We start from the raw sequence: 72,089 nt of genomic DNA, 5'->3' as shown, positions 1-72,089 counted from the left end.
GAAAACCTTGTGAAGACTTACAGAAAACGTTTGACCTCTGTCATTGCCAACAAAGGGTATATAACAAAGTATTGAGATGACATTTTGTTATTGACCAAATACTTATTTTCCACCATAATTTGCAAATAAATTCTTTAAAAATCCTACAATGTGATTTTCTGGATTTTTGTTTCTCATTTTGTCTCTCATAGTTGAGGTATACCTGTGATGAAAATTACAGGGCTCTCTCATCTTTTTAAATAGGAGAACTTGCACAATTGGTGGCTGACTAAATACTTTTTTTCCCCACTGTACATATGTGGTGGATTTGACGGGAATGAGTACCTGCAAACAGCAGAGTGCTACAACCCAGAGACCAACCAGTGGACCCTGATCTCTCCCATGACCAGCCGGTGTAGAGGACTAGGAGTCATTGCATACGGCAACCATGTTTATGCAGTAAGTGCATGAAAGAAATGTGTGACCAGCTTTCATCAGCGGTTTAAAGCAGCTAGTTTTTTATGACAATTGAATTGACAAGTGATGCATCTTCTTCTCATCTTTGACTTCAAAGGTTGGTGGCTTCGATGGAACAGGCTGTCTGCAGACCGCTGAGGTCTACAACCCTCACACCAACACCTGGCGCAACGTGTCCTCCATGATGACCCCCCGCTGCAACTTTGGCATTGAAGTAGTTGAGGACCGGCTCTTTGTTGTCGGGGGCAGAACCTCTAAGGTTGAGTACTATGACAGTGAGACGAATGAGTGGTCTCAGGCCTGTGACATGAACGTCGGCCGCAGCGAGCTGAGCTGCTGTGTGCTTTCTGGTCTTTCTGGCCGACTACACCATCCCTCGTGATTCGTGATTTCTGTAAATCTTGTATAAATATGAATGAATGAATAAATGTATAAAGTGATGTAACAACACTGTCACAGTACCTGGCTGTAAATGTATATCATCTGTTTATTCCACTCTTATGCAGTCTGCATGTATGTTTTAGGCTCGCAGTTATGATGTACACATCTGGATTGCTAGACCTGTCCCAGCCACCATACAGTATGGTGCTGTTTGGGACCATGAGCTCTCTCTCACTTAGTGTCCATTACCTTTGAATTATAAAATGAAGCACTTTCTCCTTGGTAAAAGGAGTGTACCATTAAAACACTACTATTTATGTGCGGATCAGTTATCTGATTGAACATCATGAAACAATTTTCAGAGTTTGACAGGCTAAGTTTATTTTTTACCTAATGGTCGCTCACATCAAGCAGCTATTGAAGACATTTTTTAAAATAACAGTGCACGACTTTACAGTTTTGATTTACTCTTGCTGATTTCACCGTGTTATGTTGAACCACAGGAGGCGGCTGCTTTCAGAGACTTGGCTCTAAACTCCCTCCTTTACCTACTCAGCAGCAAACAGCAGGAGCTGACAGACAGCATTGGCAACTGCCTGGTGAACATATGGAACATTTGGCAGCTAGAGAGGCAGATGTAGAAACCAAAAAAAAAACATAGAACCAAAGGAGAGTGAATATTGGGCTTACGTTCACCAGGTGGACAGAGACACAGCTCCAAATGAATGATGTTCCAAAACAGCTGGCTGTGTAAATAAACAACTGTTTGCTATCAAGTTAGAAAAAGATGATAATGACATTGTTGTGCTGACAAAAAGGGCTTAACTTAAGAGAATCTGACTCCTTCAAAGCTGCTTCACATACCATCATATTTTTCATTGGAGGCCTTTATGTACAGCATCAACATATTTTTCATATCAGTGGTTATTAATATTAAGAAACCTTTATTAGTCCCACAATGGGGAAATTGCATAATAGTGATAAGAGACAGTCTGCTGTCCTTGACAAATAAATGCCATTAAATTCCATGAAGTTCTGCTGTGTTTGGGACAATATTAGTGCTTCATCACAGCTTTTAACCTGGGACTGTTGTGGATGTCACTTCTGTTCTCTGTTTGTGGTTTTTCTTGCCTGCCTTTTGTTATTCTTATTTCCTGATTGTATTATTTTCCTTCCTGCCCTGACCTCTTTTGTATGTGTCTCTTCCTTACCTTCCTTCTGTTTCCCGCCTCTGTGATTACCTGCTCCTCCCTAATTTTTTCCACCTGTGTCTTGTTTTCCCTCCTCTTCTTAAGTCCTGTGCTCCCTTTGTCCTCTTTGGATCATTGTTCTTTGTACCTGTGTGTTGTGGCTGCCTGCCCTCATGTCCTCCCTGTCAGTTCGTCCTCCTGTTCCTCTCTTTGGATTTATTTTGGTTTGGTTAGTGTTTTTCCTTGGTTTCATTTTGTACATTTGGGTTTTTTACTTTGGAGTTCATTCTGAGGTTTTGTTCCCAGCCTCTTATGTCAATAGCTGTGTCTCAATTCAGGGTCTGCATCCTTCGGAGTGTGCATTTTAAGGCCGCTTACGTCACAACGCTGCGCGAAGACTGTCCCAATTCGCCAACATTCGAAGGGTCCTTCAAATGCGTCCTCCTTTTGCCTGAATTCGGAGGATGCATCGCTACCATCCTTCGTGGCCTTACATATCCCAAGATGCTTTGCGGGCCCATTTTTTTCAACAGTAAAATGACGGACCAAGCGAGCGGCACCGGCAGGAGTGCCGAATTCACATTTAAATGTAAGTAAAGGGCAGTAGTTCGAGGGATTTTTAAAATGCTATAAAAAAAGAGTTTTATATGACGTCCTGTTGATACGAGGCGCTGTAAACTAAACGTTTTGATTGAATGTTGTTTCTGGACTGTTTACTGTGGTATAGTATAAAACGTGAGGAGCAATAACCTGACGAGAGAGAGAGAGTTTCTAACTATTTACCAGTGGGCATTATGAAAATGTACAGTTTATTATTTATAAAAGATCAGCAGAAAACACTATTCACAAAGAACATATATATAAATGTTTGGCTGAGCAGGAGTCCTTGGTGCTGCTGGACTGGATGATGCCACGGTGAAGACCTTGGAGTCCTCTGGCTGTGAGTGGGACATCATCTGGGGGAGGGGGGTGCCTGTCTCCTCTGTCCACCACATCGTCCATCAGGGTTTGCAGAGCTGACGATCGGCGGCTGCCATGTTACTAAAGATGTTTTTAAAAAGGGCAAAAATAAAAATAATAACTTCCACAGAGCGGCTTCCAAAGCAGCTTAAAATATGAAAAGCTATAAAATATGTATCCTCACCCTCCAAAGGTGATGATGGTCAGTACACCTCCTCCAGGACAGACAGCTGGTCCTGCAGGGAGCCCCACTCTCCTCCACCCAGCAGTAATTCTCTGGTGCAGTGACAGACCTGATGCTTAATGACACATTAAAGCAGTGCTTTCAGGGTTATTTGCAGGGTTCTTACACATGTAGCTATTTAATTTAAAGTATTAAAATTACAAACAGACCCTGTATCAAGTCTTACAACTGAATAAAATATAAATTACATTTAATCACTTTGTATAACAACTTCGTGCAGTGAAACTGAAAGTTTAATGTATTTTATTGTGTCAGCCTGAAACCATTCAACCATGTAGTGTGTTTTTTTTACAACTCACGTGACCGGGGTTCGATTCCCCGATGGGGAGAAAGACTTTTACCACCAGATAGGATGATACTGACCCTGTACATTGCTGCTGCAATAGAAAACATTTCCCAGTTTGGGATAAATAAAGTATTTGTTCTGTTCTGTTCTGTTCTTGTGAGCTTTAGATTATATTATTTCTTGGGCTCTGTGTTCTAAGTGATTTCCTTTATTTACAGTGGTGCATGTCATGTGACTCTTATGCAACATGTATGATAATGTTCTGTCTCCTCTCATTTCCAGACTGTCTGGAGGACACACAGAGTGGACATGGGTCACAGAGTGCTGCTGCTGTTTGTGTCTCTGCAGCATGGGCAGCTGCTCCTGCTCCACTCGTCACCGGCTGATTGTTCACACCTGTGATCAGTCATCAGCCAATCCTGCTGCAGCTTCCATCTAGTATATGTGTCCAATGGAAGCTGAGCAACATGTCAGCTACACACATAGAAACACTACACATAGTTTGTCATATAAATAACATGGATTGAATCATGTTGTACAGTCAATGGAAACAAAAAGCACTGAGAGTGGTGCTGGTAGTGCAGCAGTGGATGGAGGCTGAAGTGCTGCCACCTAGTGTCAATATTTGGTATTAACTCTGACTACATATTCCACCTTTAACTCTCTGCCATATATACTGTGCCATGAAAAAAAGATTTGAACCTGAAGAAACAAGATGTGAGACTTTAAAAAATTAAGATTTGAATCTGAAAACAAAAAATCTGAAACTGAAAAAATAAAATGGTAAATATGAAAATAATTATTGAAATGAAAAATGAAAATGAACAATTTATTCAAAAGAATTTCAAACTTGATTCAAAAAAAATTTTGAACTGAAAAAAATCAAGATCAAAACATAAATTTTCAGTTTCAAATTTTTGTGTTTGAATGAATTTTATTTTTTCAGGTGAACAAAACTTATGACCCCGATTTGGCTCCATAGAGGTTAATCAGTGCCAACAATGTCAGCTTCTCTCTACAGACTGTGAGAGAAACAGTCTGACTGAAGACAGGAGGAGGCAGAAATGTCACTGTGTGGATGTCAGCTGCCAGAAAACACCACAGAAGAAGAAGAAGAGGCAGAGGAAGAAGAAGAACAGAGAGGGGGAAGTGTTTGTGGTGACGGTGGATTGGAGTAAAGCTCAGCTGCTACAACAGAACAGTTTGTGAACACATGTGTAGCCACCAAAACTACACCTGGTACAACAAAGGATCACAGTGAGTGGAGGACCAAGGCTGGAACCAGAGGACCAGAGCTGAGCTCTGGAGGCCAGAGAAGTCCTCCTGCAGCCTCTGCTGAGTTTGTTCCTTTTGACCCCCTGTTCTTTGTTCTTGCTGATCTTTTTGCAGTGTTTTGCTGAACATATCATGTGAGAATGTTTTTGACATAGCAGCCTGTAATTTGGGTTTATTATGTTGGACTTTCTCTGGACACTTTATTTTGGCTGTTTGTTTAGTTTCCAGGATCATCATTTCACCGTGATTCAGATCAAATTCAGATCACAGAAAGGCCTTCCTGTTCTCACTTCAGTGAATGAATTATGGTTTTGTATTTTCATTGGTCAACAGTGGTGGAATTGTAACCTTTTAAATGGGATTCTGTTTGGTTACCATAGAAACCACTGAGGAGGCACTGATGGCTGTGGGGCTGTTGGGGTTGCTGCTGCTGAGTGGAGTCGTTCTGGTGGTCATTATGATGGAGATGCTGCAGGGTTCATTGTGTTGGTGGTTGTGATGGGATGGTGGTCCCTGATGGGGTGCTGCCGAGTGGGGTCATTGTGGTACAGGTTAGGGGTGTGAAGTGGTCCCTCTCAAACCTGCAGTAGAAAGTCTTGAGGTCGCCAGCAGTGGGCCACCGTTATGTTATTGTGACTGGCAAACTCTTTAATCTCAACGTTATTTTAGCTAATATATATATATGCTCCACATTTTGATGACCCACAGTTTTTCTCCCGCATCATTAAATTGATCCCGTGTTTAAATTCACACCTGCTCATTATGGGGGGAGATTTGAATCTGTGTCTGGACCCAGGGATGGATCGGTCATCGGTTAGGCCTGGTTATCAAAATCTGCCTCTTGTCTAGAGACATTTCTTTCAAACTATGGTATCTCAGACGTTTTACTTCCTCCAAGTAGAGTGGACCTGGCTCACAGAGTGCTGCTGCTGTCTCTGTCTCTCTGTAAGCACCATGTTAAACAGCAGGCTCTGAATAGTGACGTCATGATGTCACAGTCACATCAGTCTAATCTCCCAATCTGAGAGAGAGCTGTCATCAACAGCAGGAAGTGCAGGAAGCTCATGGTGTGCAGGCCTCTGATGTGTGGAGGCTGTCGGCTTGTAGCAGCCAACAAGAAGGGAGTTTGTAAAAGTTCTCTGTAACTTTAGATGTGAGGATTCAGAAAGAACTTAGATCAGATATGTGCAGCACTTGTGCAACAGATACTCCAACAGTGACAGCTCTTCTGAAGAAAGCCTGAGGAGCTGAGACCTGGATGAGACACTGATACAGCTTTGCTCTGCTGACAGGAAGGATGAAGGTTGACCACACACACACACACACACACACACACCCACACACACACACACACACACACACACACACATAGACGCAACACACACACCAACACACACAATCATACACACACTCTTACAGATATGCACACACATATATTGTCACACCGGCTCAGAAAGTGTGACATTGGGGAGGACAAACACAACCTTAACCGTTTGACCATTTTATTGAAGAAAGAACAGTAGTTGTATACCAACAATTGACAAACAAGGAAATGTGCAAACAAAATACACCGCCATGCCTGCAGCAGGCTGGAGAGAGAGCAGCCCTCCTAGTAGGCCAGACGGGGAGAGAGAGAGTGAAGCAAACAGACTGGGAACTCTTAAACCGTCTCCAGCTCGTCAGCACAGGAGAGCTGCATAAGCTCAGGATCAGCTCCACCCAGCAACCTCCTGCACACACAGGGGAGAGACAGCAGCAACAACACAACACTCCCTGAGAGGCCAACACAGGGCCACAATATAGACACTGACACACACTAACACACAGACACACACACACACACAATACACTGCTTCAGACACACACTCTAGCTGTGTCCCAATTCAGGGTCTGCATCCTTCGGAGTGCGCATTTTAAGGCCGCTTACGTCACAAAGCTGCGCGAAGGCTGTCTCAAATGCGTCCTCCAAATGCGTCCTCCTTTTGCCTGAATTTGGAGGACGCATCGCTACCATCCTTCGTGGCCTTAAATATCCCACAATGCTTTGCGGGCCTACTTTTTGTCCAATAGTACAATGACGGACCAAGCGAGCGGCACCGGCAGGAGTGCCGAATTCACATTTAAATGTAAGTACAGAGCAGTAGTTCGAGAGTTTTAAAATGCTAGTAGTGACAGCGGCATTAAAAAAATGAGTTTTATATTTACAAACATGACGTCCTGTTGATACGAGGCGCTGAATGTTGTTTCTTGTTGTTTACTGTAGTATAGTATAAAGTATAGTTCACGTGAGGAGCAATATTATCGTTATTATATCAAACGGTCATTCTGCCTGTTGTCATTTTGTTGAAGGAGGAGCAGAGAGAAACAGAAGAAACCTGACAACTGATAACGGAGGAGATGAGGCTGGAGAGAGAGGGAGGGAGAGGGAGAGAGAGAGAGAGAGAGAGAGAGAGAGAGAGAGGGAGAGCAGAGAAAGAACAGACAGACCTCAGCTCATACAGAGGATGGTGGACAGCAGTGATTTTATGTTCTGTGTTATTTAAATGTTACTTATTAAATTGTGTATTAAATCGTTCTTGTCTCTGTGTTCTTAAACTCTTCTAACCTTGTTACATTATGTGTTTCATTACCTATTTATAATTGAAGTAAACTTTTGAACAACTTCTCAGTGGCCACAGTAAATCATTTATTGTTCTGTTATGTACAATATTTACAAAGACACAGAACATTTCTAACTATTTACCAGTGGGCATTATGAAAATGTACAGTTTATTATTTATAAAGATCAGCTGAAAATACTATTCACAAAGAACATATATATAAATGTTTGGCTGAGCAGGAGTCCTTGGTGCTGCTGGACTGGATGATGCCACGGTGAAGACCTTGGAGTCCTCTGGCTGTGAGTGGGACATCATCTGGGGGAGGGGGGTGTCTGTCTCCTCTGTCCACCACATCGTCCATCAGGGTTTGCAGAGCTGACGATCGGCGGCTGCCATGTTACTAAAGATGTTTTTAAAAAGGGCAAAAATAAAAATAATAACTTCAACAGAGCGGCTTCCAAAGCAGCTTAAAATATGAAAAGCTATAAAATATGTATCCTCACCCTCCAAAGGTGATGATGGTCAGTACACCTCCTCCAGGACAGACAGCTGGTCCTGCAGGGAGCCCCACTCTCCTCCACCCAGCAGTAATTCTCTGGTGCAGTGACAGACCTGATGCTTAATGACACATTAAAGCAGTGGTTTCAGGGTTATTTGCAGGGTTCTTACACATGTAGCTATTTAATTTAAAGTATTAAAATTACAAACAGACCCTGTATCAAGTCTTACAATTGAATCAAATATAAATTACATTTAATCATATTTGTCTATCTACTGGTTATATATCTAGCGTTTGCTCAGTAACTGGTATATTAATTATGATCAATAATATGGTTAAACAGCAGCTTACCGTCACCTCCCCACTGCGCTCTCCCAGCCTGAAGAAAATGAGCCGTCACCGGTTTTGCTGCCGCTGGAGCCGCCTCTCCTCTTCCTCCAACAACAAATAAATATATTAAAAAATTCCAAATGTCTAAATCCACACTGTTGTCCCGTTTGTTGTCTAGTCCGTGTTGTGTCGCTGTCGCTGCTTTTGTTTTTCCCGGGGCAAAATTTATGACGTCGCGCCACAATCAGGAAGTGCTTTGAAGGCCAGACCGTCCCATTTACCAACGGTGGAGGATCCTCCGGAGGATCCTCAGGAGGACGCGGCCTCCTGAGACCGCGTAGGCTGCGTCCTCCGAAGGATGCAGACCCTGAATTGGGACACAGCTAGAGTCTTTCTCTGTGTCTTTGCTTCTTTTTAACGTCCCGGGCAGGAGCAGGTGAGTGATCGCAGTTCCGCTGACGTCACAGGTTGAGGAGAAAAAGGGCAATCGGGCAGTTCAACACAAATTTTAGAATTCAAATGTAAATGTTTCTGATCCATCACCAGAACACTGGGAAACACATTTACTACCCTTTGTGTCATCAGGGACAAAAATGTCCGCTTCTAAAAACTGAACAGATTCATATTTTTCTGCATCAATATGTGGAACAACTTCAGGACTGCTCAGAACTACCAAACATGACATCATTGGAGGAGTTTAACGCTTTAAATGCCAGGTAGATTGCATGATGCAAATATTTCATGTAAACATGCACAAAACAAGTTATGTTACAAGTTGGGAGGCTCAGGCATTATTTTATATCTGTCATGTCAAAGTTTATCCAAAATATTGAGTTGGAGTTATTAGTGTTTGTATTGCAGCAGTTTAAATGGTGTTTTCCACTTAGGTCCATTAACTCCTATTATAATACTACATTTTAATATCAGAGCCATAACAACATGGAATCATGCATTTCTTAATGTAAGGGTTTCATTTGTGAGGACATGTCAAAGTTCATGATCATAAATTCAGCTTCACATTCTTCATTTCACTGCTTCTAAGACAAAAACATGTTCTGACCTGAAATCACAGTCAGTGATTCAAATGAAAGTGAAACATCATCAACATTTAAAGCACAAAGTTGAAGCTGCTGTCACTTCCACACACTCTGCTTCTACACACAGCACAGACTCACTGAGGAACCAGAATACAACCAGAACCCAAACCCAGCATGTAGAGGCTGAGTGAATGTGGTGCTGAAGGTGTGGAGGTGGATCAGTGTGTCAGAGGAGACTCTGTAGAAGGACAGAGTGCCAGCAGGACAGTCCACATACACTGCTGCTCTGTGAGAGACAGAGGAGGAGGAGATGGATGTTTCTCTGTTATTGTGACGGACAGAGTAACCACGATCAGAGCAGAACAGACTCCAGGACTGATTGTTTCTTCCAAACCAGCAGTCAACACTGAGTCCTTTCCTTCTGATTCTTCTGTAACTCACTGATATATGAACCCCTCCTCTCCACTCGACCTCCCAGTAACAGCGACCAGTCAGAACATTTCTACACAGCAGCTGAGGATACCCGTCAAATCTGTCTGGATGATCAGGATATGGCTGCTCCTCCTCCACATGTGTCACCTTCCTGTTGTTGTCAGACAGTTTGAGCTCTGTGTGCACTGAGTTTGTGTCGACTTCAAGTTGACAGAAATCTGATGGAGAGAAAAAGACACAGCTGCAGTTTATCATCTGACACATCTGATGGCTTCATTCTGTCTTTACTGACTGATGTGTTGTTCATTCATACAAAGTTTATCATCAGACTTTTTGTCACTAATGTTTGAATGAACAAACACACAACTATCAGCTTTGTGTTCAAACACAAACTGGATATTTGCAGCAATGTGAGTAAAGACAGACGACACATTTAGAACATGAGAAGAACAGCAGCATCAACTGTATCATTGGATAAAGAGCATCATCCAAAAGCTCCTTCATCAGAGTCTGGAGGAGGATCTGGACTGAAAGACCAGACTCAGACCTCCTGATCTATCCTGATATTGTTCCACTGTTACTATTGTAAATACTTATTCCGCTTCTGTATTATTCTCCTTCTTCTGGACACATTTTCAGCAGAACTAGTCCCACAGCTTTAATGTGAGCGACCTGAAACTTTTACAGGACGTCCGGCTGTACCGGGACACCTGTGCTGTGACTTTTCTTTCCGTTCCGACGTACGGTTTTCACGTAAATCGCAAAAAACCAGTGGGCGAACGACATAGACGGTGAATGGGGAGAGAGAGAGAAAAAGGCAAAAATCACAAAACCAGGAAGCCGAAAACTGAGGGAGCTGTTTCCATGGTAACCTCCACAGGTGCTCTGACTGACTTCTCTGATGACATCAGCAAAGATGGCCGCTCCCATTAACAATGCATTGGGTTCATTTAAACCAATGTAACTTCACTGTATTGATCCATACAGAGGCAGACACACACACACACACACACACACACACACAACCATACAGGAACATACACAACTACACTCACACACACACACACAAACACACACACACAACCATACAGGAACATACACAACTACACACACACACACACACACACACACACACACACACACACACAGATTTTCAAAATAAAAGCCTCCACATCATTACAGACCTTACTAGGCCTGGTAAACTACATACAAGCCACCCAGAAATATGCAGACACACACTATACACACCTGCCAACACACAGACACACAAACATGGATTTTCAAAATAAAAGACCCTGCACAATAACAGGATATGGCTGACGTGTAGATTTTCAAAATAAAACACTTAAACATGTTTTAACATGCATTAGGGAGTGTTAGGAATCCTGAAAAACTGCAATCGACCCTCCCCACAGGCATCAAATTACTGTAAAAGGAAGGCATGGCGTTTGGGCATGCTTTCACACAGAACCTTCATTCAAAATGTAAAATGTAGATAAACATTAGACCTCTGACATATTGAGTCCCCATGTCTGTGCCACTTTTTGTTTTGACAGGCAAGCCACTTAAGCTGACCTAACCCCACTCATAGGAAATAATGGGAAACTGGTGAGATCCCTGACAAAACCCAGCTAACTTTGGAAGCCTATCAGTCTGGCATGCCTCTACACAGAATATTCATTTCAACTGCAAACTGCTCATAAGGAGTTGGACTTTATCATACTGAGTCCTCATGTTCATGTCTTTTACCAAACTTCATAAAATAGCAGCCAAAGTCACATCCACATCTTTAGGATTTCTCCATTCAGAATGAATGGAGAAGCTTGGGGCCTATTAAACCTTATATAAAACCAATCAGAAACACTGTAAAAGCATGAAATGTCATCAGTGGCATCTTTCACATATGCCAGTGATCAGGAATGAGGTTTGGTGGTATATAATGGGGCGGACCGGCAGCAGAGTGTGGGTGAGCGCGCATTGGCCCACTCAAAATTTCTTGTGAAATTTTCTAGGTTATATATACAATAGTTATTTCTATTTTCTTCCTGTTTGGTTCTTCTGTCCTTATGTTCCTTTCTTTGGTTGGGATTGTTGGTGCATTATCATTGAGGGTTCTTCCTGTAGAACAGACCAAAAGTCCAGTTCATATGTTCACTGGGCCGAAGCCTCTGGCATAAAATCAATAATGTCATAATATGCCACCAGTACTGTTGTCCACAGGATGAAATCACACGTTTAAAAATGATTATTATTTATATATATTTAACATTTCACCACAAGATGGCAGCAAACATGGTCAAACTCTCACCACCCTGTTTGCCAGTGATCTGTGTTTTTTTTTTTTTTTATTGCCCATTTCTAAAATGGCAAGTGTGAGTAAGAAAAGGAAGGTTGACAGCGAAGGCCGAAGTTTCAGGACAAGTGGAAATGGAAGAAGAATGTGAGGGCAAGACATCTTGCACATTGAAACCTGTGTTGGAGCCAGACCTGCCCCCTTTACTGCAGCTGAGAGCCCAGTCTCTTCCTTCTCATCAGAGGTCCCTCGTTAATCGCGGGGTTACGTTCCAAAAATAACCCGCAAAAGGTGAAATCCGTGAAGTGATGGGCTTTATTTTTTACAGTTATTCTAGATGCTTTAAGGCTGTGAACCCCTCACTACACACTTTATACTCCGTTCTCTCTGTTTAAACACTGTCAGAGTTCAAACCTTCATAAAAATAAGTCCAGTGTTACAGAATGAAACCAAAGCACAAAGCAAAATAAAAGGAAATATAATAACTGAAGATTAAAAAATGGTTTGTGAAATGGAAGTTGTGGCGGCTGCACAAAAATGAATGATAAGTTAATGTGGTCTGTCATTTAAAAGATGACTGGACATACTTTCTATCTACTGACAGGGCGCCGCCATGACGGTTGGAAAGCTGCCCCGTGATTGGTTGAATGGAAATGCTGCATTGTGCTGAAAATCAGGGCGTTTGTAGCAGATTGGGAAAAAAGGGAAGAAACGGTGCAGGGAAACATGGCGGATAACGTGTTTTGTTACTAAATGATTAAAAACTTTAAACAGACCCCGTGTGAAACTTATTTTGGTGGTAACTCGTTTTCTTAAACAGTGGCGTTTCTCGCCCTAACCCTAACCCTAATAATGCTGCTCACAGCTCAGTGTCTCAGTGTCTTCACTCTTCAGTCCATCAGTCCAGTCTGACCCTTTGGATGAGATTCTTTGTGTCTGAGTCCTGCCTGCTTTTGGACTGTGGAGCTGTTTCTTCCTGTGTTTGGACCTTTTCAACCCTTTGTGGTCTCTTATTGGATTTTGTCTTTTGTCTGCTTTGGTTGTCTCTGTTATGTCCCAGGCTGAGGGGAAACCCACACACAGCATGTCTGCACCTCCCCACTCGTCCCCACTCTCAGATCGGCAGCTACACAGGCTGGTTTCAGTGTTAGGCTGCAGTTCATGAACTCAGAGCTGAGCAGTGCCCAAACAAACACAGAGACACTACAACACACTAAAGCTCCCTAACAAGAGAAAAAAGGAAAACCAATGACAAAGCTGGAACCTAAAACTCCTGCTGGGGAGTAATAAACTCCAGTAAACACCAAAGAAATCCAACCGCCGAGGCTGCGCTACAACAGCTCTGATGGACTGATAGAACACTGACTCATGCACAATAACATGAGGAAAGACTGAGTCAAACTTACACTTCCTCAGCCCAGGTTTTAACCTCTGCTCTCCACCATGCTCCACCCTGCAGGAAGAAACACAGTCAGAATGATTTTCTAACCAACATGAGTCCAAACTGCTGATCAACATGAAGCAGAGCTCCTCAGTTTGTCAGAGACACACAAACAGACTGAAACTCATCTGTGTCGACTCCAGAAGAGTCTCTCCTGATCTGCTCTGTGTTTATTCATGTCCTCCATTCTGTGAAATATTGCTCTCTGTCAGTGCTTTACTGTAAAATCCTCTTCATGCAGCAACAGTGTAGGTTTGATCTCAGCATTGTGCATTTATCCAAAGCAGCAAACAAGCCACACTGTCTCTGACTGTTTGTTCCTTTCACTCTATATGCAAACACAAGCCTGGTTCACATGTGTCATGGATGGAAGAGTTTCTGACACACTTCAAATAAATACATTCACTCATGTCTGTGTGTAGTTTTTACAGTGATAATATTGTAGTGTCTCCCTGCTCTCTGTCTCCGACTGAAGGAACTCCTCCTTCTACCATTGTGTTGTTGTCTCCTCTGAAGCTTCACATATGGATTGTTTCAGGAACATTTGTTTGTGGAAATAATTCAGTGGTTCTTACAGCTGAGGACATTAATAAGTAGGGCATCATTTTGTATTTGATCTGCACTAAGTGTGACTCAAAATCAGTCTGTATTTTGATATGAAGAATGTGTATAAAGAAAAGTGAAGTTAACATGATGGATCATGATGGATCCATCCATCAACAGCTGTGGATATATGAGCTAAACTGACAGGCTGAGGAGGACTCATGCTCTGTGGTCTCTGTGTACCTGAGAGTCTTCAGACTACAATCTGGACTGTTGAGTAAAGCAGACAGCAGCTCCACTCCTGAGTCTCCTGGATGATTTTAGCTCAGGTCCAGCTCTCTCAGATAGGAGGGGTTGGAGGTCAGAGCCGAGGCCAGAGAAGCACAGCCCTCCTGTGTGATCAGACAACCTGACAGACTGGAGGAACAAAACATGTCATGAACTCAAGAAGAAAGAAGGAAAATCCAACAGATCTTCAACATGAACATGAAGCAGAATTTAACTGATGATCAAAAAGCTGGATCCTGACCTGAGAGTCTCCAATCTACAATCTGGACCTCCTAATCCGTGAGACAGCTGCTTCACTCCTGAATCCTGCAGGTCATTATTATCCAGGTCCAGCTCTCTCAGACTAGAGGACTGGGAGCTGAGGACTGAGGACAGAGCTTCACAGCTTCTCTCTGAGAGGTTACAGCTGCTCAGCCTGAAAGAAATGAAATGTGTACATTTAACAATACTGAATAATTGTAAAAAGTAGAGCAGTGCAATGACAAAAACAATTCTACAACATGAAAGGACACTATTGTCTAAGCTTAGTAATGTCAGTGGTTATACACTCAACAAAAATATAAACGCAACACTTTTGTTTTTGCTCCCATGTTTCATGAGATGGACTTGAAGATCTAAACTTCATTCAAGATACACAATATTACCATTCCTCTCAAACATTGTTCACAAATCTGTCTAAATGTGTGATAGTGAGCACTTCTGCTTTGCTGAGATAATCCATCCCACCTCACAGGTGTGCCACATCAAGATGCTGATCTGACATCATGATTAGTGCACAGGTGTACCTCAAACTGCCCACAATAAAAGGCCACCCTGAAATGCCAGATTTACCCTGACCTGAGGATCTGCAGTCTTGGGACTTCAGAGCTCACCCCACCACAAACTTTACATCACAACACATAAAACTATTGAGACTGACCTCAGAGTCTGCAGTCCACAACTCTCCAGAAAACCACGTAGCTGCTCCACATCCTGCAGGTGGTTCCCACTGAGGTCCAGATATCTCAGCTGGGAGGGGTTAGCCTTCAGAGCTGATCCCAGAGAGCTGATCTCTGACAAACCACAGCCACACAACCTAATAAAACAATACAAGACATTGATAGAGCCATTGATACCACTGATCATCTAATAATATGGGATAACATTAAAACATACAGATTACTGTTACTGGGAGGGAAGAAAATAATAATTATTCACTGAATTACTGAGCAACATTTGAACATATGAGTAGATCTGATTTGTCATCAGAGCAACAGTGACTGAAGATACACATGTCTGTGGTCCTTTTCTGTCTGTCAGTCCTGACAGATGATTTAAAAACTGGACCTCAGCCTAATAATAACATTAACTGACCTGAGAACCTGCAGTATGCAGTGAGGACTGTCCAGTCCAGCACATAGCTGCTTCAGTCCTGAATCCTGCAGCCTGTTCCGGTTCATGTCGAGCTCTGTCAGGTGGGAGGGGTCGGACTTCAGAGCTGAGGCCACAACTTCCCAGTGAGTCTCTGAGAGGTCACAGTCAGAAAGTCTGTGATGACAGAAATATCAGAACATGATGAAAGGGACACTTTAAGTAGTAGCAGTGATCTCATTTGATCTGACTGTTTGACATGTAACAATAGTTCTGATCATTCTCATCGTCTCATTTTGACAGTGTATTTCACTTTATTCCTCTGTTGTAGGTTCTTCCAGCTGATATTGCTGAAAGATAAATTCTTCTCTTTCATTCAGAGACTTTAAAGAGTTATTCAGTTGTGTGACATCCTGATTGAACTGTTTGTGTAATGGTATGTGTCTGCATGTTTGCATACCATGATGTTGCGCTGCAGTTTTTGCAGTCTTTGTATCTATGTAGTTTGTGCAGCTCTTTGGCCACATGCAGCTGTTTTAACTACAAATACAGTCAGATTTATTGTCCATTCATTTAACAGCTTCAAACAGAAACATACAAAACAATGTTTTCACAGTAGAAGAACATCTGAGACAAAAACACAGCTGATGTGATGTGTCAATGAACACAAGGAGCTCTGTTAGAGAGAAACATACAGTGTGAATGTGTCTAAGAACTAAACCAGTAATCTACACTGATTGGTCACATCTGGACTCACCTGAACTTTCTGCAGTTCCTCACAGCTGGAAGCAGTCTCAAACGTCCTTCTGTTGTTGTGTTGTACTTCATCAGGTCTAGCTCATCAAGAACCTCCTCTGACATCTGCAGCATGTAGGCCAGAGCTGAGCAGTGGATCTCAGAAAGTTCCTTCTCTGATCTGTTCTCTGACTGCAGGAACTCTTGGATCTCCTGATGCACTGAGAGGTCGTTCATCTCCATCAGACAGTGGAAGATGTTGATGCTTCTGTCAGGGGACACTGTATGAGTGCGTCTCTGTTTCAGGTTGTTGATGGCTCTCTGGATGGCCTCTGAACTGATCTCTGTCTGACCCAGCAGGTCTCCTAAGAGTCTCTGGTTTGACTGCAGGGAGAGACCATGAAGGAAGCGAACCATCAGGTCCAGGTGGCCAGTTTCACTGTTCAGAGATTTCTCCATGACTCTGTCCAGGATGTCATCCAGAGATGACCAATACCTTTTTTTCATACCCAGGAATGGCCAATACCTCTTTTCCTCTCCCATGAACACCATCAGCTTCTTAGTGTCCCCATCAATGAAACAGCGTATGAGGTGGAAAGCAGCCAGAAACTCCTGAACACTCAGATGGATGAAGCAGAACACCTTGTCCTGGTACAGGCCTCTCTCCTCTTTAAAGATCTGTGTGAACACTCCTGAGTACACTGAGGCTGCTCTGATATCGATGCCACACTCTGTCAGGTCTGACTCATAGAAGATCAGTTTTCCTTTCTGCAGCTGATCAAAAGCCAGTTTTCCCAGAGACTGGATCATCTCCCTGTTGTTTTTGTTCCACTGTGGATCTGTTTCAGCTCCTCCATCATACTTGACCTCCTTCAATTTGGTCTGAACCACCAGGAAGTGGATGTACATCTCAGTCAGGGTCTTGGGCAGCTCTGCTCTCTCTCTGGTTTCCAACATGTCCTCCAGAACTGTAGCAGTGATCCAGCAGAAGACTGGGATGTGGCACATGATGTGGAGGCTTCGTGATGTCTTGATGTGGGAGATGATCCTGCTGGCCTGCTCCTCCTCTCTGAACCTCTTCCTGAAGTACTCCTCCTTCTGTGGGTCGGTGAACCCTCTGACCTCTGTCACCACGTCCACACAGTCAGGAGGGATCTGATTGGCTGCTGCAGGTCGTGTGGTTATCCAGAGGCGAGCAGAGGGAAGCAGCTTCCCCCTGATGAGGTTTGTCAGCAGCACATCCACTGAGGTGGACTTTGTGACATCAGTAAGGGTCTCATTGTTGTGGAAGTCCAGAGGAAGTCGACACTCATCCAGACCATCAAAGATGAAGACCACCTGGAGGTGCTGAAAGCTGCAGATTCCTGCTTCTTTGGTTTCAGTGAAGAAGTGATGAACAAGTTCCACCAAGCTGAACTTTCTCTCTCTCAGCACATTCAGCTCTCTGAAAGTGAATGGAAATGTGAACTGGATGTCCTGGTTGCCTTTGTCTTCAGCCCAGTCCAGAGTGAACTTCTGTGTTAGGACTGTTTTCCCGATGCCAGCCACTCCCTTTGTCATCACTGTTCTGATTGGTTCCTGTCTTCCAGGTGAGCCTTTAAAGATGCCTTCTGGTCTGATGCTTGTTTCTGGTCTGTGTGCTTTCCTGGATGCTGCTTCAATCTGTCTGACCTCATGTTCCTCATTGACCTCTGCAGTCCCCCCCTCTGTGATGTAGAGCTCTGTGTAGATCTGGTTCAGAAGGGTCGGCTCTCCTGCTTTAGCGATCCCCTCAAACACACACTGGAACTTCTTCCTCAGGTTAGACTTGAGTTTACGTCCACACTCTGCAGCACGAGTTCCTGAACAAACAATAAATGTCATTAATAAGTGAACGCTACAATAAATGTGTCAAATTAATATTTTCTGTCTCCATGAAATCTGTTCATCAGTTGTAGACAAACAGTTTGTGTTTTCAGTCAGAAGAATTCACAGATGTCTGCATCATATTAACAGCAGAGTGTGTAAATGTAAACTTCATTTCCTCTTTCCATCATGTTAAAGCTCTTCAAATCCTCTTACTGCTCTGCAGACGCTCAGCCAGCTCCTCCTGCTTCATCCTCCTCAGGAAGTGCACTGTGATCTGCACTAATGACTCTCTGCTGCTCCTCTGCTCTTCATCCTCCTCATCCTCCCTCTGGCTCTCTGAGCATTCTGGGTAATCTGGACTCAGGAGCTTCTGGATCTTCTTCAGCTCATCCTTCACAAACCTGACAATGTTCTCCTCCAGCAGCTGGAACAGAACAACAGAGTATAAACTCTCAGACTTTGAGGAGCAGAATAACAGTTTAGTGTTTCATGATATTACAGCTTATGTTCATACATGTATTACTTGAATCTACAACATCAGATATGAAGTGTTGTGTATGCACAGCTGCTGTAGTTATAAGTATTACTACCACAGTTCTGTCTCTGTGAATGCTTGCTCAGGGGTCAGGCTCTGGGTCTCTGTAAAGCACCAGGACTGTTGTGTTGTAGTTAGAAGCTGTTTGTACTCACCATAAATATGGCGTCCTGAGCAGGAGTCTGAACACTGGGTTGCTGCAGTCTGTGACAGAAACATCAGCATTTAACAACACAATCACTTCACTAAGTGTTTTGATGTGTTTTCACTTTAAACAGATACACAACAGTCAACAGACTGGTGACAAACAAGCATTGTTGTATTAAAAATGAAAACTATCCTGACTCCACACTGTTCAGCTGCATCCAGCAGGTTTGTAATTTGTTCTTCTTCACATATTCTGCTTTAATGGCTGCCAGCACAGCTGTAAGATTTCAGTTAAATCTTCCACTCATCATGTTTCTCTTTCTTTAACATTAAACGATGTGCAGCAGGATGGGTTTGTAATGAATCGCAGTCAGACAATGTTGCAGTGTGATGATATAGAGTCTATATCATCACACTGCAGACCTTTGTTATTTCCTTTACTTAAAGCCTTCAGAAACCACCATGAGATGATAACATGACAACATAAATACATACTGATACTTTCTATTATACATCTACAAACACAGACCTGCTTATGGGTCTTTTACAGAGCCAAGCAGACCCACATGATCATTGAAGAACTCTGCTAAGTTACAGAAACAGGACTTAAAGTGGTATCAACATTTTTGAAATGTTCACTTTTCATGGACACAGAGCTGGATCAGTGTCCATGATGGCCACTACAAGAGACTGAAAGACTGTTATCACACAATTTATTTGATCACAATTTGACCAAATTCAACCAAAAACACCGAAGAACAGAAGCCACCTTAAAGTTCTGCACAGGCTGTGTTCAAGTCAGAATAATCAGCAGTGTGAGGTACGTGCAAAAATCCAAACCAGGACCCTGGGAATCTGAGGAGGAGGAGACTAGCTCCTAGCTACATATAGGCTGACAGCTACAGTCGTTTTGGGAAGTTGGTCAAACTTTCTATATTTCTGCATAAATATGACCCGAAACACGATCAATGCTGAATTCTGCAGGCCGACAAAACATAGCTGAGCTAGACAACAGAAAAATGCATAAACCGCTAGCGATTAGCACAATGCTAATTTGCATTGAAAAACCCATAAGGTCGCTAGCGCTATTAGCGTCACACTTTTAACCCGTTTTCTTAAACTTAAATAACTTAAAGTGCCTCCTATGAGCGCATGACGTAAGGTAAGGGCTTATGAAACATAATACTTACAGACAGATATTCTCAGACGACTAAAAAACATGTAGCAGGATGAAAAAACACAGCAGAAACTTTCCACTTGGCTCTGGAACCATTATGCTACTACGGAAGCCTCGTAGGACAATCTCAACTCAAACATAGAATTTTGGCTGACTATAGGGGGCAGCACAATAATATTTACATACAGTGTATGAATCTATCATTTATTTAAATGTTTTATTACTGAAATGTCTTTCCATACTTTGTTTCAGTGGGCTGCCTTTCTAGTACAGTGAGGCAGATGTTTAAGTCATGTTTATGCAGACATATAGAAGATTTTAAATGATTCATACACTTTGAAGCAGCACTGTAAATATGCATTACTCTGTGCTACAGATGCTCCAAACCATCAACCACCTGCAGAGCAAACAGACACATACAACCCCAAGAGTCCAGCAGAGCTCATCACAGCATGGAGACACTTCCAGAGTGATTCTTACCTTTGATCATCAGATGGCTGATCAGCTTTGAAATCAAAGGGCTCACCCATCGACCAATCACTTTTCATGGACACACAGCTGGGTCCAGGTCCAGCAGAGTCTGCTCTCACATCCTGGATCCTGATAGAATCACAAACACTGACTCTGAGCTTCTTCTGGAAAAATGCTGCTGAACATCATGTTACACTTTAAATGTTTAATAATGATGGAAACAAACTGCAGCTGTGACATTAACTCTGACCTTTGACCCTCAGATGGATCAACATCTTTGAAATCAATGGGATGATCCTTTGACCAATCACTCTTCATGGACACACAGCTGGCAGGTCCAGGTCCAGGTCCAGGTCCAGGTCCAGGTCCAGGTCCAGGCCCAGGTCCAGGTCCAGGTCCAGGTCCAGGTCCAGGCCCAGGTCCAGGTCCAGGTCCAGGTCCAGGCCCAGGCCCAGGTCCAGGTCCAGGCCCAGGTCCAGGCCCAGGTCCAGGTCCAGGCCCAGGTCCAGGTCCAGGTCCAGGTCCAGCAGAGTGTGCAGTGTGCTGCTGCTTTGTTCTTGAACACACAGATGTGTGAATAATGTGAGTGTGAGCTCTGACATGGAGAAGAGTCATGGACAGTCAGAGACGGTCCTCTTACCTCTGAGCTTTGGTCCGGCTCTCATGGTCCCCACACAGAGGGCTTTTAGAGGGAGGGACTCCCTCCTCTCTGTCCTCACACTGACTCATAGCAGAGCTCACACCTTCACACAAACACAGCAACATGACACAGAAACACACAGTCAGCATGTTGTTATTGATCCTTCATGTAGATGCTAACAGGCTAATCATGCTGTTAGCTTAGCATCAGAGCCTCAGACCAGGTTTGGTTCTCAGGCTTTTATTTTGGTGAGTCTGTAAACACACCAACATCTCTGATGCTGTTATTATTGATGTCACATGCTGTAAGTGGAACAGTGCACACACACATTCAGTGTTTGCTTCAGAATTCTGTCACTTCTCTCCATGTGTGAACATGTGAATAAATGAACATGTGTTCATGTGTGTTTCTGTCACAGTGTGAACAGACTGAGTGAAGCACTGAGACCTTCCTCTGTAACAGTCTGTGGACTGTTTTCTATAGAAAGGACAAACACATGAGCAGCTACTGTCTGAGCTCTGAGGACTGACACACTTCTCCTCATGGCAAATATTAGATTCACATATTTATGAACCCTTGAAGAGAAAATGTTTCTTCTGATGAGTTTCAATCATCGATATGAATTCATGAAAAATAAAACGCAGCACAGGCGTGTTAAACCTGAAACAGACTGATCTGATAAAGTCAGAATAAAGCGACCTTTTCTCCGCTTGAAGCTTTGAACGAGTCGATCTGAGTTTCAGAGCAAATGAAGCTGCTGAACTTTACAGAGAGAACGATCAACAGAGACGCTTGTTGTTTGTCTGTCTGACATGAATTGAATTACAGTAACTCCACACAGCTCAGTGAACACAAAAACTCAGAAAGCTGTCAGACCGGTTCTGACACTCCCTGCATTTCTCACTGATCATGTGACCTGAGAGCTGTGTTCTACAGTCTGCTGTGACTCGAACAGAAAAACACTACAAGTAACAACTTGTTCTGAAACAGCTGTTCATCTGCTATAAAAGTCATCAAAGAGCAAAGAGAAAGCAGCCAATCAGCAGCAGAAACATCTGTACTGTACCATCAGTCAGTGATGCAGCACAGTGTGATCAGACATGGAGAGATTTCTCTGGAAGGACTCTCACCTGCTGGATCAGTTCAGATGGACTTACAGACACTTTCCAGCTTCCTGTGTGGAGAAGAAGCTGCTCCTGGTCCTCCTCAGTCCTGCTGTCTGACACAATCTGATCTGAGGACGCCGTCACTTCCTCACAGCCTCACAGTCTGAACACGTCAGTGACGGTGAAACCGGTCCAACAAGTGTCTGAAAGACATTTCCTGATTCACTTCTACTGTCTGTCCACTAGATGGAGCTCAGCAATCAATGAACTGCAGATCAGCATAGGATGGAGCAGAGCAGAAGCAGCATGGATCACACACCTTACAGCAGTGGTCCCCAACCACCGGGCCGGGGACCGGTACCGGTCCGTGGGTCATTTGGTACCGGGCCGCACAGAAAGACTGAGCAAAACATATATTATTCATTATCTGAGTCTGAAAGCTGTTTCATTTATAAATCGATCAGATTCATCCGCCTGTGCCTTTAAGCACCTGCCCAGACGCTTGTCTCGGTCACGGGATACGGAACCCCAAAATTAAGCCCACAAGCAAAAATGAATAAAAAACAAACGTCTTTGGAGAGCTTCTTCGGAAAGGGGAAAAGGCCTAACGAGGAGACAGAAGAAGAGGAGCCTACCCCTTCAAAGAAAAAGAAACCTGCATTTAAAAGACTATATCAGGAGTCCTATTTAAAATACGGATTTATTGCAACAGGTGATTCTCACACACCAAGTCCGCTCTGAGTGATATGTGGCGACAGACTCGCAAATGAGGCAACGAAGCCTTCAAAACTGCGAGACCGAGCACCCTGCATTAAAAGACAAGCCATGGAAGAAAACATGAACAAGAACGACTGAAGCAATTAATGACGGCCAAAACAGAATTACGGAGTGGACTGGACATAAGAAACACACTTCGGGTGTCATTGTCTCCCATTATCCCTAGATGGGACCGCCTCATTGCTGAGAAAGCTCAAAGGCTCCCACTAATTAAGCATAAGAGTAAGTTGTCTTTGTATGCACTTTTTTTTCTGTGCCGGTCCGTGAAAGTATTGTTTTACATGATACCGGTCCGTGGTGCAAAAAAGGTTGGGGACCGCTGCCTTACAGTCAGTAAGCCTCAGCACCATGGAACTCTCAGCTTAAGGCAAGACACAAAGACAACTGGTAAAGACTGGACTTTGTAAAGAGACAAATGTACTACTTGTGTTCATGAACAATTTAAGTTGAAGTTGAAATGAAAGCTGTTTAGTTAGCAAAAATAGCTACAATGTTATGCTTTAGTTAAGTTTATTGTGTTATCTTGAAAAGTGTTTAACACCAGGTTTAATTTGTCTTTAAGGTTATCAACCTAGGCGATTCTAGGCGGTTAAGTGATTCTAATCAAACCAAACCAAGCAATCACCATTGCCACTGCAACTTAATGTCATCATACCAACTTGCAATAAAAGGAAAAGAAGAGCTTTGAGTTGTCAGTTGAAAAGTGCCTTCACCAAACAAGCAAACTACCTGAGCTGGGCTGCTGGGAACATGACAAAGACTGAGCTACAAGAGGAGTTCAAAACACTTACCCTTCATGCCAGGAAAGTCAGTGAGTAATGATGACTACTGGACCGGACTGTTGGCGGACATCACAGAGGCTGAAGGGGTGGATAAAGAAGCTAAGCTGAGCGTGCAGTTGCAGGCAGACCTGGGAAAGACAATGAAAGATTGTGAAACCAGACTGGAGGAAGTCAATAGGACAGTCCAGCACAATCTCTGGTCCAAGTATGGAGAGGATGAGATTGAGTCTGCTCTCTCTAACTAGGGATGTGCGATTTGACAATAAATAATCGTGAAGGATTTGAATGTGTCAACGATGTGCCAGAACAGAAACATGAACCTGATTGGAGCGGACAGTTTGTTTGATCTGTACCTATTCATGATCAATGTTTATAGATCAGAACAATTTAAGTGTGATGTAACTGTTTTTGTACACTTGTTTCATTTATTGTGTTCATCACGTGTAAAGAACTGTGACATAAAAACAGCTTTTATGTCACTAACTGTGTCCCTGCTGTGACGGCGCTCTGCCAGCAGGTGGCGCTGCAGTGCAGCCTCAGATGGCTCAGTCTTCTTTTATTTCACTGTATATATTACTTCTATATTGTGGATTTATGGTCTATATTCTCCAATATTCTTTGCATGTTATTCTTAAGATAACACACATCTGTTCAGGAGGACTGTGGAGTTCATGGAGTTTATTCATGTCTGTGTGAGCTCATAAAATATAAGAAATAAAATAAACTGTATTTATATACCCTGAATCTCACTGCCTGCATTCCATCAATAAAATGTAATTAAAAACTGCTGAAGATGGTTGAAATGTTGGAGTTGATCAGAACATGTGACTCATACAACATGTGCGCACAGCTCTCTGTCACTGTGCAGACTTTGTTGAGTCCCCCGTTGTGTGACGCTGCAGGAAGGAACGACGATCACATGACGTCAGCAAGCGGCCGCAGGTTATCATGACTGTAAACAGTCACATGATGAAACAACAGAGTGCTGAGGCTGCAGCTCTGAAGTGTGGAGCTGAACTAGAGCTTCTGTTATTCAGCAGTGATCTGCTCATTAACGGTCTGCTGCTCCATGTACAGCAGCCTCCCTGTTGTTGCTCTGTCTGTGTCTGTTTACATGATAACAGCTGTGACACAAACAGAACAGTGATGGACTTTATTCAACCTGCTCAGCGAGAGAAGCAGCGAGCAGCTCTGATAGAAGTCTGTCTGCTCGGCCAGTCGTCGCCAGGTGAAGTCGTACCGATAACCACTCTTGTCTCACATCTTTCTGCATCAAGACATTTTCTGGTTGTGGCTTTTCCGACTCAATTTTTTCTCTGCCATATTGCGCCGTATTCGGTGTTTTCACCAGTTGAGTCTCGCTGTAACTCAGCACTGACGCTCATTGAGTGCGCGTACTTCTTCTCCGGTGCACAGAGCAGGAAGAGAGTGACAGCCAGCCGATAGTTCCTTACAGGGTCCGCCAGGAGGCCTGCATGATGTGTTTAGCGTCTTATCGCTTCCACAAATTATTAATATTCTCCCTTTTGATGCAACACTGTCTACAACTTTGCCTGGTGTCAGTGTTTTGCAGCCAGTCACGTCAATACGATAGATAGCGCATGTTAAGTTTAACTGACACACGTCCGATGTTCCCTGAAGGCACCATGGCCGAGCTAAGGCCTCAGCATCATTGTCCTGCTGTCACTCAGCAGGCCACACCCATGTCCCACCCCCCCGCAAAATCAGGGTCAAAACCTCAAAGGTGAAAAAAGGAGAGGCGAAAGTGGAAAAAAGATTTGAACCTGAAAAGTAAATCTGAAGCTGAAAAAATGATTTGAACCTGAAGAAACAAGATGTGAAACTGTAAAAAATTAAGATTTGAATCTGAAAACAAAAACTCGGAAACTGAAAAAATAAAATGGTAAATATGAAAATAATGATTGACATGAAACCTGAAAATAAACTATTTATTCAAAAGAATTTCAAAGTTGATTCAAAAAAAATTTTGAGCTGAAAAAACTCAACATCAAAACATAAATTTTCAGTTTCAAGTTTTAGTGTTTGAATGAATTTTATTTTTTCAGGTTAACAAAACTTATGACTCCATACACCTGGTTCACTGGGGTTTGTTTTGTTAGTGTTAGTTCATGTGTTTACTTATATACTAAAGCAGTGATAAACCTATATTTACTAAACATATAAAACTATAGAAACAATACATGAATATTTTCAAGAATGACTTTATTAATCCCTGTGGTTAAATTACATGATGAGTCTGATGGCGGACTGCAGGAGTCACCGCCTGTACCGTTCCTGGAGCAGCAGAGTTTTTTAGTGTTATCATTCCATAGGTCATCATGCTTTTACACATAATAAACCTATACTTATTAAAGCTATTTATAAATGATATTATGTATTTATTGTAAAACATTTATTATAGTTTCCTGTTAAATATTCCTCGGTGTCAGTTTGATATTACATCCTTGAACCAACCAATAAATAAATGTCCCTGAGACGGACCATTATTCATCTTGAAGAGTTCAACATGTGTATTATTACACTGCATCTTACAAAAGATAAAAGATGATATTTATTTCAGAAGAGACTGATTATTCTGTGCATCAGACAGAGTGATGAGCAGCAGAGGCAGAGGATGAGGAGCCGCTCTTTAGAGGACACTGAGGTGGCTCTTAAAGAGCCGCTGTGGTTTGAGGAGCCGCGGACACTTCAAGCTCTCTCTCCGTGGATGCAGCGGGCCAGCTGGATGTCTTTGGGCGTGATGGTGAGCCTCTTGGCGTGGATGGCGCACAGGTTGGTGTCCTCGAACAGGCCGACCAGGTGCTGGCCTCCTGCAGAGCCATGACAGCGGAGCTCTGGAAGTAGTCAGCTCCATGTTTGATTATTCTAGATGCTTTAAGGCTGTGAACCCCTCACTGCACACTTTAAACTCCGTTCTCTCTGTTTAAACACTGTCAGAGTTCAAACCTTCGTAGGAAATAAGTCCAGTATTACAGAATGAAACCAAAGATCAAACCTGTTTTCAGCAACCCTAACCCTGCGTTATAGGAGGGACCACTGTAATTTCCTCCTTAGTATCGTGGATAGTATCTCCGCCTGTCACGTGGAAGACCGGGGTTCGATTCCCCGACGGGGAGAAAGACTTTTACCAGCAGATAGGAAGATACTGACCCTGTACATTGCTGCTGCAATAGAAAACATTTCCCAGTTTGGGATAAATAAAGTATTTGTTCTGTTCTGTTCTGTTCGTCTTGTGTCTTGTGAGCTTTAGATTATATTATTTCTTGGGCTCTATGCTCTAAGTGTCTTAAAAATATGTGGTTTCCTTTATTTACAGTGGTGCATGTCATGTGACTTTACTTATGCAACATGTATGATAATGTTCTGTCTCCTCTCATTTCCAGACGTGCAGCCAAAAACATGTGCAGTGATGATATGTGACGGTATCATCATGGTCTCAGAGAGAAGAGCTGAGTGTGTCTGTTCTGATCTTTGTTGTGTCTCTTCTCCTCTGTAGTTTCTGCTTGTTGCTCCGTCACACGCCCTCTGCTGGTGAGCCGCGTCATTACACACAACCTCTGCTGCTGTCAGACTGTATAATAACCACTTCTGATAGGAGCAATATTCACACACCACAGTGTACAACACATTATTTATTTAGTTTCTGATGCACTATGTACAGTTTTCTTACAGACCACTTCTCCCTCCACTCACCTGTGCAATAACTGTTCATATGTAAACTGTTGATGATTCTATTCTATATTTTATTGGTAGTTTATTTTATCATATATATCTTTTCTTAACTTATCCTTTGCTGTCTGTACCTGCTGTTGCAAAAATGCAATTTCCCCATTGTTTTTTTATTCCCCACACTTAGTTGGATGGAGGACTGCGACACTGACAATCATGAAAGAAAATGCCATGCATGCAGAAGATGTATTGAAGCAAGATTTAAAGAAAAAGAAAAAAACTTCTCACCGGTGTACACGAGAGTGAAAGACAGCAGGTTCAAATAAGGATCCCGTCAGCTCTCCCTCCTCTAGTGGCTCCCTGCTTCTAGTGGAGGCAAGGCCCTCGTCAGTGTGCACTATCAAGCAGCCGCCAGAGAAGTGAGTGCGTATTGGGATCCGGCTCGAAGGACCAATTTATGTTAGAAAAATACACAAGAGATAATAGCTGGAGTTCACTCAAGTGTGTTTATTCCTGCAGGAAGGAGCAGTCACAGACACAGACAGCAGCCTCTGTAGGAGTGCTCAAGGTCTTTTCAGAGCAGCTCCCTTCTTATACCCTCTGTTATCTGACAGACACAACTTCTCAGAATACACACATCTTAGAATAGGCACAAGCACAATCATAAAACAGGATCACAGGACTACGATAGTAATGATTAATCACTATACACTATAATTAATTAATAGTAAAAAACAAATTAAGGTAGAATTCTTCCAATCAGTGCAGTTACACAGGACACACTCTGACATGACCTGACTAAATATACAACGATACACAACTATTATTCATGTAAACAATGTGACATTTTCTGTGCCAACATGGTGCCAGCATGGCCTCCATGTTGGTGGGAGGGGGTTGATACAAACAGAGGGCGGAGCTTCAAAGTGAAACATAAACTTCCTCTCTGTGAATCTAACAGTACGAGTCAGTGTGTGTCTGACTGCTACAGACAACTCTCCAGCAGGACGTGTGGATCCACTGCAGCAGGACTACAGTAAGGTTCAGCAGCTCTGCATTCTTCTGGTCTTTTCCTCTAGAACTGCATGTAAAGTTAGAAATGTGAGTCCCTGGTTAGTGTAACTAGTTTATTCCTTTCTAGTGTTTTTGTACGCGGCCTGGATACCCTCCCCGTGAACCTGGAAGTTTGACGGTGCTAGCGGGAGTCGCTAGCTGCATTTGCATTCAGAGCTTAGCCAGATTCCAGCGATTCTGTGTGAACAGGGTCTAAAATAACATGACACAGCTACCAGAGGTTTGCTAGTGTTTCCATGCAATGTTGGTTAGATTATAGAGGCAGTAGAAAGTTTGTCTGAAAGGTGAAGCAGTGCTGAGAGCTACAGAGTTCACCTGCAGTAAGGACACAGAGGACAGCTCCATCATCAGACAGTGTACTTTATTCAGAAAGCTGCACTGTTCACTGTTTAATGTCCAAAAGTGCAGGAAGTGTCCCTCACTGTTTTGTGTTATTATTTCAAGTTTCAATGTGTAACTGGGCACAGTGTTATCATGTGAAATCCAAACCCAGATGTAGACCTCATCCTGACCCTGGTCCCTGTGGACCTGTGACTGTTGCCTCTGTGCTTTCTAATTTACTGAACACTGAGTTTTATTCCACTGTTTGATCACAATCATGTGCACAACTTCAGTTTCATGTTGTTTTCACTCTGAGCTGTTACGATGTAAATTGTTACACACTCGGCTTCAGGATCTTCCTGGTGTGTCCTCATAGATAATGGACTTCTCACTAGAAGAATTAGAGTCTCCTGAGAGCCTGGAGGTTATGCAGCTCATCCAACGTCTCATGGTGAGTTATTTCAACCTCAAACTTCAGTAAAATGTCTAAAATGATTGTTTTTGTCATCACACTAACGTGCATGTGTGTGTTATAGGACAGCTGTTGTGACCCTGCTGTATCCAGGGAGGACCTCCGCAGGCAACTTGTAGAGATTGAATGTAAAGTTGTGGACATATTAACAAGACGTGCTCTTAAACTCGAGGCCATGGAAAAGGAAATGGCTCTTCTTACACAGCAGTTACACGAGAACGAAGAATAACTGAGAGAACTGAACGAGGCCCTCCAACGACGGCTGTCAGAGAAGAAGATAACTATTGACAGGACAAATCATTTCACACGTGATGTGTCACACATACAACTAAACACTGTGTTTTTTCTTACTCGGATTGATGCTGAGCAGCTGTTAGTGGAGGATCCTGGGGAAGAAATCAAATGTCCCCGTAATGGCTGACGACCAACACAGAAGCACAGGGTGGCTGTGTGAGAGGAAGCAGCCATTGTTACAGCAGTGTGTCATTTCTTTCATGTCTGCATGCTATTTGTTTATTTTTGCTGTGTATTTAAAGAAAATACTGTTTTCCAAAATTCATTCTTATTTGATTCACATTCTTAGCAATTCATTGATTCATATGAACGAGCTCTCAGTCAAACCTCAATCACATGACAACCGTTCTGCTAAGCTGTTCTTTTGTGTTACTGACATGCAAACACATGAGTCTCTTCTCATTCCACACTTTAGTATTTAATACCATTTAGTACTTACATTAAATATAACAAGTCACTACATCACCGTGTTCTTTAATCGTGGTAAAACATCATGAAAACATCTGAGCAGCAGCATCATAAATCACACATTCTACATGTAAACATCAACAAATGAAAACAGTCCCTTTGAATTAGGACTCCTGGAGACAAAGAAGCTGAGCATCAGGTTTGCAGTCATTTCAGGAGGAGGAGGAAGATTTGTTGATACTATTCATGATTCCATGGTTTTGCTTTTTTGCCCAAACACCAGTTTCCTTAATGTGTAACAAGCTGATAATGTTCAGAGAGGTGGGCGTGTACGTGCGCCTAGCATGATAATAGACTGAACCAGAGGTCTGGCAGACAGTACTGTTTGACCTGTGTGGATTCTCAGTTAGTGGAGAGGCTTTTCCACTTTTCCCCAATCACTACACCCACTCCAAAATTCTGACCAATCACACAACAGTATTTAAATATGACCCCAGAAAAAAAGTTGTGCTCAGAGGAGGAGAACAAGCTGTGAGACCTCCCAAACACACTGTTGTTTTGTTTGGACTTTTTTGGTAACAGAAATAAACAGGACATATGAGAAGATTTTGTAAAACACTGATGGGAGTAATAACAACATTACACCCAGCAGACACTTTATTATGTACACCTGTTCAACACAATGTATTAATAACGGGTGGTCCAAGAAGTAAGAAGCAGCAGCAGTGTCTCCAGTGGAGCTCACAGCAGGATCCTCCTCCTATTATTCAGAGACCTGTTTGAAAATCTCAGCAGTCAAAGACACTTATTGAACAAAAGTCCACATCTGCCTTCTACATGGGTCTAGCTGATGTTACAAGTACACACTACACACACTGTGCTGACGTCATTTCATCACAAAGTGTCTGTGAAATGATGTTGTCAGATGTGAAAAGAGGTAAGGAAATGCTCAATATCATTTTCATCAGTCAATTTTTGCACTTCTGGTTCTGTTTAGCTTGTGGGCCAAAAATAACACATTGTAAAACAGAAGCTATGGACCTTATAAAATCCAAACAGGACTACACAGTCCATCAAATGATACCATCATATGTAGCACTGAGGTCTGAATGATTTCAGCTGAGCTGTGCAGGTCCTCTAAAGCCATCATTTACCAGTAGTCCAAATTGTTATGTATTTTGGTCCCTACGGGTAACCATAGTTACGTTGTACGTAAGCATGTAATGTTGAGTATGCCCCTGTATGAGGATGAGTTGAGCTCTGCCAAGTTGCTAGACAGAGGCTAATAAATTGTGTCGTTTCTAAGAACTATTTCCTCATTTCCCTCACCTGAAATAATGATGAAAGATATAACAAATTGTTGTTGTTCTGTACATTCTTTTGAAATATGAGAACTGAGGTCAATAAAGCTCACATCTACAAAACCAACAGTCACAAAGACAACTGTAGACAGGCAAACTCAGAGTCAGAGTCTTTATTGCAGATCAAAAATGATACGAGAAGACCTGAGTCAGCAACCGGTTGCAAAAACAAGGCATAATCCCTTCCTTCTAAAGCCATCAAGCCCCTCCTTGACTGCTACTCATCTTTTAATCTTCTGCCACTGTCCATCCATGGCACCTGGCCGTGTGTGTGTGCCTACTTGTGCCGGGTTAGCCCCCTGTCTTGCCAGGGTCAGCTGTTTTACACCACTGCTACAGCTGGGCAGCCCCTCTTTTTCTTACCAGGGCCCACCTACTTGCTGCCCTGCCACCACATAGCAGCACATTGTCACACTTTTCTCTCTTGTTTAAACAGTCTCAAAATTCAAACCTTCGTAGAAAAATAAGTCAGGTATTATAGAATTAATTTGAATTTATTAATTGACAACTGTCTACAGACAATCAGGGCTATCAAGTGTTACATGCTATGTTAAGGAAATGATACTGCAGAAATGCAGTACAATTGATTGAACATGTCCCAGCATGCTTTACCTCCATCACAGAGACCCTGGGTTCAAATCCCAGCAGTGCCTTTGTGTTTTCGGGGCAGCAGCGCCACAGTGGTATAGCAGGGTTGTCCAATAACCGGAAGGTTGGTGGTTCAATCCCAACTCCTCCCTAAAGTCAATGTTGTGTGTCTTTGGGCAAAACACTTCACCCTAGCCTGTGGCGCACCTTGCTAGTCATTGTATGACACTGCTTGACAGCAGCCTTAAAGAATTTCCCTCTGGGATTACTAAAGTATCTAAAATAAAAAAAAACATAGTTTTATATAAATTATTTAACAATTCATTCAGGAAACCAATTCATTGAACTGGTTGCATAAAAAAATGTTTTTTCGACATACACACAAATCAACATGACAGATCTCAGCTGTCAGTTCACATTCAATAGTACACAGAAATAAAACCAGCCAAAGAACATTAAACAAATAGTTCAGTTGGTCACACCTGTTTGGCAAACACTTGACTTATTTGTGTGGGTTCTCTTGTGGACAGTTAAAACACTATTTTGTCTAAAACATTTCCACCATAATTTGCAAGAAAATGGCTTCTCATCTGTGAGTTCTCATATGGAAAGTTAAGTTACATTTTTGACTGAAACATTTGTCACATGTTTTGCAAGAAAATGGTTTCTCACCTATGTGGGTTCTCATGTGGGCAGTTAAACTACCATTTTGAGTAAAGCATTTCCCACATGTTTTGCAAGAATGTGGTTTCTCACCTGTGTGGGTTCTCATGTGGACAGTTAAACTACCATTTTGAGTAAAACATTTCCCACATGTTTTGCAAGAATGTGGTTTCTCACTTGTGTGGGTTCTCATGTGGGCAGTTAAACTACCATTTTGAGTAAAACATTTCCCACATGTTTTGCAACAATGTGGTTTCTCACCTGTGTGGGTTCTCATGTGAATAGCTAAGTCATGATTTCGACAAAAGCATTTGCCACATGTGCTGCAAGAAAATGGCTTCTCACCTTTTCTACCAGGTTTACATTTTACAGATTTTTTTCCTGGAGGAGAGTTGTGAGAGACAATCCTGTCACAGCTTAGTTCTAGTTCAATATAGTTCCTTTCATTAGCAACAGTCAATATAGAGGGCTCAGTCTCCTCTCTCGGTTCATGCTGCTCTTCCTCATGACTGCTGGAGAGAACATGCGGTTCCTTTCTAACCTGTGGGAGTTCTGGTTCCTCCCAATCCAGGCTGCTGTTCCTGTTCTGGTTACAGAGCTGCTGGTCAGCTAGAATCCGCTCTTTCTCCTTAAAATTGTGTTGTTGAGTGAGATCTAAAGGGTTAGAACAAGAAAACATGTTTAACAGTTTTGATCATTAAGCTTAATATAAACGTTGCACAGAACTGAATAGGATCCTGCATGAGTCACTGGATTCACTGCTTGTTTGCAGTTTCACTTACCTGTTCTGTGTAACTTTATCTCAGGTGTCAGCAGTGGGTCCTGATGGTTGAGCTCTTCTTTGTATTGGATGACAAACGGTGCAAAATGGTCCAGACTGGATTTTTTTTCCTGGTTACAGAGCTGCTGGTCAGACAGGATCTCTTTCTCCTTACAGTCATGTTGTTGAGGGAGAACTGGAGGAACAAATGGACACAAAGCAGAGCTCTCAAGTTTTCAAGTTCAAGCTTAGAGTGAGTTTCCCAGTACCCCTTTTGTATACTGCTATATCACCAACATTGTTATTTAATACTAATACTAATACTAACATCTCAAATACCATTGTGGTTGATAGAAAATATCTATGATGTACTTTTTTTAGGGCTGCAACGATTACTCGAGTAATATTCCAATGCAAAATGCATTGATAACTAATTTAGCGATTGATTTTATTCGACGACTCGTTAGTGACATCATTGAGAATGATTCTCTTGTGGTGCAGTGGGATGATCAGTGTTTTGGGTTCAAGAGGTCCTGGGTTCGAAACGCGAGTGAGCAGTTTGCAGGTCGGACACATAGACACACGGTTTTGGCGCCGGGTATGGAGGAGGTTGCGGTGTGAAGTAGGGCTGAGCGATATGGCAAAAAATGTATCATGATAATTTATTTCCATATCAGTCGATATCGATAATTAACACGATAAGTAAAATCTATATTTATTTCACATTTAGAGGAGAACAGTTTGTAGAAACCAGATGGTTAATTGTGGTGTTAAGCTTCTCTTTATTTGTCAAAACATGACATGACCAATTCTTCAAAAAACTAAGGTGTATATCTCTTAATAAAATCTCCATAAAATCAATATTACATGCTATATCTTTGTACTAAAAAGTAGAACCATAACCCATACAAATTTATTACACTATAAGCAAAAAATGTGCGATTCGCTCTATTGACTTTGATGACATTCCAGCTGAGATAACGGTCGGGTACGCATCTATTATTGCATTCAGAGCTGCTTTTCAACCATGTAGACGACCCAGCTAGTCAGGGGTGATACGTCTCCTGTCGAATCAACCATCTTTGATATACCATGTGAGAGCGGAAAGCTCTACAATTGGAGTTTGAGCACCTTGTGATCTTGTTCCATCGTCCGATTGGACACTGACTTTCCCATAGACACAGCCTGTAAACAAGACAGAGACATGGCGGAGTATACTAATAGAAAGCCTAAAGTGTCCTCTTTTCGGAGAAAACAAAAGTTGAAAAGTTGAACCGTAAGCGACTTTGTAAAACAACACATAATAATAAAACACATAATGTTATAAAACATAAAAAAGTAGCGTGGCTGCATGTGCAAGGTCTAAGTGCTTTAGGTATAATTTAAACAAACAAAAACAAAACAGCCAAAATATCTCCACACTACAGACGTTTTGTGTCTTCCACGTTGTCTGTGCTGTTAATTTTTCTCTCACCACTCCTCCAAGTCACAGCTCCTCACAGTGACGGTGCAGCTCCACATGTAGCACTCGAGAGCCCAGCATGCAATGCGCATGTGCAGCGTCACACAACGTGTACACATTTATTGAGCATTATCGAACTTTTGTCATATTGTTATTGAAAAAAGTTATATCGCGATAATTATCGTTATCATTTTTATCGCCCAGCCCTAGACTGAAGCATTGACGCTGCAGCTGTTTCTATTGGGAAAACGATGACATTTACGCGTGATCCGAGTACTTGAATAATCGCAAAAATAATCGGCGAGTATCTGAGTACCAAAATACCGGTTTGTTTCAGCCCTAACTTTTGATTACATTATGCCATCCCCAACCCAAAACTGTGGTCCACTGGGCATTGCCCGGTATGCCAGATGGCCAGTCCATACCTGCTCTCAAGAGCCCTGACTAATGTGTTGATGGAAAGATCTAAACCCTGGAACAACCAAAGGACCTAAACCAACATTAAAGTTCTAATAAACAGAAATAATAATAAACATTCAGGTTCTGACAAAGAAAAAAAAACACTTTTGATCTGGTTATGGACAATATTTTGCACAAGTTTGACATCTTAGAGACGTTTTACCTTGAGGAGCGTTGTGAGAGTATCAAAGTATATATTCTATTCTATTCTATTCTATTCTAGTATGGTCAAGATGTAAAGTGGTCATACTGCCACAAAGTCTTAAGCTGCATTCCAGGATAATGAAAATCTTGTCTGATTTTTTTCAGGTCTTTATGAACACACAAATCCAATCCACATTCCTGACTTTCAAATCAAGCACAGATGACCTGTGTTTGAGTCAACTATGAACGCTCGGCTGTGCTCGGGCATTTCTTTCTCAGCCCACCCTTCGATAGCTCAGTTGGTAGAGCGGAGGACTGTAGTGAGACAATAAAACTGAAATCCTTAGGTCGCTGGTTCAAATCCGGCTCGAAGGAGTGACTTTTAACCCTCGAGAGTTTCATCATAATGTCACATCATTTTTTCACTGGTTTTTTGGCTAAAGGGCCGATGTGACATATATGTCACAATGATTTTTATCTGATTTGATTTTTTATCTGAAGTGCATTTGTTCAATGCATGTGTTTACAACACGTTTATGTAATAAAGGATGTGTTATGTAGTCATTAGAATCCTTGACTGGTCAAATCTTACCTTTAGCAAGTCGATAGAGCCTTTTTAAAATTTGCTAGCTCTGCATCTGTAAACACAAAATCACCTACAAACAAACCAGCCTGTTTGACCCCAATGGTACAGCAAATCACTCATTAAGGAATATGACATGCAGTTTTTATTTAGTAAACAATGTTTAGCTTTTAATCTTAGTGAAACTGAGGGGAAATCGCTGCATATCAGTTTACGATTAATGAATTCCTCGATAATTTGCATCCCTATTCTGACCTGGAAGATTGAGAAGATCGGACCAGTTGTATTTTGGAATATCTGAATGCTTTTTTGTGGAATACTTGATGCGGCCCAGCCTCGACCCCCATCGCCCCCCGGGTAAGTTGAGTTTGAGACCCCTGCTGTAGATCTTTGTTTAAAAAAAAAAAAAAGACCATATGTCCCTTTTTTTGGGCCTCGTTGGCGCAGTAGGCAGCACGTCAGTCTCATAATCTGAAGGTCATGAGTTCAACCCTCACACGGGGCACAACGTTTAGAGACAGCATTGAATAAAGAGTACACACACTCACCATTTACAGGTACATAATATTACATAGTAGCATCAACAAGCTAATTTACAGAGGAAATGACCATAAAAGCAGGTGTCTGTCAGTGCTTACTATACAATCCGGTGGTTGCCTACCCATTGTGCATGTGTGGAACACAGACCTTAAGGGGCCCCACACTGAACAGACTGTGTGGCAGAGGCTGGGGATCAATGCCACCATTGTGAACACAATACCAGGAAGTTTAAGGCCTTTTTTTCATATACAGTCCCCATGTTAGTTCCAATATGTCTCGTATACGTGCTGGCTACTACTCTTTTTAACCTATGAGACTGACGCGCTGCCTACTGCGGCTGTGGTTGCTCAGAAACAAGTGAAATATGGTCCTTTTTTTAACAAAGACATCTACATTGCAGTATGTTAGTGAGAATATCTCTCATATGCGCGCTGACTACTGCACCAACAAAAATTATTAATTTAACCTTTAGGAGTATGTACACACCTTAAAACTGCTGTGAAAATATGATATGTTAATACGTAGAGAAGATTGAAGCAAGGCGTCTGGACTTGTAGAGTTTTCTTGAAGACGTTTCGCTGCTCATCCAAGCAGCTTCATCAGTTCTAACTGTTTGGTGGGGAAACATGGTTTATATGTGGTTGCAGACCTCAGTGGGTGGGTCTGGGTAAAACTCACAAACAATAGCACTAAATGTTTCCATGGCTGCCTGGGCCAGGTGTGTCTAACGACTGGCTAACGACTGTGAGACTGCCGGAGGGGGGCTGGTTGACAGCCCTTTGTTCTTGCTGTGAGTATGTGCAAACTTCCTGGAATGGATGGAATCACTGTATTGTATGTGGTAGAAAGATGATGTCTGAGGCCACCACCTCTGTTAAGGGAAGGTTTTTCCAGCTTAACATAGATGCTTCCTTGACTCCTCTTTCATACCACCTTTCCTCCCTGTCTAAAATGTGGACATTGTTGTCCTCAAAGGAGTGTCCTTTGAAGATCCTGCAGAGTTTCTCTGATACTCCTGACACATATGGAATGGAGATGTTCTTTCTCCGCCGGTTGTTGTGCTTCTTCTTGTTGTTGGGGGGTCTTGTTTTAGTGGCTTTGATGAGTGCCCACTTCGGGTAGCCACAGGTTTGCAGGGCCTTCCTGATGTGGTGTTGCTCCTTCTTCTTCCCCTCTGAGCTGGTTAGTACAGTTTGTGCTCTGTGCTGCAGGGTCCTGATGACTCCCAGTTTGTGTTCCAGTGGGTGGTGTGAATCAAACAACAGGTACTGGTCCGTGTGTGTGGGTTTCCTGCACACTTCCATGTTGAGGCTCCTGTCCTCAATATGTACTGTGCAGTCCAAGAAGGCCAGATTGTTCTCCCTGATGTCCTCCCGAGTGAACTTGATGTTGTTGTCCACTGCGTTGATGTGTTCTGTGAACCGTTGCACTTCATTGGTCACCCAGGTGTCATCCACATATCTAAACCAGTGGGTGGGGGTGGTTCCAGAAAAGGAACTCAAGGCTCTTCTCTCCACTTCTTCCATGTAGAGGTTGGCCACAATAGGAGACACAGATGATCCCATCGCACAGCCGTGCTTCTGTCTGTAAAAGTTCCCATTGTACTGGAAATAAGTGGTGGTCAGGCAGAGGTCCAGCAGGTCACAGATGTGGTCTGGCGTGAGGTTGGTTCTTTCCTTGAGTGTGCTGTCTTGTGTGAGGCACGTCCTTACCATCTCTGTGGCTTCTGATGTAGGGATGCAGGTGAACAGGGAGGTGACATCAAATGAGGCCATAGTGTCGTCTGGGTCCATTTGGATCTTCTCCACCTTGTTCACAAAGTCCTACCAGTGGTGTCAGGAGTTCAGCCAAGTGCTTAGCCATGTTGTATGTGACTGAGTTTGTGCTGCTGACGATGGGTCTGAGGGGGACTCCTTCCTTGTGAGTCTTGGGGAGTCCATACAGGCATGGATTGGCTTCCCCAGGAAGCATACAATGCAGTGATTCCATCCATTCCCAGGAAGTTTGCACATACTCACAGCAAGAACAAAGGGCTGTCAACCAGCCCCCCTCCGGCAGTTTCATAGTCGTTAGCCAGTCGTTAGACACACCTGCCAGATCATCACAGGTAATTATGGAAACATTTAGTGCTATTGTTTCTAAGTTTGACCCAGACCCACCCACTGAGGTCTGCAACCACATATAAACCATGTTTCCCACCAAACAGTTAGAACTGATGAAGCTGCTTGGATGAGCAGCGAAACGTCTTCAAGAAAACTCTACAAGTCCAGACGCCTTGCCTCAAAGTCTATATTCTATTCTATTCTATTCTATTCTATTCTATTCTATTCTATTCTATTCTATTCTAGTATGGTCAAGATGTAAAGTGGTCATACTGCCACAAAGTCTTAAGCTGCATTCCAGGATAATGAAAATCTTGTCTGATTTTTTTCAGGTCTTTATGAACACACAAATCCAATCCACATTCCTGACTTTCAAATCAAGCACAGATGACCTGTGTTTGAGTCAACTATGAACGCTCGGCTGTGCTCGGGCATTTCTTTCTCAGCCCACCCTTCGATAGCTCAGTTGGTAGAGCGGAGGGCCGTAGTGAGACAATAAAACTGAAATCCTTAGGTCGCTGGTTCAAATCCGGCTCGAAGGAGTGACTTTTAACCCTCGAGAGTTTCATCATAATGTCACATCATTTTTTCACTGTTTTTTTGGCTAAAGGGCCGATGTGACATATATGTCACAATGATTTTTATCTGATTTGATTTTTTATCTGAAGTGCATTTGTTCAATACATGTGTTTACAACACGTTTATGTAATAAAGGATGTGTTATGTAGTCATTAGAATCCTTGACTGGTCAAATCTTACCTTTAGCAAGTCGATAGAGCCTTTTTAAAATTTGCTAGCTCTGCATCTGTAAACACAAAATCACCTACAAACAAACCAGCCTGTTTGACCCCAATGGTACAGCAAATCACTCATTAAGGAATATGACATGCAGTTTTTATTTAGTAAACAATGTTTAGCTTTTAATCTTAGTGAAACTGAGGGGAAATCGCTGCATATCAGTTTACGATTAATGAATTCCTCGATAATTTGCATCCCTATTCTGACCTGGAAGATTGAGAAGATCGGACCAGTTGTATTTTGGAATATCTGAATGCTTTTTTGTGGAATACTTGATGCGGCCCAGCCTCACCCAGCCTCGACCCCCATCGCCCCCCCCGGGTAAGTTGAGTTTGAGACCCCTGCTGTAGATCTTTGTTTAAAAAAAAAAAAAAAAGACCATATGTCCCTTTTTTTGGGCCTCGTTGGCGCAGTAGGCAGCGCGTCAGTCTCATAATCTGAAGGTCGTGAGTTCAACCCTCACACGGGGCACAACTTTTAGAGACAGCATTGAATAAAGAGTACACACACTCACCATTTACAGGTACATAATATTACATAGTAGCATCAACAAGCTAATTTACAGAGGAAATGACCATAAAAGCAGGTGTCTGTCAGTGCTTACTATACAATCCGGTGGTTGCCTACCCATTGTGCATGTGTGGAACACAGACCTTAAGGGGCCCCACACTGAACAGACTGTGTGACAGAGGCTGGGGATCAATGCCACCATTGTGAACACAATACCAGGAAGTTTAAGGCCTTTTTTTCATATACAGTGCCCATGTTAGTGCCAATATGTCTCGTATACGTGCTGGCTACTACTCTTTTTAACCTATGAGACTGACGCGCTGCCTACTGCGGCTGTGGTTTCTCAGAAACAAGTGAAATATGGTCCTTTTTTTAACAAAGACATCTACATTGCAGTATGTTAGTGAGAATATCTCTCATATGCGCGCTGACTACTGCACCAACAAAAATTATTAATTTAACCTTTAGGAGTATGTACACACCTTAAAACTGCTGTGAAAATATGATATGTTAATACGTAGAGAAGATTGAAGCAAGGCGTCTGGACTTGTAGAGTTTTCTTGAAGACGTTTCGCTGCTCATCCAAGCAGCTTCATCAGTTCTAACTGTTTGGTGGGGAAACATGGTTTATATGTGGTTGCAGACCTCAGTGGGTGGGTCTGGGTAAAACTCACAAACAATAGCACTAAATGTTTCCATGGCTGCCTGGGCCAGGTGTGTCTAACGACTGGCTAACGACTGTGAGACTGCCGAAGGGGGGCTGGTTGACAGCCCTTTGTTCTTGCTGTGAGTATGTGCAAACTTCCTGGAATGGATGGAATCACTGTATTGTATGTGGTAGAAAGATGATGTCTGAGGCCACCACCTCTGTTAAGGGAAGGTTTTTCCAGCTTAACATAGATGCTTCCTTGACTCCTCTTTCATACCACCTTTCCTCCCTGTCTAAAATGTGGACATTGTTGTCCTCAAAGGAGTGTCCTTTGAAGATCCTGCAGAGTTTCTCTGATACTCCTGACACATATGGAATGGAGATGTTCTTTCTCCGCCGGTTGTTGTGCTTCTTCTTGTTGTTGGGGGGTCTTGTTTTAGTGGCTTTGATGAGTGCCCACTTCGGGTAGCCACAGGTTTGCAGGGCCTTCCTGATGTGGTGTTGCTCCTTCTTCTTCCCCTCTGAGCTGGTTAGTACAGTTTGTGCTCTGTGCTGCAGGGTCCTGATGACTCCCAGTTTGTGTTCCAGTGGGTGGTGTGAATCAAACAACAGGTACTGGTCCGTGTGTGTGGGTTTCCTGCACACTTCCATGTTGAGGCTCCTGTCCTCAATATGTACTGTGCAGTCCAAGAAGGCCAGATTGTTCTCCCTGATGTCCTCCCGAGTGAACTTGATGTTGTTGTCCACTGCGTTGATGTGTTCTGTGAACCGTTGCACTTCATTGGTCACCCAGGTGTCATCCACATATCTAAACCAGTGGGTGGGGGTGGTTCCAGAAAAGGAACTCAAGGCTCTTCTCTCCACTTCTTCCATGTAGAGGTTGGCCACAATAGGAGACACAGATGATCCCATCGCACAGCCGTGCTTCTGTCTGTAAAAGTTCCCATTGTACTGGAAATAAGTGGTGGTCAGGCAGAGGTCCAGCAGGTCACAGATGTGGTCTGGCGTGAGGTTGGTTCTTTCCTTGAGTGTGCTGTCTTGTGTGAGGCACGTCCTTACCATCTCTGTGGCTTCTGATGTAGGGATGCAGGTGAACAGGGAGGTGACATCAAATGAGGCCATAGTGTCGTCTGGGTCCATTCGGATCTTCTCCACCTTGTTCACAAAGTCCTACCAGTGGTGTCAGGAGTTCAGCCAAGTGCTTAGCCATGTTGTATGTGACTGAGTTTGTGCTGCTGACGATGGGTCTGAGGGGGACTCCTTCCTTGTGAATCTTGGGGAGTCCATACAGGCATGGAGTGGCTTCCCCAGGAAGCATACAATGCAGTGATTCCATCCATTCCCAGGAAGTTTGCACATACTCACAGCAAGAACAAAGGGCTGTCAACCAGCCCCCCTCCGGCAGTTTCATAGTCGTTAGCCAGTCGTTAGACACACCTGCCAGATCATCACAGGTAATTATGGAAACATTTAGTGCTATTGTTTCTAAGTTTGACCCAGACCCACCCACTGAGGTCTGCAACCACATATAAACCATGTTTCCCACCAAACAGTTAGAACTGATGAAGCTGCTTGGATGAGCAGCGAAACGTCTTCAAGAAAACTCTACAAGTCCAGACGCCTTGCCTCAAAGTCTATATTCTATTCTATTCTATTCTATTCTATTCTATTCTATTCTATTCTATTCTATTCTATTCTATTCTAGTATGGTCAAGATGTAAAGTGGTCATACTGCCACAAAGTCTTAAGCTGCATTCCAGGATAATGAAAATCTTGTCTGATTTTTTTCAGGTCTTTATGAACACACAAATCCAATCCACATTCCTGACTTTCAAATCAAGCACAGATGACCTGTGTTTGAGTCAACTATGAACGCTCGGCTGTGCTCGGGCATTTCTTTCTCAGCCCACCCTTCGATAGCTCAGTTGGTAGAGCAGAGGACTGTAGTGAGACAATAAAACTGAAATCCTTAGGTCGCTGGTTCAAATCCGGCTTGAAGGAGTGACTTTTAAACCTCGAGAGTTTCATCATAATGTCACATCATTTTTTCACTGGTTTTTTGGCTAAAGGGCCGATGTGACATATATGTCACAATGATTTTTATCTGATTTGATTTTTTATCTGAAGTGCATTTGTTCAATACATGTGTTTACAACACGTTTATGTAATAAAGGATGTGTTATGTAGTCATTAGAATCCTTGACTGGTCAAATCTTACCTTTAGCAAGTCGATAGAGCCTTTTTAAAATTTGCTAGCTCTGCATCTGTAAACACAAAATCACCTACAAACAAACCAGCCTGTTTGACCCCAATGGTACAGCAAATCACTCATTAAGGAATATGACATGCAGTTTTTATTTAGTAAACAATGTTTAGCTTTTAATCTTAGTGAAACTGAGGGGAAATCGCTGCATATCAGTTTACGATTAATGAATTCCTCGATAATTTGCATCCCTATTCTGACCTGGAAGATTGAGAAGATCGGACCAGTTGTATTTTGGAATATCTGAATGCTTTTTTGTGGAATACTTGATGCGGCCCAGCCTCACCCAGCCTCGACCCCCATCGCCCCCCGGGTAAGTTGAGTTTGAGACCCCTGCTGTAGATCTTTGTTTAAAAAAAAAAAAAAAAAAGACCATATGTCCCTTTTTTTGGGCCTCGTTGGCGCTACCTGGCTCACGACAGTCTGTCCAATTCCAATCTCCTCGGCCTATCGCGTACGCCGCCGTCCAATGTAAGATTGGATTTCATCCAATCGCGCGGCGCGACGACGCTCGACAGCGCCAATGGCGGCGCGCATTTCCATTCTACATTGGATGACGTAGCGAGTCCACAGCAACCGTTTCCAGTCAGTCGGTCGTCTACGACGAAGGATTCGACGCGTCTAAACAGTAAGTAAATACTGCAAACGTGCGGTTTACAATAGCGTCTTGTATCGTTATAACGTGATAAGACGCTGTCACGTTGTAAAACAGCGGCTCATCCCGTTATAGCATGACAGGACGCGATGAGCCGCTAGCTTGTTATAACGTGATAAGATCACGTTATAGTGACATAAAGAAAACATAATTCAGTTCAGCGCTTCCGTACATTATTTGAAAACCAGGAGCACGTGTTCTTTATATTACACGATCGCTGTGGACGCGTATGTATTCGCATATTAACTGTTTATTTAGTGCAGCGGCGTCACAGCGCGTTGTTCATTATTGCATGCTCAGCGTTTTTTATTGTTGTCAGTGTCTTTAGATGAGCAATAACCACACGGCTATGGGAGAAGATGAGTGGATGAGCAGGCTGCCAGCTCAGGTGTTTGCCCTGCTGGAGGCTGCAGGCCAGCTCCTAGGCAGCAGAGGTGGCATGACCTCTATGAGAAGGTAAAGTGTTAGCCTGTTACTTACTATGGACATTATTATATAGCATCATGCAGTTTAATGAGTGACAGTTGCTTCAATACACACAGATAACATCAAATGCTGTGTCTGTTACATCATGTAATGTTGCTTTACCAGCCTGCCACTCAGTGTCCTGCTCCTCTCTCTCCAGTTCACTAAATCTCCCTTTGGTGGGGTGCGCTCTGCTGCATTAAAGCCCAGCTTGGTGGCTAGGAGGACCACCAGTCCTCATCCTCTGTGAGGAGGAGGCTACCACCACCTCCATGCCACAGCCTGGTGTATCCTCAGCATCTGGGTATGTCAAAGCACATTTATTTGTAGTAACATTAGTTGCTATTAAGAAATATTATTGTGTGATTTGTGCTTTCTGGGTTCTTATATTTCTCATCTCTGTTTTTCCCCCAGGCTGTGGTTGATGCTGGTGTGCCAGGCATAGACAGAGTTGACAGCTTGGCAGAGTATCTGGTGGAGCTGAGGAAGCAGTCCTCTCTAGCCCTCACTAGTCAGCAGGTCAGATGTTTGTGTGTGCTTCTGCGCCTGTCATACATGTCCACGCTTATATTTTCTTTTCTCATGTGCCTGTGTTGTCATTCTGCTCTCTCTCAGGTCAGCACCATTGTTGCGTCATGGCAGAACCTTCTGGACTACGGCAAGCAAAGGGTGGTGTTTGCTGCCAGGCACCAGAGCAGGCTGAATACAGGCAGGTTTAGGTCGCCAGAGAAGAGGCAGGACTTTACACCCGGGGTGGAGAGCGACAAGCGCTCACCACTACTGCACCACTGGCTCACTGGCCAGATTGCTGTCGTCTAGTGGAAATGATCTTCATTAGGCTCTGTGCTATCCACCGTAGTCCCAAGAAAAGGGGGACAAGCACATTTTCCAGATGGGACCACATCTTGGAGGATTACCGTAAAATAAGGCAGCTTATTCTGTGTAATGGGGCTGTCATGCAGCAGACTAGTATGCAGCTGGTGGACATTAACCACACTACTCTGGTGCAGTGGCACAACAAGAGGGTGAAGAGGCAGGACAGTATGGTACTGATGCAGGTGCTGGACCTCCCCAGTCGTGGCAGCTGACCCTCTGCCCCATGCAAATGTGCCCCCAGCATCTGCCCCAGCCTGTCCTTCTCCTGCCCCTGTGACTACTGCTGCTCCTGCACGTACACTGCAGCGTAAAGTACTGCACAACACGTGTAAGAAGTGTGGACAGTACAGAACAGCAGACTGTCCCAAAAGAGCAGTGGCTGGACAACATAAAACAAAAAAAATAATATGAGAGAGGCATAGATGACCCCTCGGACAAATACCCTCAGCACTGTGCCAGACCTATTTTTATAAATAATTGTTTTTGTTATAATTTATTACTCTGTAAAATGCTTGTGACAACTATAAATAAAGTTTGGTAAAGTGAGTAATGTATTGTTTTCTGTGTGTTTTTGTGTTGAGATTAGAGTCTGTTAAGTGCTGTGTACATGAGAAGTCTTTGCTTAATGCTGTTGTGTGGGCGTGTAGAGGGCGATGATGGATCTCACCACACACCACAAATGCAGACATAAAAATATCAATGTATCAGTAACGTAAGGTTAATAATCGGCAAAATCGGTGTTAAAGTGTGTTGTTGTGTTGTCACACAACAGCATTAAGCAAAGACTTCTCATGTACACAGCACTTCCAGTTACACATTTTTTTAAATCAGTCCAAATCTAATGCATTAATATTTGGCGTTTGTGGGACTCGAACCGGGAACCTTGGGGTCGAAGCATAAATTAATATAAAAATGAAAAACAGGTTTAAAATCATTTATGTCCAAATAAAAATCATCTCTTCCCTTCTCTCACGTTTTTTCTCATTTTTCTCCTCTTCTTCCTTCTTTTTCCTCATTTTTTCCTCATTTTTTCCTTCTTTTTCCTTCTTTTTCCCTCTTCCCCCTTCTTCCCCCCTTCTTTCCTTTCTTCCCCCCCCATGACAGACTATTGTTCCCCAGCTTTGGCGCTACCTGGCTCACGACAGTCTGTCCAATTCCAATCTCCTCGGCCTATCGCGTACGCCGCTGTCCAATGTAAGATTGGATTTCATCCAATCGCGCGGCGCGACGACGCTCGACAGCGCCAATGGCGGCGCGCATTTCCATTCTACATTGGATGACGTAGCGAGTCCATAGCAACCGCTTCCAGTCGGTCGTCTACGACGAAGGATTCGACGCGTCTAAAAAGTAAGTAAATACTGCAAACGTGCGGTTTACAACAGCGTCTTGTATCGTTATAACGTGATAAGACGCTGTCACGTTGTAAAACAGCGGCTCATCCCGTTATAGCATGACAGGACGCGATGAGCCGCTAGCTTGTTATAACGTGATAAGATCACGTTATAGTGACATAAAGAAAACATAATTCAGTTCAGCGCTTCCGTACATTATTTGAAAACCAGGAGCACGTGTTCTTTATATTACACGATCGCTGTGGACGCGTATGTATTCGCATATTAACTGTTTATTTAGTGCAGCGGCGTCACAGCGCGTTGTTCATTATTGCATGCTCAGCGTTTTTTATTGTTGTCAGTGTCTTTAGATGAGCAATAACCACACGGCTATGGGAGAAGATGAGTGGATGAGCAGGCTGCCAGCTCAGGTGTTTGCCCTGCTGGAGGCTGCAGGCCAGCTCCTAGGCAGCAAAGGTGGCATGACCTCTATGAGAAGGTAAAGTGTTAGCCTGTTACTTACTATGGACATTATTATATAGCATCATGCAGTTTAATGAGTGACAGTTGCTTCAATACACACAGATAACATCAAATGCTGTGTCTGTTACATCATGTAATGTTGCTTTACCAGCCTGCCACTCAGTGTCCTGCTCCTCTCTCTCCAGTTCACTAAATCTCCCTTTGGTGGGGTGCACTCTGCTGCATTAAAGCCCAGCTTGGTGGCTAGGAGGACCACCAGTCCTCATCCTCTGTGAGGAGGAGGCTACCACCACCTCCATGCCACAGCCTGGTGTATCCTCAGCATCTGGGTATGTCAAAGCACATGTATGTGTAGTAACATTAGTTGCTATTAAGAAATATTATTGTGTGATTTGTGCTTTCTGGGTTCTTATATTTCTCATCTCTGTTTTTCCCCCAGGCTGTGGTTGATGCTGGTGTGGCAGGCATAGACAGAGTTGACAGCTTGGCAGAGTATCTGGTGGAGCTGAGGAAGCAGTCCTCTCTAGCCCTCACCAGTCAGCAGGTCAGATGTTTGTGTGTGCTTCTGCGCCTGTCATACATGTCCACGCTTATATTTTCTTTTCTCATGTGCCTGTGTTGTCATTCTGCTCTCCCTCAGGTCAGCACCATTGTTGCGTCGTGGCAGAACCTTCTGGACTACAGCAAGCAAAGGGTGGTGTTTGCTGCCAGGCACCAGAGCAGGCTGAATACAGGCAGGTTTAGGTCGCCAAAGAAGAGGCAGGACTTTACACCCGGGGTGGAGAGCGACAAGCGCTCACCACTACTGCACCACTGGCTCAGTGGCCAGATTGCTGTCGTCTAGTGGAAATGATCTTCATTAGGCTCTGTGCTATCCACCGTAGTCCCAAGAAAAGGGGGACAAGCACATTTTCCAGATGGGACCACATCTTGGAGGATTACCGTAAAATAAGGCAGCTTATTCTGTGTAATGGGGCTGTCATGCAGCAGACTAGTATGCAGCTGGTGGACATTAACCACACTACTCTGGTGCAGTGGCACAACAAGAGGGTGAAGAGGCAGGACAGTATGGTACTGATGCAGGTGCTGGACCTCCCCAGTCGTGGCAGCTGACCCTCTGCCCCATGCAAATGTGCCCCCAGCATCTGCCCCAGCCTGTCCTTCTCCTGCCCCTGTGACTACTGCTGCTCCTGCACGTACACTGCAGCGTAAAGTACTGCACAACACGTGTAAGAAGTGTGGACAGTACAGAACAGCAGACTGTCCCAAAAGAGCAGTGGCTGGACAACATAAAACAAAAAAAATAATATGAGAGAGGCATAGATGACCCCTCGGACAAATACCCTCAGCACTGTGCCAGACCTATTTTTATAAATAATTGTTTTTGTTATAATTTATTACTCTGTAAAATGCTTGTGACAACTATAAATAAAGTTTGGTAAAGTGAGTAATGTATTGTTTTCTGTGTGTTTTTGTGTTGAGATTAGAGTCTGTTAAGTGCTGTGTACATGAGAAGTCTTTGCTTAATGCTGTTGTGTGGGCGTGTAGAGGGCGATGATGGATCTCACCACACACCACAAATGCAGACATAAAAATATCAATGTATCAGTAACGTAAGGTTAATAATCGGCAAAATCGGTGTTAAAGTGTGTTGTTGTGTTGTCACACAACAGCATTAAGCAAAGACTTCTCATGTACACAGCACTTCCAGTTACACATTTTTTTAAATCAGTCCAAATCTAATGCATTAATATTTGGCGTTTGTGGGACTCGAACCGGGAACCTTGGGGTCGAAGCATAAATTAATATAAAAATGAAAAACAGGTTTAAAATCATTTATGTCCAAATAAAAATCATCTCTTCCCTTCTCTCACGTTTTTTCTCATTTTTCTCCTCTTCTTCCTTCTTTTTCCTCATTTTTTCCTCATTTTTTCCTTCTTTTTCCTTCTTTTTCCCTCTTCCCCCTTCTTCCCCCCTTCTTTCCTTTCTTCCCCCCCCATGACAGACTATTGTTCCCCAGCTTTGGCGCAGTCGGTAGAGCATCAGACTTTTAATCTGAGGGTCCAGGGTTCAAGTCCCTGTTTGGGCAGAAAGCTTGGTCCTGTGTAGCAGCAAGTAGGAGGCTTGAGATGGAGGTGGAGGTGCAGTCTATATAGCATGTGATCCTGACAACACACAAAAGAAAAACAAAAACATTCAAAATGTCTTGTGTGACTATTTTAGGGTTGTAAATGTTCAGGTACCTCACAATTGAGTTTCATTACAATTCGATTACTGATGCGTTATAAAGCAACTTGGATCAAACAACTAAGCAACACTGAGGTATCACTAATTACTGGCACTTGTTATAGATAACAGAAAAACAAAAGAAATAGATAATCTAATTCTTTGTCAGCAATAACAGTGATTTCAGTAAGCAACATAAAAGGTTGTAATGTGTCCACACAACCAGTTAGGGGAACTAGTCATTTTGATAACTATGTGTCATAGGGCAGACTGGGCACCAAGTCAACAGAGAGGCTGGTAAATGGATGATAATAAAAGGCCATATTTGTTCATGTTTTGTTACCATTCCGGAATCCTGCATGTCATTCTGGAATGGGTGGATGGATGTCTATTTCGGAATGCTGCCTCTCATTCTAGATTTCTGCCTTTCATTTGGGAATGCTTTCTTTCATTCTGGAATGCTTTTCATTCCAGAATGCTGTCTTGCTGACTTCTGTTCCAGAATACTGACTGTTATTCTGGAATTCTGCCTATTATTCTGAAATACAGATGTCTATTCTGGAATGCTACAGCTTATTCAGTCTTCAATCCAATCCAACCCAATCCATCTTTATTTAGGGAGCACTTTTAAAAACAACTAGAAAATTTCACAAGAAATTTTGAGTGGGCCAATGCGCGCTCGCCCACACTCTGCTGCCGGTCCATCCATCCCACTTGCCAAAACCTCATAGCCTCAACGCTGCCACATGTTACTGATGCCACTGATGACATTTCATGGTTTTACAGTGTTTGTGATTGGTTTTATATAAGGTTTAATAGGCCCTAAGCTTCTCCATTCATTCTGAATGGGGAAATCCTAAAGATGTGGATGCAACTTAAGCAGCCATAAGGAAAAGTTGGGCAAAACAGATGAAGATGAGGACTCAATATGATAAAGTCCAACTACTACTGAGTTGTCTAAAGTTGAAATGAATATTCTGTGTAGAGGCATGCCAGACTGATAAGCCTTCAAAGTTGACTGGGTTTTGTCAGGGGTCTGACCGATTTCCCATTATTTCCTATGAGGAGGGTTGTTTCAGCTTACCCAGCTTGCCTGTAAATATGGTAGGTGGTACAGACATGGCGCCTCAATATGTCAGAGGTCTAATGTTTACCTACATTTTACATTTTGAATGAAGGTTCTGTGGGACAGCATGCCCAAACGGCATGCGCTCAAAGTTTGACAGTGATTTGATGCCTGTGGGGAGGGTTGATCGCAGTTTTTCGGGATTTTTTCGGACACCGTTTGTCCGATCGCCACCAAACCTCAGAGGGTAGTAGTCCTGACCGAGCCGGTCGATTTGATGTATAATTTGTAGGGGTGGCTAGCGCTAGTTAGCTCTATAATGAATTTGGGGCTTTTATTTTGAAAATCAGTGTGTGTCTGTGTAAGTGTGTGTGTGTGCGGGGGTGGGTTGGGGACACTCCCCAATGCATGTTAAAACATGTTTAAGTGTTTTATTTTGAAAATCTGAATGTCAGCCATATCCTGTTATTGTGCAGGGTCTTTTATTTTGAAAATCCCTGTTTGTGTGTCTGTGTGTTGGCAGGTGTGTATAGTGTGTGTCTGCATATTTCTGGGTGGCTTGTGTGTAGTTTGCCGGGCCTAGTAAGGTGCGTAATGATTTGGAGGCTTTTATTTTGAAAATCAGTGTGTGTGTGTGTGTGTGTGTGTGTGTGTGTCTGTGTGCATGTGTGAGTGTAGTTGTGTATGTTCCTGTATGGTTGTGTATGTGTGTGTGTGTCTGCCTGTGTATGGGTCAATACAGTGTAGTTACATTGGTGTGAATGAGCCCAATGCATTGTTAATGGGAGCGGCCATCTTTGGTGATGTCATCAGAGAAGCCTCCAAGTCAGTTAGAGCATCTGGGTAGGTTACCATGGAAACGGCTGCCTCAACCCCCCCAGCCCCCCTTCTGTTGCAGAGGTGTGTGTGTCTGTCTCTGTATGGATCAATACAGTCTAGTTACATTGGGTTGAATGAGCCCAATGCATTGTCAATGGGAGCGGCCATGTTAGGTGATGTCATCAGAGAAGCCTCCAAGTCAGTTAAAGCACCTGTGGAGGTTACCCTGGAAACGGCCCCCTCGGCCCTCCCACCCCCCTCCCTTCTATTGCAGAGTGAGAGAGCACAGACTCTGTAGCTGCTTCTGAGAAAACTCAGAGGCAGCTAGAAAAAGCCTCCCAAACAACTTCTTTTTACTGGACAACGAAAAGTCACAGAGAAAAAATTCTTTCACCGTGAGCGCCAGGCACTTGTCTACTAATGCCATTTTCAAATTCATGTGTTTTGATCGACGTATGTGATTTTTCTGGCAGGTTATAAATGCCTTGCCCATCAGGATTTTCATCTGAAATCTTGGCCAAGTTTAACATGGGAGCGGATGGGAGGAGGGAGTGGCGCTCCCTTCGCTTGAGGGTCACCTGACCAAAAACCGTGGATCACATGACAAAAAGGGGCGCACCAGCTTGACCGGGACAAAAATCCCTACGTTTTGATAGCATATTTATGTATGTGGAGCACCCGGTGTGGCCACAAATTGAAGTAGTTTACCTTTTTTTTCTGTTTTGGAAAAAACAGGGAAAGTTAGAGTGCGTGACATCATCCCACTCTAGCGGGTTCTCGCTCTCCCCATTCATCGTCTATGTCGTTCGCCCACTGGTTTTTCGCGAATAACGCGAAAACCGTACGTCGGAACGGAAAGAAAAGTCATAGCACACTATTCCCGATATGGCCGGACGTTCTGTGAAAGTTTCAGGTCGCTGGCGCAAAAGCTGTGGGACTAGTTACGCGCCGAAAAATTGTCCGCAAGAAGGAAAATAAGAAGAAGAACTAGAAAATTTCACAAGAAATTTTGAGTGGGCCAATGCGCGCTCGCCCACACTCTGCTGCCGGTCCATCCATCCCACTTGCCAAAACCATAACATTTTGATTCAATAAGATAAAGTCCAACTACCACTGAGTTTTCTAAAGTTGAAATGAATATTCTGTGTAGAGGCATGCCAGACTGATAGGCTTCCAAAGTTCACTGGGTTTTGTCAGGAATCTGACCGATTTCCCATTATTTCCTATGAGGAGGGTTAGGTCAGCTTAAGAGGCTTGCCTGTAAATATGGTAGGTGGTACAGACATGGCGCCTCAATATGTCAGAGGTCTAATCTTTATCTACATTTAACATTTTGAATGAAGGTTCTGCGTGAAAGCATGCCCAAACGGCATGCCTTCAAAGTTAGTTGTGTTTTCATCCTAACTTGGCTGTTTTCCCTGTATTTCCTATGGGAAGAATTCAGTTTAGTTCTGGGGGCAGTTCTCACACACCGTCCAGCCAATCGCTACCAAAAGTCATAGCACACCATTCCAGACCGAGCCGGTCGATTTGATGTATAACATGTGTAGGTTAACTCAAAACTGCGGGAGGAGATACGCGTCAAAGTTTCTCAAAGTGCAGTTATAAGTAAATACTAGAAAATTTCACAAGAAATTTTGAGTGGGCCAATGCGCGCTCGCCCACACTCTGCTGCCGGTTCGCCCCCCTATAAATGCTTTTGGAAGACACCGCCATCACTGCCACATCTGCACGACTCCACTGATGACATTTCATGGTTTTACAGTGTTTCTGATTGGTTTTACATAAGGTTTAATAGGCCCTAAGTCTCTCCATTCATTCTGAATGGAGGAATCCTAAAGATGTGGATGCAACTTAAGCAGCCATAAGGACAAGTTGGGCGAAACAGATGAAGACGAGGACTCAATATGATAAAGTCCAACTACTACCGAGTTGTCTAAAGTTGAAATCAATATTCTGTGTAGAGGCATGCCAGGCTGATAAGCTTCCAAAGTTAACTGGGTTTTGTTAGGGATGTCACCGTTTTTCCATTATTTCCTATGAGGAGTGTTGTGTCAGCTTAGGTGGCTTTCCTGTAAATATGGTAGGTGGTACAGACATGGTGCCTCAATATGTCAGAGGTCTGATGTTTATCTACATTTTACATTTTGAATGAAGGTTCTGTGTGAAAGCATGCCCAAACGGCATGCCTTCAAAGTTAGGTGTGTTTTCATCCTAAGTTGGCTGTTTTCCCTGTATTTCCTATGGGAAGAATTGAGTTTAGTTTTGGGGCCGGTTCTCACACACTGTCTGTTCAATCGCTACCAAAAGTCATAGCACACCATTCCAGACCGAGCCGGTCGATTTGATGTATAACACGTGTGGCTGCACTCAAAACTGCGAGAGGAGTTACGCGTCAAAGTTTCTGAAAGTGCAGTTATAAGTAAATACTAGAAAATTTCACAAGAAATTTTGAGTGGGCCAATGCGCGCTCGCCCACACTCTGCTGCCGGTCCATCCATCCCACTTGCCAAAACCTCATAGCCTCAAGGCTGCCACATGTTACTGATGCCACTGATGACATTTCATGCTGTTACAGTGTTTCTGATTGGTTTTATATAAGGTTTAATAGGCCCTAAGCTTCTCCATTCATTCTGAATGGGGAAATCCTAAAGATGTGGATGCAACTTAAGCAGCCATAAGGACAAGTTGGGCAAAACAGATGAAGATGAGGACTCAATATGATAAAGTCCAACTACTTCTGAGTTGTCTAAAGTTGAAATGAATATTCTGTGTAGAGGCATGCCAGACTGATAAGCCTTCAAATTTGACTGGGTTTTGTCAGGGGTCTGACCGATTTCCCATTATTTCCTATGAGGAGGGTTGTGTCAGCTTAGGTGGCTTTCCTGTAAATATGGTAGGTGGTACAGACATGGCGCCTCAATATGTCAGAGGTCTAATGTTTACCTACATTTTACATTTTGAATGAAGGTTCTGTGGGACAGCATGCCCAAACGGCATGCGTTCAAAGTTTGACAGTGATTTGATGCCTGTGGGGAGGGTTGATCGCAGTTTTTCGGGATTTTTTCGGATACCGTTTGTCCGATCGCCACCAAACCTCAGAGGGTAGTAGTCCCGACCGAGCCGGTCGATTTGATGTATAATTTGTAGGGGTGGCTAGCGCTAGTTAGCTCTATAATGAATTTGGGGCTTTTATTTTGAAAATCAGTGTGTGTCTGTGTAAGTGTGTGTGTGTGCGGGGGTGGGTTGGGGACACTCCCCAATGCATGTTAAAACATGTTTAAGTGTTTTATTTTGAAAATCTGAATGTCAGCCATATCCTGTTATTGTGCAGGGTCTTTTATTTTGAAAATCCCTGTTTGTGTGTCTGTGTGTTGGCAGGTGTGTATAGTGTGTGTCTGCATATTTCTGGGTGGCTTGTGTGTAGTTTGCCAGGCCTAGTAAGGTGTGTAATGATTTGGAGGCTTTTATTTTGAAAATCAGTGTGTGTGTGTGTGTGTGTGTGTGTGTGTCTGTGTGCATGTGTGTGTGTAGTTGTGTATGTTCCTGTATGGTTGTGTATGCATGTGTGTGTCTGCCTGTGTATGGATCAATGCAGTGTAATTACATTGGGTTGAATGAGCCCAATGCATTGTTAATGGGAGCGGCCATCTTTGGTGATGTCATCAGAGAAGCCTCCAAGTCAGTTAGAGCACCTGGGTAGGTTACCATGGAAACGGCTGCCTCAACCCCCCCAGCCCCCCTTGTGTTGCAGAGGTGTGTGTGTCTGTCTCTGTATGGGTCAATACAGTCTAGTTACATTGGGTTGAATGAGCCCAATGCATTGTCAATGGGAGCGGCCATGTTAGGTGATGTCATCAGAGAAGCCTCCAAGTCAGTTAAAGCACCTGTGGAGGTTACCCTGGAAACGGCCCCCTCGGCCCTCCCACCCCCCTCCCTTCTATTGCAGAGTGAGAGAGCACAGACTCTGTAGCTGCTTCTGAGAAAACTCAGAGGCAGCTAGAAACAGCCTCCCAAACAACTTCTTTTTACTGGACAACGAAAAGTCACAGAGAAAAAATTCTTTCACCGTGAGCGCCAGGCACTTGTCTACTAATGCCATTTTCAACTTCATGTGTTTTGATGGACGTATGTGATTTTTCTGGCAGGTTAGAAATGCCTTGCCCATCAGGATTTTCATCTGAAATCTTGGCCAAGTTTAACATGGGAGCGGATGGGAGGAGGGAGTGGCGCTCCCTTCGCTTGAGGGTCACCTGACCAAAAACCGTGGGTCACATGACAAAAAGGGGCGCACCAGCTTGTCCGGGACAAAAATCCCTACGTTTTGATAGCATATTTATGTATGTGGAGCACCCAGTGTGGCCACAAATTGAAGTAGTTTACCTTTTTTTTCTGTTTTGGAAAAAACAGGGAAAGTTAGAGTGCGTGACATCATCCCACTCTAGCGGAGAGAGAGAAAAATGTTCCAAACCCACGTCAAAACGTAAACTGCCAAATCTCCTAAACTAAGCAAAATTCAAGCACACATGTATATAGAAAGGATGTAGGTCTACTTGTGCTGATTCGTTTAAACCGAAAATCATGTCTGTAGGTGACAGTATGCCGGCGCTATGTGGACTCAAAGAGACCCCGGTTTTGGGGTTTTTTGCCTTTTTTTCTCGCTCTCCCCATTCACCGTCTATGTCGTTCGCCCACTGGTTTTTCGCGAATAACGCGAAAACCGTACGTCGGAACGGAAAGAAAAGTCATAGCACACCATTCCCGATATGGCCGGACGTTCTGTGAAAGTTTCAAGTCGCTGGCGCGAAAGCTGCGGGACTAGTTACGCGCCGAAAAATTGTCCGCAAGAAGGAGAATAAAAATAAGAATAAGTATGAGCAATAGTAATAGTGGAACAATGCCCTAGGGCAGAGCCTATTGTAAAGCCTGCGGCTTTACAATAGGCTCTGCCCTAGGGCATTGGCCCACTAACTAGAAAATTTCACAAGAAATTTTGAGTGGGCCAATGCGCGCTCGCCCACACTCTGCTGCCGGTCCATCCATCCCACTTGCCAAAACCTCATAGCCTCAACGCTGCCACATGTTACTGATGCCACTGATGACATTTCATGGTTTTACAGTGTTTCTGATTGGTTTTATATAAGGTTTAATAGGCCCTAAGCTTCTCCATTCATTCTGAATGGAGGAATCCTTAAGATGTGGATGCAACTTTGGCTGCTATTTTATGGAGTTGGGTAAAAGACATGAACATGAGGACTCAATATGATAAAGTTCAACTCCTTATGAGCAGTTAACAGTTGAAATGAATATTCTGTGTAGAGGCATGCCAGACTGATAAGCCTTCAAATTTGACTGGGTTTTGTCAGGGGTCTGACCGATTTCCCATTATTTCCTATGAGGAGGATTGTGTCAGCTTAGGTGGCTTTCCTGTAAATATGGTAAGTGGTACAGACATGGCGCCTCAATATGTCAGAGGTCTAATGTTTACGTACATTTTACATTTTGAATGAAGGTTCTGCGTGGAAGCATGCCCAAACGGCATGCCTTCAAAGTTAGGTGTGTTTTCATTCTGACCTGGCTGTTTTCCCTGTATTTCCTATGGGAAGAATTCAGTTTAGTTCTGGGGGCAGTTCTCACACACCGTCCAGCCAATCGCTACCAAAAGTCATAGCACACCATTCCAGACCGAGCCGGTCGATTTGATGTATAACACGTGTGGCTCGACTCAAAACTGCGGGAGGAGATACGCGTCAAAGTTTCTGAAAGTGCAGTTATAAGTAAATACTAGAAAATTTCACAAGAAATTTTGAGTGGGCCAATGCGCGCTCGCCCACACTCTGCTGCCGGTTCGCCCCCTGTATTGACACGATGCCGCCACCGCCATCACTGGCACATGTCAACAACGCCACTGATGACATTTCATGCTTTTACAGTGTTTCTGATTGGTTTTACATAAGGTTTAATAGGCCCTAAGCTTCTCCATTCATTCTGAATGGAGGAATCCTAAAGATGTGGATGCAACTTAAGCAGCCATAAGGACAAGTTGGGAAAAACAGATGAAGATGAGGACTCAATATGATAAAGTCCAACTACTTCTGAGTTGTCTAAAGTTGAAATGAATATTCTGTGTAGAGGCATGCCAGACTGATAAGCGTTCAAAGTTGAGTGGGTTTTGTCAGGGGTCTGACCGATTTCCCATTATTTCCTATGAGGAGTGTTGTGTCAGCTTAAGCGGCTTGCCTGTAAATATGGTAGGTGGTACAGACATGGGGACTCAATATGTCAGAGGTCTAATCTTTATCTACATTTAACATTTTGAATGAAGGTTCTGCGTGGAAGCATGCCCAAACGGCATGCCTTCAAAGTTAGGTGTGTTTTCATCCTAACTTGGCTGTTTTCCCTGTATTTCCTATGGGAAGAATTCAGTTTAGTTCTGGGGGCGGTTCTCAAACAGCGTTAATCCAATCGCTACCAAAAGTCATAGCACACCATTCCAGACCGAGCCGGTCGATTTGATGTATAACACATGTAGGTTAACTCAAAACTGCGGGAGGAGTTACGCGTCAAAGTTTCTGAAAGTGCAGTTATAAGTAAATACTAGAAAATTTCACAAGAAATTTTGAGTGGGCCAATGCGCGCTCGCCCACACTCTGCTGCCGGTTCGCCCCCCTATAAATGCTTTTGGAAGACACCGCCATCACTGCCACATGTCAGTAAGTCCACTGATGACATTTCATGGTTTTACAGTGTTTCTGATTGGTTTTATGTAAGGTTTAATAGGCCCTAAGCTTCTCCATTCATTCTGAATGGGGAAATCCTAAAGATGTGGATGCAACTTAAGCAGACATAAGGACAAGTTGGGCAAAACAGATGAAGATGAGGACTCAATATGATAAAGTCCAACTCCTTATGAGCAGTTAACAGTTGAAATGAATATTCTGTGTAGAGGCATGCCAGACTGATAAGCGTTCAAAGTTGAGTGGGTTTTGTCAGGGATCTCACCGATTTTCCATTATTTCCTATGAGGAGTGTTGTGTCAGCTTAACCGGCTTGCCTGTAAATATGGTACGTGGTACAGACATGGGGACTCAATATGTCAGAGGTCTGATGTTTATCTACATTTTGCATTTTGAATGAAGGTTCTGTGTGAAAGCATGCCCAAACGGCATGCCTTCAAAGTTAGGTGTGTTTTCATTCTGACCTGGCTGTTTTCCCTGTATTTCCTATGGGAAGAATTCAGTTTAGTTCTGGGGGCGCTTCTCACACACCATCATTCCAATCGCTACCAAAAGTCATAGCACACCATTCCAGACCGAGCCGGTCGATTTGATGTATAACATGTGTGGCTGGACTCAAAACTGTGGGAGGAGTTACGCGTCAAAGTTTCTGAAAGTGCAGTTATAAGTAAATAAGAAAATTTCACAAGAAATTTTGAGTGGGCCAATGCGCGCTCGCCCACACTCTGCTGCCGGTCCATCCATCCCACTTGCCAAAACCTCATAGCCTCAACGCTGCCACATGTTACTGATACCACTGATGACATTTCATGGTTTTACAGTGTTTGTGATTGGTTTTATATAAGGTTTAATAGGCCCTAAGCTTCTCCATTCATTCTGAATGGGGAAATCCTAAAGATGTGGATGCAACTTTGGCTGCTATTTTATGGAGTTGGGCAAAACAGATGAAGATGAGGACTCAATATGATAAAGTTCAACTCCTTATGAGCAGTTAACAGTTGAAATGAATATTCTGTGTAGAGGCATGCCAGAGTGATAGGCTTCCAAAGTTGACTGGGTTTTGTCAGGGATCTCACCAATTTTCCATTATTTCCTATGAGGAGTGTTGTGTCAGCTTAACTGGCTTGCCTGTAAATATGGTAGGTGGTACAGACATGGGGACTCAATATGTCAGAGGTCTAATCTTTATCTACATTTAACATTTTGAATGAAGGTTCTGCGTGGAAGCATGCCCAAACGGCATGCCTTCAAAGTTAGGTGTGTTTTCATCCTAACTTGGCTGTTTTCCCTGTATTTCCTATGGGAAGAATTCAGTTTATTTTTGGGGCCGGTTCTCACACACCGTCCAGGCAATCGCTACCAAAAGTCATAGCACACCATTCCAGACCGAGCCGGTCGATTTGATGTATAACACGTGTGGCTGCACTCAAAACTGCGAGAGGAGTTACGCGTCAAAGTTTCTGAAAGTGCAGTTATAAGTAAATACTAGAAAATTTCACAAGAAATTTTGAGTGGGCCAATGCGCGCTCGCCCACACTCTGCTGCCGGTTCGCCCCCCTATAAATGCTTTTGGAAGACACCGCCATCAATGCCACATCTGCACGACTCCACTGATGACATTTCATGCTGTTACAGTGTTTCTGATTGGTTTTATATAAGGTTTAATAGGCCCTAAGCTTCTCCATTCATTCTGAATGGAGGAATCCTAAAGATGTGAATGCAACTTTGGCTGCTCCTTCATAAAGTTGAGTAAAAGACATGAACATGAGGACTCAATATGATAAAGTCCAACTACTTCTGAGTTGTCTAAAGTTAAAATGAATATTCTGTGTAGAGGCATGCCAGACTGATAAGCCTTCAAATTTGACTGGGTTTTGTCAGGGATCTCACCGATTTTCCATTATTTCCTATGAGGAGGGTTAGGTCAGCTTAAGCGGCTTGCCTGTAAATATGGTAGGTGGTACAGACATGGCGCCTCAATATGTCAGAGGACTAATCTTTATCTACATTTTACATTTTGAATGAAGGTTCTATGTGAAAGCATGCCCAAACGGCATGCGTTCAAAGTTTGACAGTGATTTGATGCCTGTGGGGAGGGTTGATCGCAGTTTTTCGGGATTTTTTCGGATACCGTTTGTCCGATCGCCACCAAACCTCAGAGGGTAGTAGTCCCGACCGAGCCGGTCGATTTGATGTATAATTTGTGGGGGTGGCTAGCGCTAGTTAGCTCTATAATGAATTTGGGGCTTTTATTTTGAAAATCAGTGTGTGTCTGTGTAAGTGTGTGTGTGTGCGGGGGTGGGTTGGGGACACTCCCCAATGCATGTTAAAACATGTTTAAGTGTTTTATTTTGAAAATCTGAATGTCAGCCATATCCTGTTATTGTGCAGGGTCTTTTATTTTGAAAATCCCTGTTTGTGTGTCTGTGTGTTGGCAGGTGTGTATAGTGTGTGTCTGCATATTTCTGGGTGGCTTGTGTGTAGTTTGCCAGGCCTGGTAAGGTGTGTAATGATTTGGAGGCTTTTATTTTGAAAATCAGTGTGTGTGTGTGTGTGTGTGTGTGTGTGTGTGTGTGTGTGTGTGCATGTGTGAGTGTAGTTGTGTATGTTCCTGTATGGTTGTGTATGTATGTGTGTGTCTGCCTGTGTATGGATCAATACAGTCTAGTTACATTGGGTTGAATGAGCCCAATGCATTGTTAATGGGAGCGGCCATGTTAGGTGATGTCATCAGAGAAGCCTGCAAGTCGGTTAGAGCATCTGTGTAGGTTACCATGGAAACGGCTGCCTCAACCCCCCCAGCCCCCCTTCTGTTGCAGAGGTGTGTGTGTCTGTCTCTGTATGGATCAATACAGTCTAGTTACATTGGGTTGAATGAGCCCAATGCATTGTCAATGGGAGCGGCCATGTTAGGTGATGTCATCAGAGAAGCCTCCAAGTCAGTTAAAGCACCTGTGGAGGTTACCCTGGAAACGGCCCCCTCGGCCCTCCCACCCCCCTCCCTTCTGTTGCAGAGGGAGAGAGCACAGACTCTGTAGCTGCTTCTGAGAAAACTCAGAGGCAGCTAGAAAAAGCCTCCCAAACAACTTCTTTTTACTGGACAACGAAAAGTCACAGAGGAAAAATTCTTTCACCGTGAGCGCCAGGCACTTGTCTACTAATGCCATTTTCAAATTCATGTGTTTTGATCGACGTATGTGATTTTTCTGGCAGGTTAGAAATGCCTTGCCCATCAGGATTTTCATCTGAAATCTTGGCCAAGTTTAACATGGGAGCGGATGGGAGGAGGGAGTGGCGCTCCCTTCGCTTGAGGGTCACCTGACCAAAAACCGTGGGTCACATGACAAAAAGGGGCGCACCAGCTTGTCCGGGACAAAAATCCCTACGTTTTGATAGCATATTTATGTATGTGGAGCACCCAGTGTGGCCACAAATTGAAGTAGTTTACCTTTTTTTTCTGTTTTGGAAAAAACAGGGAAAGTTAGAGTGCGTGACATCATCCCACTCTAGCGGAGAGAGAGAAAAATGTTCCAAACCCACGTCAAAACGTAAACTGCCAAATCTCCTAAACTAAGCAAAATTCAAGCACACATGTATATAGAAAAGATGTAGGTCTACTTGTGCTGATTCCTCTAAACCGAAAATCATGTCTGTAGGTGACAGTATGCCGGCGCTATGTGGACTCAAAGAGACCCCGGTTTTGGGGTTTTTTGCCTTTTTTTCTCGCTCTCCCCATTCACCGTCTATGTCGTTCGCCCACTGGTTTTTCGCGAATAACGCGAAAACCGTACGTCGGAACGGAAAGAAAAGTCATAGCACACTATTCCCGATATGGCCGGACGTTCTGTGAAAGTTTCAGGTCGCTGGCGCAAAAGCTGTGGGACTAGTTACGCGCCGAAAAAGTGTCCGCAAGAAGGAGAATAAGAAGAATAAGTATGAGCAATAGTAATAGTGGAACAATGCCCTAGGGCAGAGCCTATTGTAAAGCCTGCGGCTTTACAATAGGCTCTGCCCTAGGGCATTGGCCCACTAACTAGAAAATTTCACAAGAAATTTTGAGTGGGCCAATGCGCGCTCGCCCACACTCTGCTGCCGGTTCGCCCCCCTATAAATGCTTTTGGAAGACACCGCCATCACTGCCACATGTCAGTAAGTCCACTGATGACGTTTCATGGTTTTACAGTGTTTCTGATTGGTTTTACATAAGGTTTAATAGGCCCTAAGTCTCTCCATTCATTCTGAATGGAGGAATCCTAAAGATGTGGATGCAACTTAAACAGCCATAAGGACAAGTTGGGCGAAACAGATGAAGACGAGGACTCAATATGATAAAGTCCAACTACTACCGAGTTGTCTAAAGTTGAAATGAATATTCTGTGTAGAGGCATGCCAGGCTGATAAGCTTCCAAAGTTGACTGGGTTTTGTTAGGGATGTCACCGTTTTTCCATTATTTCCTATGAGGAGTGTTGTGTCTGCTTAAGCGGCTTGCCTGTAAATATGGTAGGTGGTACAGACATGGCGCCTCAATATGTCAGAGGACTAATCTTTATCTACATTTTACATTTTGAATGAAGGTTCTATGTGAAAGCATGCCCAAACGGCATGCGTTCAAAGTTTGACAGTGATTTGATGCCTGTGGGGAGGGTCGATCGCAGTTTTTCTGGATTTTTTCGGATACCGTTTGTCCGATCGCCACCAAACCTCATAGGGTAGTAGTCCCGACCGAGCCGGTCGATTTGATGTATAATTTGTGGGGGTGGCTAGCGCTAGTTAGCTCTATAATGAATTTGGGGCTTTTATTTTGAAAATCAGTGTGTGTCTGTGTAAGTGTGTGTGTGTGCGGGGGTGGGTTGGGGACACTCCCCAATGCATGTTAAAACATTTTTAAGTGTTTTATTTTGAAAATCTGAATGTCGGCCATATCCTGTTATTGTGCAGGGTCTTTTATTTTGAAAATCCCTGTTTGTGTGTCTGTGTGTTGGCAGCTGTGCATAGTGTGTGTCTGCATATTTCTGGGTGGCTTGTGTGTAGTTTGCCAGGCCTAGTAAGGTGTGTAATGATTTGGAGGCTTTTATTTTGAAAATCAGTGTGTGTGTGTGTGTGTGTGCGTGTGTGTGTGTGTCTGTGTGCATGTGTGAGTGTAGTTGTGTATGTTCCTGTATGGTTGTGTATGTATGTGTGTGTCTGCCTGTGTATGGATCAATACAGTGTAATTACATTGGTTTGAATGAGCCCAATGCATTGTTAATGGGAGCGGCCATCTTTGGTGATGTCATCAGAGAAGCCTCCAAGTCAGTTGGAGCATCTGTGTAGGTTACCATGGAAACGGCTGCCTCAACCCCCCCAGCCCCCCTTCTGTTGCAGAGGTGTGTGTGTCTGCCTCTGTATGGATCAATACAGTCTAGTTACATTGGGTTGAATGAGCCCAATGCATTGTTAATGGGAGCGGCCATGTTAGGTGATGTCATCAGAGAAGCCTCCAAGTCAGTTAAAGCACCTGTGGAGGTTACCCTGGAAACGGCCCCCTCGGCCCTCCCACCCCCCTCCCTTCTGTTGCAGAGGGAGAGAGCACAGACTCTGTAGCTGCTTCTGAGAAAACTCAGAGGCAGCTAGAAAAAGCCTCCCAAACAACTTCTTTTTACTGGACAACGAAAAGTCACAGAGGAAAAATTCTTTCACCGTCAGCGCCAGGCACTTGTCTACTAATGCCATTTTCAAATTCATGTGTTTTGATCGACGTATGTGATTTTTCTGGCAGGTTAGAAATGCCTTGCCCATCAGGATTTTCATCTGAAATCTTGGCCAAGTTTAACATGGGAGCGGATGGGAGGAGGGAGTGGCGCTCCCTTCGCTTGAGGGTCACTTGACCAAAAACCGTGGGTCACATGACAAAAAGGGGCGCACCTGCTTGACCGGGACAAAAATCCCTACGTTTTGATAGCATATTTATGTATGTGGAGCACCCAGTGTGGCCACAAATTCAAGTAGTTTACCTTTTTTTTCTGTTTTGGAAAAAACAGGGAAAGTTAGAGTGCGTGACATCATCCCACTCTAGCGGAGAGAGAGAAAAATGTTCCAAACCCACGTCAAAACGTAAACTGCCAAATCTCCTAAACTAAGCAAAATTCAAGCACACATGTATATAGAAAAGATGTAGGTCTACTTGTGCTGATTCCTCTAAACCGAAAATCATGTCTGTAGGTGACAGTATGCCGGCGCTATGTGGACTCAAAGAGACCCCGGTTTTGGGGTTTTTTGCCTTTTTTTCTCGCTCTCCCCCATTCACCGTCTATGTCGTTCGCCCACTGGTTTTTCGCGAATAACGCGAAAACCGTACGTCGGAACGGAAAGAAAAGTCATAGCACACCATTCCCGATATGGCCGGACGTTCTGTGAAAGTTTCAAGTCGCTGGCGCGAAAGCTGCGGGACTAGTTACGCGCCGAAAAATTGTCCGCAAGAAGGAGAATAAAAACTAGAAAATTTCACAAGAAATTTTGAGTGGGCCAATGCGCGCTCGCCCACACTCTGCTGCCGGTTCGCCCCCCTATAAATGCTTTTGGAAGACACCGCCATCACTGCCACATCTGCACGACTCCACTGATGACATTTCATGCTGTTACAGTGTTTCTGATTGGTTTTATATAAGGTTTAATAGGCCCTAAGCTTCTCCATTCAGAATGAATGGGGAAATCCTAAAGATGTGGATGCAACTTTGGCTGCTCCTTCATAAAGTTGAGTAAAAGACATGAACATGAGGACTCAATATGATAAAGTTCAACTACTACTGAGTTGTCTAAAGTTGAAATGAATATTCTGTGTAGAGGCATGCCAGACTGATGAGCCTTCAAAGTTGACTGGGTTTTGTCAGGGGTCTGACCGATTTCCCATTATTTCCTATGAGGAGGGTTGTTTCAGCTTACCCAGCTTGCCTGTAAATATGGTAGGTGGTACAGACATGGCGCCTCAATATGTCAGAGGTCTAATGTTTACCTACATTTTACATTTTGAATGAAGGTTCTGCGTGAAAGCATGCCCAAACGGCATGCGTTCAAAGTTTGACAGTGATTTGATGCCTGTGGGGAGGGTCGATCGCAGTTTTTCGGGATTTTTTCGGATACCGTTTGTCCGATCGCCACCAAACCTCAGAGGGTAGTAGTCCTGACCGAGCCGGTCGATTTGATGTATAATTTGTAGGGGTGGCTAGCGCTAGTTAGCTCTATAATGAATTTGGGGCTTTTATTTTGAAAATCAGTGTGTGTCTGTGTAAGTGTGTGTGTGTGCGGGGGTGGGTTGGGGACACTCCCCAATGCATGTTAAAACATGTTTAAGTGTTTTATTTTGAAAATCTGAATGTCAGCCATATCCTGTTATTGTGCAGGGTCTTTTATTTTGAAAATCCCTGTTTGTGTGTCTGTGTGTTGGCAGGTGTGTATAGTGTGTGTCTGCATATTTCTGGGTGGCTTGTGTGTAGTTTGCCAGGCCTAGTAAGGTGTGTAATGATTTGGAGGCTTTTATTTTGAAAATCAGTGTGTGTGTGTGTGTGTGTGTGTGTGTGTGTGTGTGTGTGTGTGTGCATGTGTGTGTAGTTGTGTATGTTCCTGTATGGTTGTGTATGTATGTGTGTGTCTGCCTGTGTATGGATCAATACAGTGTAGTTACATTGGGTTGAATGAGCCCAATGCATTGTCAATGGGAGCGGCCATCTTTGCTGATGTCATCAGAGAAGCCTCCAAGTCAGTTGGGGCATCTGTGTAGGTTACCATGGAAACGGCTGCCTCAACCCCCCCAGCCCCCCTTCTGTTGCAGAGGTGTGTGTGTCTGCCTCTGTATGGATCAATACAGTCTAGTTACATTGGGTTGAATGAGCCCAATGCATTGTCAATGGGAGCGGCCATGTTAGGTGATGTCATCAGAGAAGCCTCCAAGTCAGTTAAAGCACCTGTGGAGGTTACCCTGGAAACGGCCCCCTCGGCCCTCCCACCCCCCTCCCTTCTATTGCAGAGTGAGAGAGCACAGACTCTGTAGCTGCTTCTGAGAAAACTCAGAGGCAGCTAGAAAAAGCCTCCCAAACAACTTCTTTTTACTGGACAACGAAAAGTCACAGAGAAAAAATTCTTTCACCGTGAGCGCCAGGCACTTGTCTACTAATGCCATTTTCAAATTCATGTGTTTTGATCGACGTATGTGATTTTTCTGGCAGGTTAGAAATGCCTTGCCCATCAGGATTTTCATCTGAAATCTTGGCCAAGTTTAACATGGGAGCGGATGGGAGGAGGGAGTGGCGCTCCCTTCGCTTGAGGGTCACCTGACCAAAAACCGTGGGTCACATGACAAAAAGGGGCGCACCAGCTTGTCCGGGACAAAAATCCCTACGTTTTGATAGCATATTTATGTATGTGGAGCACCCAGTGTGGCCACAAATTGAAGTAGTTTACCTTTTTTTTCTGTTTTGGAAAAAACAGGGAAAGTTAGAGTGCGTGACATCATCCCACTCTAGCAGAGAGAGAGAAAAATGTTCCAAACCCACGTCAAAACGTAAACTGCCAAATCTCCTAAACTAAGCAAAATTCAAGCACACATGTATATAGAAAAGATGTAGGTCTACTTGTGCTGATTCCTCTAAACCGAAAATCATGTCTGTAGGTGACAGTATGCCGGCGCTATGTGGACTCAAAGAGACCCCGGTTTTGGGGTTTTTTGCCTTTTTTTCTCGCTCTCCCCATTCACCGTCTATGTCGTTCGCCCACTGGTTTTTCGCGAATAACGCGAAAACCGTACGTTGGAACGGAAAGAAAAGTCATAGCACACCATTCCCGATATGGCCGGACGTTCTGTGAAAGTTTCAAGTCGCTGGCGCAAAAGCTGTGGGACTAGTTACGCGTCAAAAAATTGTCCGGAAGATGGAGAATAATAATAATAAGAAGAAGTATGAGCAATAACAATAGTGGAACAATGCCCTAGGGCAGAGCCTATTGTAAAGCCGCAGGCTTTACAATAGGCTCTGCCCTAGGGCATTGGCCCACTAACTAGAAAATTTCACAAGAAATTTTGAGTGGGCCAATGTGCGCTCGCCCACACTCTGCTGCCGGTTCGCCCCCCTATAAATGCTTTTGGAAGACACCGCCATCACTGCCACATCTGCACGACTCCACTGATGACATTTCATGGTTTTACAGGGTTTCTGATTGGTTTTACATAAGGTTTAATAGGCCCTAAGTCTCTCCATTCATTCTGAATGGAGGAATCCTAAAGATGTGGATGCAACTTAAGCAGCCATAAGGACAAGTTGGCCGAAACAGATGAAGACGAGGACTCAATATGATAAAGTCCAACTACTACCGAGTTGTCTAAAGTTGAAATGAATATTCTGTGTAGAGGCATGCCAGGCTGATAAGCTTCCAAAGTTGACTGGGTTTTGTTAGGGATGTCACCGTTTTTCCATTATTTCCTATGAGGAGTGTTGTGTCTGCTTAAGCGGCTTGCCTGTAAATATGGTAGGTGGTACAGACATGGCGCCTCAATATGTCAGAGGACTAATCTTTATCTACATTTTACATTTTGAATGAAGGTTCTATGTGAAAGCATGCCCAAACGGCATGCGTTCAAAGTTTGACAGTGATTTGATGCCTGTGGGGAGGGTTGATCGCAGTTTTTCGGGATTTTTTCGGATACCGTTTGTCCGATCGCCACCAAACCTCAGAGGGTAGTAGTCCTGACCGAGCCGGTCGATTTGATGTATAATTTGTAGGGGTGGCTAGCGCTAGTTTGCTCTATAATGAATTTGGGGCTTTTATTTTGAAAATCAGTGTGTGTCTGTGTAAGTGTGTGTGTGTGCGGGGGTGGGTTGGGGACACTCCCCAATGCATGTTAAAACATGTTTAAGTGTTTTATTTTGAAAATCTGAATGTCAGCCATATCCTGTTATTGTGCAGGGTCTTTTATTTTGAAAATCCCTGTTTGTGTGTCTGTGTGTTGGCAGGTGTGTATAGTGTGTGTCTGCATATTTCTGGGTGGCTTGTGTGTAGTTTACCAGGCCTAGTAAGGTGTGTAATGATTTGGAGGCTTTTATTTTGAAAATCAGTGTGTGTGTGTGTGTGTGTGTGTCTGTGTGCATGTGTGAGTGTAGTTGTGTATGTTCCTGTATGGTTGTGTATGTATGTGTGTGTCTGCCTGTGTATGGATCAATGCAGTGTAGGTACATTGGTTTGAATGAGCCCAATGCATTGTTAATGGGAGCGGCCATCTTTGGTGATGTCATCAGAGAGGCCTCCAAGTCAGTTGGAGCATCTGTGTAGGTTACCATGGAAACGGCTGCCTCAACCCCCCCAGCCCCCCTTCTGTTGCAGAGGTGTGTGAGTCTGTCTCTGTATGGATCAATACAGTCTAGTTACATTGGGTTGAATGAGCCCAATGCATTGTCAATGGGAGCGGCCATGTTAGGTGATGTCATCAGAGAAGCCTCCAAGTCAGTTAAAGCACCTGTGGAGGTTACCCTGGAAACGGCCCCCCTCGGCCCTCCCACCCCCCTCCCTTCTGTTGCAGAGTGAGAGAGCACAGACTCTGTAGCTGCTTCTGAGAAAACTCAGAGGCAGCTAGAAAAAGCCTCCCAAACAACTTCTTTTTACTGGACAACGAAAAGTCACAGAGAAAAAATTCTTTCACCGTGAGCGCCAGGCACTTGTCTACTAATGCCATTTTCAAATTCATGTGTTTTGATCGACGTATGTGATTTTTCTGGCAGGTTAGAAATGCCTTGCCCATCAGGATTTTCATCTGAAATCTTGGCCAAGTTTAACATGGGAGCGGATGGGAGGAGGGAGTGGCGCTCCCTTCGCTTGAGGGTCACCTGACCAAAAACCGTGGGTCACATGACAAAAAGGGGCGCACCAGCTTGTCCGGGACAAAAATCCCTACGTTTTGATAGCATATTTATGTATGTGGAGCACCCAGTGTGGCCACAAATTGAAGTAGTTTACCTTTTTTTTCTGTTTTGGAAAAAACAGGGAAAGTTAGAGTGCGTGACATCATCCCACTCTAGCGGGTTCTCGCTCTCCCCATTCATCGTCTATGTCGTTCGCCCACTGGTTTTTCGCGAATAACGCGAAAACCGTACGTCGGAACGGAAAGAAAAGTCATAGCACAGGTGTCCCGATATGGCCGGACGTTCTGTGAAAGTTTCAGGTCGCTGGCGCAAAAGCTGTGGGACTAGTTACGCGCCGAAAAGTGTCCGGAAGAAGGAGAATAAGAAGAATAAGTATGAGCAATAGTAATAGTGGAACAATGCCCTAGAGCAGAGCCTATTGTAAAGCCTGCGGCTTTACAATAGGCTCTGCTCTAGGGCATTGGCCCACTAACTAGAAAATTTCACAAGAAATTTTGAGTGGGCCAATGCGCGCTCGCCCACACTCTGCTGCCGGTTCGCCCCCTGTATTGACACGATGCCGCCACCGCCATCACTGGCACATGTCAACAACGCCACTGATGACATTTCATGCTTTTTTAGTGTTTCTGATTGGTTTTACATAAGGTTTAATAGGCCCTAAGCTTCTCCATTCATTCTGAATGGAAGAATCGTAAAGATGTGGATGCAACTTAAGCAGCCATCAGGACAAGTTGGGCAAAACAGATGAACATGAGGACTCAATATGATAAAGTCCAACTACTTCTGAGTTGTCTAAAGTTGAAATGAATATTCTGTGTAGAGGCATGCCAGACTGATAGGCTTCCAAAATTGACTGGGTTTTGTCAGGAATCTGACCGGTTTCCCATTATTTCCTATGAGGAGGGTTAGGTCAGCTTAAGCGGCTTGCCTGTAAATATGGTACGTGGTACAGACATGGCGCCTCAATATGTCAGAGGTGTGATATTTATCTACATTTTGCATTTTGAATGAAGGTTCTGTGTGGAAGCATGCCCAAACGGCATGCCTTCAAAGTTAGGTGTGTTTTCATTCTGACCTGGCTGTTTTCCCTGTATTTCCTATGGGAAGAATTCATTTTAGTTTTGGGGCCGGTTGTCACACACCTTCTGTTCAATCGCTACCAAAAGTCATAGCACACCATTCCAGACCGAGCCGGTCAACTTGATGTATAACATGTGTGGCTGCACTCAAAACTGCGGGAGGAGATACGCGTCAAAGTTTCTGAAAGTGCAGTTATAAGTAAATATCACAAGAAATTTTGAGTGGGCCAATGCGCGCTCGCCCACACTCTGCTGCCGGTCCATCCATCCCACTTGCCAAAACCATAACATTTTGATTCAATAAGATAAAGTCCAACTACCACTGAGTTTTCTAAAGTTGAAATGAATATTCTGTGTAGAGGCATGCCAGACTGATAGGCTTCCAAAGTTCACTGGGTTTTGTCAGGAATCTGACCGATTTCCATTATTTCCTATGAGGAGGGTTAGGTCAGCTTAAGAGGCTTGCCTGTAAATATGGTAGGTGGTACAGACATGGCGCCTCAATATGTCAGAGGTCTAATCTTTATCTACATTTAACATTTTGAATGAAGGTTCTGCGTGAAAGCATGCCCAAACGGCATGCCTTCAAAGTTAGTTGTGTTTTCATCCTAACTTGGCTGTTTTCCCTGTATTTCCTATGGGAAGAATTCAGTTTAGTTCTGGGGGCAGTTCTCACACACCGTCCAGCCAATCGCTACCAAAAGTCATAGCACACCATTCCAGACCGAGCCGGTCGATTTGATGTATAACATGTGTAGGTTAACTCAAAACTGCGGGAGGAGATACGCGTCAAAGTTTCTCAAAGTGCAGTTATAAGTAAATACTAGAAAATTTCACAAGAAATTTTGAGTGGGCCAATGCGCGCTCGTCCACACTCTGCTGCCGGTTCGCCCCCCTATAAATGCTTTTGGAAGACACCGCCATCACTGCCACATGTCAGTAAGTCCACTGATGACATTTCATGGTTTTACAGTGTTTCTGATTGGTATTATATAAGGTTTAATAGGCCCTAAGCTTCTCCATTCATTCTGAATGGGGAAATCCTAAAGATGTGGATGCAACTTAAGCAGCCATAAGGACAAGTTGGGCAAAACAGATGAAAATGAGGACTCAATATGATAAAGTCCAACTACTTCTGAGTTGTCTAAAGTTGAAATGAATATTCTGTGTAGAGGCATGCCAGACTGATAAGCGTTCAAAGTTGAGTGGGTTTTGTCAGGGATCTGACCGGTTTCCCATTATTTCCTATGAGGAGGGTGATGTCAGCTTAAGCGGCTTTCCTGTAAATATGGTAGGTGGTACAGACATGGTGCCTCAATATGTCAGAGGTCTGATGTTTATCTACATTTTGCATTTTGAATGAAGGTTCTGCGTGGAAGCATGCCCAAACGGCATGCCTTCAAAGTTTGACAGTGATTTGATGCCTGTGGGGAGGGTTGATCGCAGTTTTTTCGGGATTTTTTCGGATACCGTTTGTCCGATCGCCACCAAACCTCAGAGGGTAGTAGTCCTGACCGAGCCGGTCGATTTGATGTATAATTTGTAGGGGTGGCTAGCGCTAGTTAGCTCTATAATGAATTTGGGCTTTTATTTTGAAAATCAGTGTGTGTCTGTGTAAGTGTGTGTGTGTGCGGGGGTGGGTTGGGGACACTCCCCAATGCATGTTAAAACATGTTTAAGTGTTTTATTTTGAAATCTGAATGTCAGCCATATCCTGTTATTGTGCAGGGTCTTTTATTTTGAAAATCCCTGTTTGTGTGTCTGTGTGTTGGCAGGTGTGTATAGTGTGTGTCTGCATATTTCTGGGTGGCTTGTGTGTAGTTTGCCAGGCCTAGTAAGGTGTGTAATGATTTGGAGGCTTTATTTTGAAAATCAGTGTGTGTGTGTGTGTGTGCGTGTGTGTGTGTGTGGTGTGTGTGTGTGTGTGCATGTGTGTGTAGTTGTGTATGTTCCTGTATGGTTGTGTATGTATGTGTGTGTCTGCCTGTGTATGGATCAATACAGTGTAGTTACATTGGGTTGAATGAGCCCAATGCATTGTCAATGGGAGCGGCCATCTTTGCTGATGTCATCAGAGAAGCCTCCAAGTCAGTTGGGGCATCTGTGTAGGTTACCATGGAAACGGCTGCCTCAACCCCCCCCAGCCCCCCTTCTGTTGCAGAGGTGTGTGTGTCTGCCTCTGTATGGATCAATACAGTCTAGTTACATTGGGTTGAATGAGCCCAATGCATTGTCCAATGGGAGCGGCCATGTTAGGTGATGTCATCAGAGAAGCCTCCAAGTCAGTTAAAGCACCTGTGGAGGTTACCCTGGAAACGGCCCCCTCGGCCCTCCCACCCCCCTCCCTTCTGTTGCAGAGTGAGAGAGCACAGACTCTGTAGCTGCTTCTGAGAAAAACTCAGAGGCAGCTAGAAAAAGCCTCCACAAACAACTTCTTTTACTGGACACGAAAAGTCACAGAGAAAAAATTCTTTCACCGTGAGCGCCAGGCACTTGTCTACTAA

The 72,089-nt window shown here is 43.6% G+C and overlaps 3 non-coding genes across 3 annotated transcripts; all 3 read left to right on the top strand.

Moving 5' to 3' along the window:
• Positions 1-35,803: 35,803 nt before the first annotated feature.
• trnay-gua (transfer RNA tyrosine (anticodon GUA)) lies at positions 35,804-35,894 on the top strand. The gene is given in 2 exon segments: positions 35,804-35,840; positions 35,859-35,894. It is a non-coding gene; the product is annotated as a tRNA-Tyr (tRNA).
• Positions 35,895-39,940: 4,046 nt separating this feature from the next.
• Positions 39,941-40,013, top strand: trnam-cau (transfer RNA methionine (anticodon CAU)). The gene has a single exon. It is a non-coding gene; the product is annotated as a tRNA-Met (tRNA).
• A 2,598-nt stretch (positions 40,014-42,611) lies between these two features.
• Positions 42,612-42,702, top strand: trnay-gua (transfer RNA tyrosine (anticodon GUA)). Its single transcript is given in 2 exon segments — positions 42,612-42,648; positions 42,667-42,702. It is a non-coding gene; the product is annotated as a tRNA-Tyr (tRNA).
• Positions 42,703-72,089: the final 29,387 nt, after the last annotated feature.

Source organism: Parambassis ranga, unplaced genomic scaffold, assembly GCF_900634625.1.
Source record: "Parambassis ranga unplaced genomic scaffold, fParRan2.1 scaffold_24_arrow_ctg1, whole genome shotgun sequence".
Classification (NCBI taxonomy): Eukaryota; Metazoa; Chordata; class Actinopteri; family Ambassidae; genus Parambassis; species Parambassis ranga.
This window is presented reverse-complemented; position numbering and strand designations above follow the sequence as displayed.